The sequence below is a fragment of the Lactuca serriola genome, chromosome 8 (genome assembly GCF_051521515.1).
Source record: "Lactuca serriola cultivar US96UC23 chromosome 8, Lser_US96UC23_V15, whole genome shotgun sequence".
In the NCBI taxonomy this organism is placed as follows: domain Eukaryota; kingdom Viridiplantae; phylum Streptophyta; class Magnoliopsida; order Asterales; family Asteraceae; genus Lactuca; species Lactuca serriola.
In genome coordinates this window covers 22,075,558-22,147,646 of record NC_136415.1, presented here as the reverse complement: position 1 = coordinate 22,147,646, position 72,089 = coordinate 22,075,558, and the positions used below count along the sequence as shown (strand labels likewise).

Sequence of the window (72,089 nt, the reverse complement as noted above, 5' to 3'; positions counted from 1 at the left end):
GAGTACCTTTTATTATGTTTTATGATAGGTCTTAAGAACGATATCCCAATTGATCCTCCAAGTGAATCTTAGTACAATTGTATGTCTGAGAAGAGGAATCAAGAACTAAAGAAATGGTTAAATCAAGAAGTCAATCATACTTCGTTCCAAAACAAGTCTTAGAGTTGAGATTGTGACATTGAGTGACAAGTCTTAAGAAGGTTTATGACAATCATCAAATGTGGAAAGTTGTGATGTCTTGGATAAGACAAAGACCAACTAGGACCAATTTTATGAAGTGTTTTTATCTTGATAAAAGCTACACTAACTCTTTAATATTTGTTTGTCAAGAAATGTTTATTGACAAGAGAATCTTATATGTCAAGGAGTCAGTGGGAGTCTTAATGGTCTTGAAAGGTTTCAAGAACAAATCAAAATAAACCTTATCGATCATCACTAGCACACGAGTTGAGGTTTACAACCTATCGTGTTGACACTATCTTGTTTCTGTGCCGTTCCAATTGAGTTCTATGAGTTCTCATTTGAATGCATAAAAGGGAAGCACCTTGATCAATGAAAAGTACATAGATAAGAAAGGGTGAGTTGCTTAACTACTTGGAAGACATGGTGGGCATTCGTGTTACCATAAGGCAAGAGTTCAAGATTAAGAAAGTTCGGTCCATAAGAGTTTGGATTTGTCGCAAACTTTGGTTTTGACAATTTGCATGGATAGGAACACATACACCATTAAAATCTAAGTGTCATAAGATTTTCTCCTTCATGAAGATGACTGTGAGGAAATGCTTTCACTAAGAGAGATTTTAAGAAGATAGCGATTGTAAAATTGTATTCTCAAATTTGATTATGGTTATGATATCCCTTTCCATAATTCGAATTGTGAGATTTAGGAATTAGTCTGAATTGTTTAAGACACACATATGAGCTATCTAAGGCAAAGGTGTATAAGTTTAAGAAGCTTAGATAAAGGATTATCAAAGCATTAGGTATTAGAAATATGAACTTCAGAAATTCAATAAGTATTGTTTTCTGGAAGTTCAGTTGTTTTCTAAAACATGTCAAAGCTAGTGGGAGCATAAGTGTTATGCTTATATGATAATAATCATCATGATAGTGGGAGCATAAATGTTGTGCTTGTATGATTATTAAGGTAAGTATTGCAAGTTAGCAATATTAATTATAGAAAAGAAGAGTCATACTTTGCAAAGTTGTAAGGGTTGAATAGTTGTTTTTCTATAATTAAGGGAGAGAATATTGTACTTCGTGTCAAAATCTACAGATTAAATTGAGATTTTAATAAATTTAGTCAAAGGATACATAGTGAGTTCTTAAATCTTAAGAACGTGACACATTAAATATTATGGCAGAAGATTGATAAAGTATCATATCTTTATGTAAGACATCATGCATCGTGTCCCATACGCTTCGGGTATAGGATCGGTTGCAAATGCTATAATATTTGACCATTCTAAAATTTTCCAAATGTCTAGCGCATTTTAGAGGGAAAAAAGGACTAGAATCCGTTTTGACTAAGATAATTAAACAACTATCAAAGGACGATCCAAAGCTTGCTAAGGATTGGTCACTTATGAGTAGTTGGAAGTATGATATTGGATGGAGCATATCGACATTATTATGAATAGATAAGATTCTATTAAGAATGAGTTGTCATATGGTAAGTATGGAAAGGTTTCCATATTGGGAGTTGGATATTGAGAATCTATGTCTAGATTAGAAACTTTTATGCAAGAAGGATGTTCAAAGGAATGTATTTTGAGTGAGAGACATCACATATATGAAATTGTCTTGTAACAATTTCCAATAGAGAGCTTTGTAATTCATTGGCAATAGTCATTGTGACCTTAGTGCAGTGACATTACAAAAGAATCATTGCATAAAATGTTAGAATCTAACATATTCTATAAGTGGCAAGAATTTGATATTCTTATACTTATGATAAGGATTGGGAGTTGTGAAATGAGTATGATTGGAAATGTGTTCATTTGATCTATTTCACAAAGTAAGGACCATAGATTAGCATTGTGTACATGCTAAGAGCATGGGACAAGTATAGTTATAATTCAAATAAGAAGTTGATTACCCGAAACAACAAATAATGAGTGATCGATATGGTGATAAAGAAAAGATGTTTTATTTATACTCAAAGGTTTGAGGCCATATGGGATTAGTATTATTCTTGTGTTTCAATTTGCATGTTTTGACTTCCTGAATAATTTAATTGGTTCAGAACAGTCAAATTATTCGAACGGACCACAGTCGTTCATATGTTGGAAGTAGATATGAATGAAGACTGTCATGAATTGGTGTGTGGATTGTCTAAAGAGTGTTGGACATAAGAAAATGTTTGCTGCAACATTCATGAGTGCTTATGAATATGATTTGAGCATTGGATTAAACCCACGCTCACTTGGATCACTTCATGAACCGTATCACGAGTGATTGGTGAGACGATAACATCTTATATTCTTGAAACCGAGATGTGTGAGTTGTATCTTGCAAATCGGTTGCACATTGATAATATGTAAACGCACCAGTAACTTGGTGTTATAAAACATATTGTTGTGTGTAATGTGGTAAGTGAGTGCAAGCGAGCATTGAGTCAAAGTTTATCCGTTCCTTTTATCCAAAGTAGGATAAAAGCGATATCTTTGGGCCCCTCGATGATTTAGTGATGGTACCTAAGCGCTTGGCCAAGCCGGGACTAAATTGATGTGTTCAATTGTAGTCTGTGGTCAGTCATCATAAATCGGGAATCGGGAAAAAGTATAGAGAGAATGACTAAGTTCGTGTCTCATATCTATACGATATCTGGAATGGAGGAATACATGATCCCTTATCTAAAGGACATGCGTATCTGATAAGATCAGAGTTGACAGCGGCTTTAGAAAGCTACGATTGCAGATCAGGATCTGAAGTCATACGCAGAATAGTTGTTAGACATATCCAAGTGGGAGACTGTTGGATTAGTGTCTAAGTCCATAACTATTTTGGTATGTACTTGACCCGATGGTGCATGGTCCTTTTGGGTTGCCTTCACCAAAGCAACTTGATAGGATGAATTATGGAGAGAAAGGATTAAATATGATTTATTAATATATTATGAGAATAATATATTAAAGGAAAAATCATATTGTTTAATTAATATTAGGTAAGAATTAATAAGAATTAAGTTTGTGGCTAAAAGACATTAATTAAACTTAAGGGACTAGAACTGTCAATTGTGTGATAGTTGAATATTGAGCTAACGGACTCCATATTAAAGGGTGGACGAATTCTATGGGGCAACCCATTAGAAATCGTCCTAGGCCTTTAAGGAAGATGTCTATGGGTTGCTTAGGGCCTAAGCATCCAAATTAGGGTTTCCTTGTTAGATAACCCTAATAGCCTCACTATTTAAAGGACCCTTGAGACCCAAAAACGTGGTGAAGTTGTTCTTTAGGGTTTCCACATGTTTTGGGCAGCCTTCACTCTCCTTATTCTTCATCCTCTTGGTCTTGGTGTTTGTGAGCCATTAGAGGAGTGACATTTGTGACTCTAAGCTTTCTAAAGTCATTACAAGGAGGATTTGTGATTGTTATTGCTACATAACAATCAAGGTAATATCTTAAACCCATTATTATGTTAATATTGATTATCATATGCTAGATCTAGGATTTAAAGTCTTGGATGAATAACATGTACAATAGAGAAACCTAGATCCAAGCATTAGGGTTTGTATGAGCACATAGGATGTTCTTATGGCTAAAACCCATCACAAGTTTATCCTCCCATGCTCTATCTCCTTACTTTCCTTTATCCCCTACAAATTAGAACAGATATGAAAACCATATCCTGTATCAAGGACCCATGAATGAGAAGATAATGAGTTATTAGCAGAAATAGTGTAAATACCTGCCGAAGATGGCTTCACTTTTCCATCCTTGATATCTTGCAGATATTGTGGGTAAGATCTCTTCCAATGCCCCTTTTGATTGTAGTAAAAGCAAACTGCCTCCTTTGGATCAGAAACATGGGGAGTGGAACCATTGGGCTTAGCTTTTGGGTCATTACTAGATGACACAGCTTGAGCCTTGCTCTTCCAGTTTTGCTTGGGAGGACCTTTCCTCTTCTTCCCCTTTCCCTTTCCAATGGCCAAGACAGGGGCACTTGCAGGTGTGGAGGGTATACTTTTACCCTTCATCCCTACCTCAGTTGTCTGCAACAAGTTGTGCAATTGGGCCAATGTCTGCTCAGTGTTGTTCAAAAGGTAAGTTAAAATAAACTGATCATAACAATCAGGCAATGAGTTCAAGACCATGTCAATGGCCAATTACTCATCGAAGTGAATGTTGAGCTTGACCAAACGCTCTATGTAGCGTTGCATTCTTAGCACATGAGATACAACCGATTCCCACTCTTTCATCTTGCAAGCCATGAGTGACTTGACTACTTCAAACTTTTCTTGACGAGCTCGCTTATGGTACTTTTCCATAAGGTCCTTGTTCATCTCAAAATGCCAGTAGTCCTCATAGTACCTCTGCAATTCTGGGGACATGGTTGCAACCATGATGCATGCCACTTTGGTAGCATCATCATAGTGCTTCTTGTAGGCAGCATACTCTTCGGGAGTGGCTTTGGAATCATCAAGTTCTTTGAGCTCATTTTCAAGGACATACTCTTTGTCCTCGAATCTAAGCGCCATCTTGATGTTACGCATCCAATCGTTATAGTTTGAGCCATCCATAACGACTTTGGAGCAGATGTTGAGTAAAGAGAAGTTGTGGCTGGAGGACGATGAAGCAGAAGTGTTTCCAGGAGTAGACATCTGAAAAGAAAGATAGCTTTAGTTAGATTTCAAGACACCTCAATATAATAACCCAAAGATATCATATCAAGGTTAGGATCCAACTATGACGATTTACAACTTAGAAATGGGATGCCGAGATCCAAGTTCAAATCTCATAAAGGTAGGTGAATGACGATTCACCAATTCCACCATTAGACAAAATAAACGAAGTGAAATTCCTAATTCTTTTGAGATACATTAAAACTATTTAATAGCATGTTTTAATCTCGGATTATGCTCTACTATTTGTGACTGGGATACCGAGGATCACAAACTAGATGTGAATAACCACGCAAATGTGCTCGGTAACCTTATATCTTTATCATTAACTATTGATGTGCCGGTAAACCACACACGCTCCATTAAAATGATAATTATAAGATACCCATTACTACTCTTTATTAGTGCCTTTTAGTGTGCCGGTTAACCACACACGCTCCACTAACGGCCAATAAAGCATAATGTGCAATTTCATGGATTAGCATACTTTTCACATTTTTCCTAAAGTAACTAGAGTTGGGATTTTGAAAAATAATGTTCTAGTACTTTCTTTAATAGCATTATACTTTTAATGAGAAGTAGTTTTCCTATCAAATCCGTTCTGCTAACGACCCTCCACTAATCAAGGAAGCGGTGGGTGAGAGTGGACACCCATTCAACTACCATTTTATAGGCAGTTTCCTTATACCCCCCTTATAGAGTAGCTTCGTGAATGAGGCATACTAGCGATTTGACTGACCATATTCTTATACATATATAATATTTAACTTTTAATTATTATTATTATTATTATATATATATATATAAGGTGTGTTTTAAAACATTTTAAAACTCCAAGGGTTTACATAAATTTCGAAATTTAAACAATTAAATTTTAAATTTAAATAAACCAATTAAATAGATTTAATATTTATCTATTAATTAACTTTTAATTAATTTATTAAATCTTGTAAGGATTATCTAATTAAATTAATCAATTAATTTAATCCTAATCCTTATCCCTCTAAATTTCGAAAAATTAGGGTAAAGGATAATTATCTAATTAATCTAATCAAGTAACAATTATCCAAAACAAGAAACCCTAAAAAAAACTAGCAATTTCGAAATTTACAAGGGAGGAGGCTAGGGTTTCCAAAACCCTAACCCTAATTTCGATTAGGGTTCTTTGGAGGCTAGGGTTTTTGAAAAACCCTATGATCCACAACCCTAAAAATCGAAAAAATGGCCTTTAGGGTTTAATAGCTATAAACCTTAATTTGAAATTCAACAATTATAGCAATTCAATTTAAAACAAACAATGTCTCTGATACCACTGATGGGTTTTAGGTAAAACAAATAAACTAAAAAACAATTCCTAAGTTCACATGCAACCTACTTTGGATCTATGTTTTAACTATTGAACATACAACTTTGAATTGCAAAACAAGAACCCTAGAGGAGGAGGCTATTTTTGAAAAATAGTAAACTAGGGTTAGGAGTTACATACTTTTCAATTGTTATAGCAAACAATTGATAATTCTCTTGATCTTGATCTTGATCTTCTTGGATGCTTAGCACCACAAGTGTAATGCCTCTAATGGAATCACACCCAAACTAGCAAGAAGGAAAGTAGAAGAGAGAGAGGGTAGAAGGAGTATGCAAAATCTCGGCCTTAGGGTTTCTTCAAAAGAAAGAGTGACCAAAATGTGAACCAGGAGGCTCCTTAAATAGCTAAGGGATCTAGGGTTTAGGAAAAACCCTAATGCTCCTTGCTTAGGGCCTAAGTAAACCCAAGGGCCTTATCCAAGCCCCCATTGACGAAATCATTAGGGTTTCCCCTATAGATTTCGTCCACCCTCTTCCAAGGGGGTTCTAGAGCCTTCCACTCAACTATTAGATAATTGCAAACTGGTCCCTGCACCTTATAATTAATACTTTTAACCCCAAAATTAATTCTGATTAATTTATGGCTAACTATTAATTAAACATAATGATTTCTAATTAATATATTAATCTTTTAACATATTAATAAATTCATTTATATTAATTTATTAATCTTATAATAAATTAATATCTCTCCTTTCATAATTTCCTTGTCCGGTTGCTAGGTTTAAGGCCAACCCAAAAGGACTGTGTTGCTATCAATTCAAGTACATACCAATTATAGTTATGGGCTTAGACACCTAATCCAACAGAAACCACATCCTGTATCAAGAACCCATGAAGTAGCAAGTGATGAGTTGTTAGATTTAATAGAGTACATACCTACGAAGGTGGGCTTTATCTTCCCATCCTTAATGTCCTACAAATATTTAGGGCAGCTTCGTTTCCAGTGGCCCTTCTTGTGGCAATAGAAACACTCTTCTTCCTTAGGGTCAGAGGAGGGTTTAGCAGGACCTGCTTTGGTCCCACTAGAGGATGAACCATCACGGGACTTTCCCTTTTGGTGGCTCTTTGAAGGAGCCTTCCTCTTCTTTCCATTCCCTTGACCAATTGCCAACACAGAAGCAGCCACAACAGGGGTTTATGCAACAGATTTGTCCTTGAGGTTGCTCTCAGTAATCCTTGAAGTTTACTCAAGGAGACCTCTTCCTTATTCATGTGGTAGGTCATTCTGAACTGGTTGTAGCAGGAAGGCAAGGAGTGGAGGATGATGTCGATAGCCAAATCCTCATCAAACTTAACATTAAGTTTGAGAAGACGATCAACATACTTCCGCATTTTCTGCACATGAGAGGTTGGGGATTCTCAACTCCCCATCTTAGCGGTGATCATGTTAGTAATGATCTCATAGCACTCTTGCCTCACTCTTTAGTGGTACATGTCCAACAAATCTTGATGCATTTCATACTGTAATGCCCGTAGATCCGGGCTAGTCAATTTAGAGATAATAGGGGTCGAAAATGACTTTTCGACAAAAGATTATTTATATATATATATATATATATATATATATATATATATATATAATCTTAAACAAGTTGTAGAAAATGTCTCAAGGGTTTCGTATATATATATAAAGAACGCCGAAATCCGAGTTATAACGAAGAAGTTATGGCCCATCGAAGTTTTACGGCAAAACCGGTACGGCACCGGGAGACGTAAAAAAATGTATTAATGATAGAGCTTCTTTTAGCCTTAGTAATCTAAATGAAAGTCATAGAATATGTTAACCTGAGATCATCCATAAAAAGAACGCCCAAATCTGACTTCTTATGAGGAAGTTATGATTTTTCGATATTTCGGCTTAGCGGTGTACAACCCGAAGTTCGAGTATTAGATCGATCTTTTTAGCCGGCACAACCTAAACGAGAATCGAAGATCTTGTTAGTACCATAACGATAAAAAGATAGACGAAAATGGACATTGGATGAACAAGTTATAAGATTTTAACGGACCAATCATGTCCCGACCTATTAAAAATATAACTTTAAAAATAAAGTCAAAATTAGCTGACGGAGTCTAAACGAAAGTTGTAGAGTACATCTCCACCTATGCGTGGATATAAAGAAGGTCAAAAACGAAGTTCATATGAACGAGTTACAAATTATAATAGCATATTTACGTATTAAAATAAAGTATAAATCATATATACGTACACATATATATACATATGTATATATCATTAGAAAGGTATCGACGATGCGGTCATTATAAGACTAATGTTGAGTTCTTTCGACATTAGTTTAGTACAAATATCATTAAATCCATTTAAAATAGTATTATAGAGGGGTGTTTAGTTGTTTATATAACTAAAAGGTCATTAAGTAATTATGGACAGTAGTTTTTGAAAATTCAATTAGTATAAATAAGATCCTTGGGCTCTCATATTTCTTGCACCATTCTCTGTATTCAAGAGTCTTTCTTTCCTTATCCCCCGAGCATTTCGATCCCTCGTGATTCGACTTCTCTTTCTGTAGTTTTTATTATAGTAAGGTGAGCGCTGAAGAGCTGCACGAATCTTTCTTAGAAAGATTCAGCGACGAAGTTTTGTCCCTACAGAGTCCGACTCCTAGCTAAAATCCCCTTGTAAGTAAGTTATGCTTACCCTATTTTAATATAGCTTATATTTAAAATTAATATTGTTATTATGAACTTATAATAAATATTTGAGCTATTATTATGACTTATATAAGTTTTGTTATAATATCTTTTTAACTACTCGCAGTACGAGGAATCTGGTTTAAAAGGCCATATATGGTTGTTGGATTTCAGAAGTGCTATACGCCAAAATGGTCTTGCCCTCCAGTGTTTTATGTTTGGCCCCTGTCTGTACATAGTGGTTGGAAAGTGTTGTTTAAACGCTTATATAGTAATAATAAGACTAATAATTAGTCACGGTAAATATTAGACTAAAATCTAGTGGTAATAATACTAGGTTTTGTCGAAGGAAATTATTTTAAAGTAAACGACGCGCTGTCCGAGTACCGAGTCACCACCTTCTCAGGTGAATGCATAGTTACTTTCATCTTACACATAGATATGAAGTATTTTATATAAATTACGTGCTATGTGTGCATATTATCTGAATACTTGTTGTCTATGTTGGAGGAACGATTTTATACATGTTTTGAATGATTTAAATTGTATATGTATTTTATATCTACGATAATGTTGGAGTAAAACATGGGTAGATGTAATAGATGGAGTATGAGTTGGAAGATGAGTTGAGAGGTAAAATAGACCGTGAGGTGAGGATGAGAGGTGGACGATGTGAGAAGCCTTTTTCCCAAATGATGGCCCGTCATTCAGCAGAGTATGATGACAACCACAGACTATTCTAGACAGTCCAGTGGAACACTAGCAGGCTCGCAACCTGTAGGTGTTGTGAGCGATGTGTTCACCCGGTGTACTCTAAACCCTGGCGTCCACGCAGACTTGGTGCCTAAACCTTGGTGATCATGCAGACTTGATGCCTAAACCTTGGTGATCATGCAGACTTAATACCTAAACCTTGGTGATCATGCAGACTTGATGCCTAAACCCTGGCGACTATGCAGACTTAGTGCCCGTTGTGTAAACCGTGGCAACAATGGACTTCGTGTCGATTCCTTAGGAATGAATGAACGAGGAATAGCTGATTCTTAGGGTAGATCCTTAAGACTAAAGAAAATAATGGGGAGGGGTAATTGGGTTGCTTGTTTGATTGTTTAAACATAATAATTATATTATTGTAGGTTGAAAACCCTATGTACTCACCAGGTTTCCCAACCTGACCCACTCAGTTTATTTATATCACAGGTGTCGATATGAAGTGACATTACACTGAGAGATTAAGGAGATATAGATCACTAGTGTAAATGAATGTAAGTTATGTTTATGCTTATGTTTCTGTATTGACGATGACATCCCAAATGTTTTAAAATGAATAAAATACGTTTCTTCGGAAATGCTTTGATAACGTATTTATCGTGTTTTTTTTTTTGGGAATAAATTCCACAACATTTTTATTAAAAGAGGTAATCTGATTTTCATAAAGCATAAACAAAATCGTTCTTTTCTGGCCGTGAAAATGGGGATGTCACACATACGGATACATGTCCTCATAGGACTTTTGGAGTTCGAGGTTCATGGTGGCCAACATGATGCAATGGACCTTCGTAGCATCACGCTCGTGGGCCTCAAAGGCGGCCAACTCTTCAGGAGTAGCAACATCTGGGATGATCTTTTCAAGCTTCTCATCGAGGACATATTCTTTTTCCTCGTAGCGAGTGATCATACGAATATATCTCATCCAATCGTTGAAATTCGACTCATCAAATGTCACCTTTTGACATAGGTTCATCAGCGAGAATGATCCAGAAACATTGTTGTTGTTGTTAGCAGACATCTGAAAAAGAAAAGAACAAAGTTTGATTAGAAATGAATCCCCAATTAAACACCCAAATGAAAAATTAGGGCTAGGATCCAATAACATTATTCACAACTTAGAAAAGGGATGTCGTAATCTAAATGAAAATAATTTAAAGGTAAGTGAATGACGATTCACTAATTTCCACCATGAAAACGAAAGGAAATTAAGTTTTAAATGTATTTGAAAACTCCTAGATTCTTTTGAGATTCATTAAACTTTTCAATGGCATGTTTAAATCTCGATATGCCCTTCAAATTTGTGACTGGGATACCGAGGATCACAAACAAGGTGTGAATAACCATGCGAATCAACATGGTGCACTTAATGTCTCTATCACCTAATCAATGTGCCAGTAAACCACACACACTCCATTGATCTATGACAAACATCGAGCCACCCTTCGCTACCAATGTCAATCCCAAATTAGTGTGCTGGTTAACCACACACGCTCCACTAACGTTTGACAAGGGTGCAAAGTGTAATTCCATGGAGTTGCATCATTTTCACATTTTACCCTAAAGTAACTAAGATTGGGAATTTGTAAAACATTGTAGTTACTTTGTATCATTCATTATACTTTTAACGAGAGGATTGCCCTATCCTACCTGTTCGGCTAACGACCCTCCACCATTCAAGGAAGCGGTGGGTAAGAACGGATACCCATTAAACGGTCATTTTATAGGCCATAACCTTATACCCCCTTATAGATTGGCTTCGTGAATGAGGCATACTAACGGTAAGACTAGCACTTTAAGTTATACATATATATATTAATTAATCTTGTAATAATATAATAGTATAAGGTTAAATTTTAAACTTGTAAAATTCTAAGGGTTTGAAATTTAATCATTCAAAATTAAACTTTTAATCATAAAATTTAAATTTCAAAACTTGAGGACATGTTCAAATAACAAATAATATAAATTAAACATGTAATTTTATGATTATCTATATTTGACCTAATCCAATTTTAGTCAGAAGATAATTACCAAATAATTTAAATAATCCATATTTATCATATAAAGAAACTATTATTCAGAAGATTTGAATATCTTTTGTTTTGGTAAGGATAATCATTTAAATACAATAAAATTCAGATTTTATTATTAAAAAACGATTTTGGCATTTATCCTATAGCAAAACAGCAAGAAATCCCGAGATATGCTCTGTCTAACTCCCAAACTCGTCGAGTCAGTTCCTGGACTCGTCGAGTTGGGCATACTCGCTGAGTCTAGATACTAACTCGCCGAGTTGGGTCGGGCAGAGGCCAGAAAACGATTTTCAGCAAAAACTCGACAATTACATCACATACAACAGAAACCAATCAAGGCTCTGATACCACTGATGGTTTTAAAGCAAAAGAACATCCTCTGTGCTCATGCAAAACCCTAAAGCTTGGATCTAGGCTTCTCTATTGTACATGTAATTCTACAAGGCTTGTAACCCTAGATCTAACATGTATAATTCGAAATTAACACTATAAGAATAGATCTAAGTGATTACCTCTTTCAATTGGCTTGAAATCCTTTGATTCTTCTTGATCTTAAGCTTAGAGTCATAATTGTAACTCCTCTAATGGTTCACAAACACCACACAAACAAGAAGGCTATTATGAGAGAGGAGGGAGGATGCAAAAATCGGCCTATGGTTTCTCTTGGAGTCAAGGTGGCTGAAAATTGCAAGCAAGGGCCTCTATTTATATTGTAGGCTACTAGGTTTCAGTCTAAACCCTAATGGACAACTTAGTCACCAAGCAGCCCATGGAACCTTCTGGAATAGGGCCTTAGACGAAAATATGATGGATCTCCATCATAATTTTGTTCCCCCTTAGTCCAATAGGTTTCCCAGCCCAAAACTCAACAATCACACATTTGACAGTTTATGCCCCTTTATTCAATTAATCTCTTTTAGTCACCAAATTAATTCCTATTTAATTTATGACCAATAGTAATTAAATAATATGATTTCTCCTTTAATATATTATTATTAGAATATATTAATAAATCATAATATCTTCTCTCTCTCCTAAATAACCTTGTCAAGTTGCTTTGGTGAAGGCAACCCAAAAGGACCATGCACAATCGGGTGAAGTACATACCAAATATAGTTACAGGCTTATACACTAATCCAACAATTTTCACTATGGAAAACCGTGCTAGAGAATTTTTTTTCTCTACTTTTCATGCCACTAAAATGCTCCAGCAACGGCAATACCACGAGAAAGGTTTAAAAACAATCTAAATTAATCTCATGTCTTCTTGTGGCTGAACAAAACAATGAACCATTGATGAAAAATCACCAATCACCGCCGACCGGAAGAAATGCGGTAACAAATTTTATTCAAAATGATTCTCATGAATATCAACTAGAAATGACATATTTTGATGTTGCCGATTTTTTTGTTTACCCAGAAGGGACAAGTGGTGCTATGGATGGTGATGGAAGAATAATGTGTAGTTTTGTTTCATAACATTTATTATATTTTTATGGCATCTTTGTTTCATGAGAAATGAGGTTGTTACAATTTTCTAAAAGTTATAAAATATGACTTTATTTCTCTAAGTTGAATTTTTCTTATGTTTTATTTATTTATTTAAGAGAAATATGGATATTCGCAAAAAAAATGAGGAAGATATATGTCTTGTAGACGGTGCAACAACACAACATTTTTAATAATGAAAAATTATTTGCTTACTTATCTATTGGAGAAGTAAATGTTAATATAATAACGAGTAGTGTAAAAATGATTGAATGCTTTAGAAGAGCGAATATAGTATTACCACAAGGGGCAATAATTACAACTGGTGATGCATTATTTTCATCCAAATCACCAAGAAATATATTAAGTTTTAAGGATATTTGATCTAACGGGTATCATGTTGAAACAACTAATGATGGTAATAAATAGTATCTCAATATTACAAAAATGATATCGTGCGAGAAAAGACTTTTGGAAAATTACCCGTATTATCCTTCGAATTTTATTATAAAAATATTAGAATTATTGAATCTCATGTTATTGAAAATAAAAGTTATGATAACACCTTCAAAGTTTGGCACGACCAGTTAGGCCATCCCGGATCAATTATGATGCGCAAAATAATTGAAACTTCAAGTGGTTATTCATAGAAAAACCATAAGATTTTTCAAGCTAATAAATTGTCTTGTGTTTCATACAATCATGGAAAATTAATTTCTCATCCATCATTGAACAAAGTTAGGAATGAAAGTCCTAGTTTCTTAGAAAGAATTTATTTACAAAATAAAACAAATCAATTGTCAGGTGCATTTACCGACACTAAGAGAGCAACAAAGTCTCATGTACCAACTATAAATGCTCCAATGAGAATTGATATCCCGAAAAGGAAAAATACAAATGCAAATGAATCTAAGGCACGTCTGAAGCGTGGAAGACCAACTAGTTCCAAAGAAAAAATTCCTCGAAAACGAAAGGGAGCAAATATAATTAATGGTCCAGAAAAGAAAACATAATCTCTTGAAAAGATTAATGAAGCTCTAGAAGAGCCCAATGACACAACAAAAGAAACTAATGTACTTGAAAAAATGAAAATAAAGATAACTCAATAAATTATGTCATGACAGGAATAAGATGGAACCAAAATAAGATAGAGGTCGACGATACTTTTTCATATCATGTTGCGCGTGAGATTATGAAAGAAAATGAGGATCTTGAAGAATCTATAGAGGAATGTAAAAAATAGAAAAGATTGGCTAAAATTGAAAGATGCAATCATTAAAGAGCTTAATTCTCTTACTCGATGAAAAGTTTTTGGACCTGTAGTCTATATACCAAATGGAGTAAAACTAGTGGGACACAAATGAGTATATGTGCTTAAAAGAAATGATAAAAATGAAGTTGTGAGATATAAAACAAGACTCACTGTACAAGATTTTACCCAAAGGCCCATAATTGATTATGAAGAAACGTATGCTCATTTGGTTGATGCAATTACATTCTGTTATCTAATAAGTCTAGCAACACATACAAAACTGGAGATGCGTCTAATGGATGTAGTTACCGTCTATTAATATGCTTCACATGAGAATGATATTTATATGAAAATCCCAGAAGGGTTTAAGGTGCCAGAAGCATACATTTCTATTTTTCAAGAAGTATATCCGGTAAAATGAAATAAATCTTTATATGGATTGAAACAATCTGGCCATATGTGGTCCAATTGTTTAAGTATTTTTTTTGTTGAAAAGAGAGCTATAAAAATGATCCAATACGCCCATGTGTATTCATAAAATGATCCGGATAAGTATTTGTGATAATTGTTTTTTACATAGATGATTTGAACATATTGGAACTCCTGAAGAATTGGAAAATGCCACTTCTTGTATGAAATGAAAGATCTTGGTAAAACGAACTTTTGTTTGGGTCTTCAAATTGAGCACACCAAAAATGGAGTTTTTGTATATCAATCCAGTTATTTAGAAAATGTGTTTAAAAGGTTTTCTATGGATAACCCACATCCATTGAATAACTCGATGGTGGTAAGGCACTTAAATGCCAAAAATGACCAATTTCTGCCTTGTGAAAAACATGAAAAACTTTTTGGTTTCGAAGTACCATATCATAGTATTATTGGTGCACTAATGTATCTTGCTAATAATATAAGACCTTATATATCTTTTGTCATAATCTTATTAGCAAGATATAGTTCTTGTCTAACAAGAAGACACTGGAATGGAGTCAGACACATTCTTTGGTATCTTCGAGGTACAACAGTAGATATGGGCCTATACTAATTAAATTCATCAAAAGTGGAGTTAATTGGTTATGCAGATACTAGATATTTATCTGATCCACACAAAGCTCCATCTCAAACAGGTTATTTATTCACTTGTGGAGGTATCGTAATTTCTTGGTGTTTAGTTAAATAAAATTTAGTTGCTGCTTCATCTAACCATGCAGAGATTATAGCAATTCATTAGGCAAGTCGTGAATGTATTTAGTTAAGAAATTGAACTCATCACATTCGCGAGAATTGTGGTCTAACTTCTAACAGAGACGTTCCAATATACTATATGAAGATAATGCAGCTTGTATAGCCCAATTCAAGGAAAGGTTTATCAAAGGAGATAGAAGCAAACATATATCACCAAAGTTTTTTTTTCACTCATGATCTTCAAAAAGAGTATGGCATCAACATCTAGAAAATTCAATCAAGTAACAACTTTGCAAAATTGTCCACAAAAGCGCTTCTTACATCCAAATTTGAAAACACAGTATGAAACATTGGAATGCGGCGTTTTAAGGAAATCAAGTGATATGAAGATCAGGGGGAGTTGGAAACATATTGTACTCTTTTTCTTAGCTATGTTTTTCCCACTGGGTTTTCTTAGCAAGATTTTTAACGAGGCAATTACTCCCAGTATCTATTATTAATCATGTACTTTTTTTCCTTAATAAATGATTTTTCCCTTGAGGTTTTACCTATTAAGGTTTTAATGTGGCATGATCCAATCGTCATTCAAGGGGGACTGTTATGAAATATTAGTTTGTGAATGGTCATTGGATTCTCCATTTCTTCCATAACTCCCCATCATTATTTAGCATCAGTAACTACCATTTCAATGTGTTTTATGAATGTAAATGCAACATCATAATGGGCATTCATATTATAACTTATCTTTCATCTTATTTTGATAGTATAAATAGTGAACCATATGTATTAGAAAGTTGATGATTTCATCACAAGTATTGGTTATTTTATAATTTATCTTGTTATTTGATCATATTTTATAACAATGAACTATTTATTTCAACAAGTTTTTTATAAATAGACACATCAGACCATCAGATGAAATCAACACATAAGAGAAATCATCGATTTTATAACATTTCAAGGAGAGCATTGCAACATGATCATCGATTACAGCAAAAATCAAGAGAAATCAGGGACTACTTAAGAATGAATTACATACCTGAAGAGGCGTTGAAGCTCTGATGTGCGACGGTGGCACCGGAGGTGAGGCCATGTAAGGATTTGAAATAGGTGGCGATGGGGAGGTTTAGGAAAAAATGAGAAAAAAATGTGGAAGGAATATGAAACTGATGTAGAGACGGTCGGAGATAGTGCTAGTGAGGGTGGCGACGAACGAAGATGACGTTGGGGAGGGTGGCAATGGCGGCAGATGGCAATGGAGAGGAAGGTCTTCAGTGCCGAGGGTATGAGCGAGAGGCCATAAGGCGAGAGAACTAGGTGAACAACAGATGTAAGTAGGGCTAGGGCATTTTTTTTTCAAATGGGGTCCTAGGTATGAGTCAGTAAGTGGTACAATTCAGATTAAGACCAAAATAAGAGGGAAACAAACGGTAGATTCAGACCTACCCCTTACTAGGGGGTATTAAGATGCAAACAAACAGCCTTAACCCTTTTAAGTATTGATTTGTTTGTTATGGTGTACAATCAAACTGATAATCTGTTTCAACTTTTGGTCGTATGATAGATATTGGCAGAAAGACTTGAACCAACCTTCCAGATACATATAGATGATGAAATAGGCATAATTGGTTTCTTTACTTTGGATGAAGTTTTTCTCTATTTAGTTGATGTATTATATTTACTTTTAGAATTACCATGGTTCATGTACTCTTTGATGATTGTGTTCAATATATTTCCAATTGATAATATTTGCTAATTAGGTGCTAGACTTAATATGTTTTTGCCTTGCTAATTTCCTTGTGTTGTTTGTTAAGGTGCTTTCTTTGTATTCTTTACAAGGGGCATGGTTGGAATGTAGTACTAAATTTGGGGCTTTAGGTAAACAATAAGAGTTTTCTGTGGGATCTTGGTGTTGCCTATCAAAATCTGAATGGAACACGAAGTTAGGAACAACCGTTGAAATTAGTGCATGTATATTGTACAACTTGGGTTTTTTTTCTTTTACCAAAGATATTGATTTTTTTTAGGAAATATCTAGATATAGCAATATACTTTTATTTATTTGCTTATTATTGGATCATACTTTTGTTTTTTAATTACATCATTGTAACATTCCTAATTCTTTGCTTATTAAACATTATACAAAGAAAAGTGTGCCCAATTATAGGATTGTTCATTTTCTGACTAAACTTGGTCATTCATCTAATGGTTGCACGATCAGTATTCATTAATTATTCTGAGGCTGGAGGGAGTGGTAACATGCTTAGCATGTTGCCACATCAAATTTTTTGATGCCATGTCAAATTTTTTGAAGCCACATAGGATGAAGAAAATGATACCATTTAAACTACAAAATGTAAGGAGTGATGGTGTGTTAGTTGAATGAGTTTTATTTTTAAAAATATATATATATTAAAAATAAGAAAAGAAAAAGTTTCAACCAATAAAAACTCACTATCAAAATTTCTCTCTCTTCTCTCATCTCACTATATACATGGCGAGAGAATTATGGCAAATGTTTTGGCATCTTGAAAGGAATTGTACTAGCATTCATAGCGACTTAAAAGGCGAGAGGGTGGCGAGCCACTCCCTCAAGCCTGATGATTCTAAAAAACGGCCAAAAGTTTTTGTTCTTTTGCTTATATGGTTATTAAAGACTGAAACGTGTTTGTTATATACGCTCATTTCAATTTTGTTACTAATACATAAAATACTAATAGACAAAAAAATCTGAAAACAATTTCAAAACAAAAACCAACAAATAATTATAACCAATAAAAAAATACTAATATCTTTAATGCTTCTACCAATTTCCGTATTTCTTACTGCCATAATTACATGTACCTCGTGCAAGGCTAGGACTCGTGTTGTCTCCATGCCAATTCTACTTGTAACACCTAAATTTACACAAAAATACCATGGAGTTAATAACATAAAACATAATATTTAACAAAAAGAAAAAAGTGAATTCTTGTATGATATATTTATTTTATTCCATCATATATGGCGAATGGATTTTAGAATGTTGGCCTCATTTCAGTGCAAAACTGCTTTGCTTCAAGTAATGGGCAATTAAATTAACTTATAAAAAGATACACTAAGAGTAGGATTCAAAGTAGAAACGTTTTGGGTTCATTATGAATTTGTAACTACTATTTTTGCAATTTCAAAAACAAAAGTTGACTTTTCCCTAAGATTCAAAATAGACGAAATTGTAAACATAACTGCCATAACAATGAATCCATGATCAAGCAATCGAACCCTAATTTCTTAATTTAGTTTTTTTGGTGAATCATAACCTCAAGACCCACCAAGTATTCATCAAAATTCGTATTCAATAACAAATTACAATTCATAATCCGGTGTTGCCCTCCCTCCTTGAGGTCGAGGGGTCAAGTCCCGTGAGGGACATAGGTGGAGAATTAGAAGTAGTATAAGAGTAGATTAGATTTGCCGATCCAAAAAAAAAAAAAAAAAAAAAAAAAAGGAACCCATGTGATATATCTTACAATAGGAGTAGGAATTGCATTCAAACAAAGAAAGTCAAATACAAAGAAAATCTTCAAAGAAAGAGAGAAAACTAATTATATATAAGATTAATTTCTTGTTCCTTTACAATCAGTATCTCATTCTCATTGGTTGCTTTTATTTATTTATTTATTTTTTATCAACTTTGGTCTTTTTTTTATATTTTTGGTGTGGCCCCATGTTCTGTCATGATCCATTGCCCAGTGCTTCTAATCAAATGCAGATAATATATTTTAAACTAGTTGAATCCTTACGTGTTGCGCGTGAATATAATTATTTAATTGAAATAATAACATTTAACTAATTCTGATTAAATATTTATACATGTAAAACCAATGTCAATAGCAAAACATACTTTATGGTTAACATATTAGTTTTATTAATTTTAATAAATTTATATCGTTAGTTCTTTTCCCTATTAATTCATGATATTATAGACCGTTTTATGTTGTGTAAATTATATATCAAACATATATTGATTCCTATGTATAGTACGAAAAAATAAATACTACAACTTTTGATGATTTTATAGAACGTTTTAAGTTGTAAAAATTATATATAAAACGTATGTCGGTTTGTATATAAAACAAATAACAAATAGTATGAAAAACACTATAGCTTTTATTAAAATAAAAACACTACAACATTATAACATTTACATCAAACAAAATTTATTAAACACTTATAAATCATTCAAAATAAATATTTATAAATCAACATACATTTAATATATAGAAACATTGTTATAAAAAATTTGTGTTGAAATAACCATTGATACTACAAAACTTATTTTTTTTCAACTCTTTCATTTTGAATCACAATGTTTTTCAAACATATGATTTTTTTAATCAAAACTTACTTATATACTACTAATATAGTTACAATGAGTATAATAAATAAGTGGAAAATTAAAAAAATAAAAAACATTTCACATTAATAACCATAAGTTTAAAAAACTTTTGAACATAGTGGAAAACATAAAGGCAAATTACATTGAAATCATAATTATATTTAAATAAAAAAATGATTAAGTTGTAGTGGGAGTTTTAAACTCTTTATTTGTGCCCAATAATATAATATAAATATTAACAATTATATGTTAAAAGAACAAAATTATAAGTATTTATTATTGAAATAATAATTTTTATAATAAGTTGTAATTAATATTATAATAATTTTAAGTATACGATAAAAAAGATATAAAAAACTATGTTTGAATCGAATTGAATTAATTTTTTTATTTAAATTTATTTTAAACTATACTTATTTTTAACTAATTTGTAAATAATTTATTTGAATATTTTTTATTTCCTATATTATTATTATTATTATTATTATTATTATTATTATTATTATTATTATTATTATTTCAAATAACAATAGTTTATTAACATAATATAATTTATTCTTTAGTTTTACATTATTTTAAACAATTATTACTTTTTACTAATTAAAAACTACTTATTTGAAATTTTTCATTATTATATTTAAAACAATATATCATACTTTTTATTGTACTTTCATTTTTTCCTTAAAAACAATATGTTAAGAGCGGGTTAGGGGAAAATAAGTGTTACACTTGAGGTATATTTTGATCACTTATGTTTTCTTATGAAAATATTAATATTTTATTTATTTTACTTTTGTTTTACGATAAAGAATGAATAGGAAAAAACGAAATTGAAAAATATAATAAGATAATTTATTTTTATTATTATAATAACATTTAAAATTGGATACATCCATATAAGTTTTGGTATAACATAAATAATTCATTTTTATAACACACATAATCATGGTTTTCAAAAATGAAGTCATATCATATTAAAAACCATTCGTTCTAATTCGTCATTATCACCAACAATTTGCAATAATAATTGTAAACTCCTTTCATCAAAATCAATTATAAAAAAACTTCATTGATGTTATTTACAAAATAAGCAATAGCAATTAACATAGTATATACATAACATAAAATATATGTTGAATAATGTTCTCTTGTACATCAAATATATTTTCTTAACATAAAAAAAGAGAGAGAGAACATAAAGATACATACATGTTAACAAAGTTAATTGCTCTAACTTATAAATAGTTTGATGGTTGATTTACCAAAAGCTCATGAGAAATAATTATCAATCTCGCTTCATCATCATGTGATTATACAAAGATTCATAACACATAAATTTAAAAAATGATCTCAAGTATACCTTTACAAACATACCTAAAAATATCTAAAACTTTACATGCACCCAATTTGAGTTTACATGAATTTATATTTGGAAAAGTTGGAATTGCTTTCTTACATCCATGGAACCACTCATATTACTCTTCAAACCCTATATATATAATCTATCATTTTGTGTTGACATACATACTTATATAATCTACAAATTTCTTATATAGGCTAAATATTTCATTTAACTCATCAATTAAATATCATGATTTGAAGAGTTTTAAGAGTTATAAATCATAATATTTCAATTAATCATAAATTAATTTGTATAAGTTGAATAGTCTTGAGAGTTTTAAATGAATGAGGTTCAAGAAAAAATGGTCTTAGGAGTTTCTAATGCATGAGGTTCAAGGAAAAATGCTAGCGTTATAAGATATTAGGCGAATGCCCGCGCTTTGTGTAGAAACACCTACATAGTTCAAGTGTTTACAAATATTTGTTTTTTTGAATATAACAATAACGTTGTTGTTAAATTTGATATAATAATTCATATATTAAATTGATATAATATATTGATTATTTTGAATTATATGATAATATATACATCTATTATAACTAGTTAACTACCTAATTTCAATCGTTTGAATGACTTCTATCCGCAAGTTACACATGAATAAAATTAAATATAATATATGATTTAATGTTATTTATAGTTGTTCTTATTGTTAATTAATTTTTTTAAATTTATTTGTTTAATGTTTAAATTTCTATCATTATAATTATTTAAAACATCAAACATTGTTTTTCGATTTTAAATGTAACAATATAATCATTTATATAGAGTTATTTTTAACTATTGTTATGGTAAGTTATTTTAAGCTACTTATTTGAAAACTTTTAATGATTATAAAAATATCTTTAGAAAATATTTTAGTTAAATTGAGATTGCAATTTAGTTTTTGCATTATCACTACAATTTATCAGTTTTAACTATTTACAAAATATTATTTGGTTTTTTAATGGAATTGAAATTTATATTTAGATTTCACTGTACTGTTATCTTTAAATTAACAATTTAAGTATTTTGTCTAAACTGTTAAAAAATTGTAGATTTAAACTGATAATGGTTTACATACAACAATATTTTAAATCTAATAAATTAAATATAATATGTTAAAAGTTAAAGACATAACTTTATAAGTAGAAGTAATGATATTATTTTAAAATTGAAATTTAGTTTATTTATGATTACATTTTAGGTTTGATATTTATTTAACCTTATTAACCAACTTATAATCATTATTAGAAAGACACTACAATTTATCACCTTTAACTATTTACAAAATATTTTTTGGGTTGTTTAAGTTAAATTAAAATTTATGTTTAAGTTGATCATGTAATGTTATATTTAAATTAATAATTTAAATATTTTATACAAATTGTTCCAAAACTGTATCTTTAAAATGATAATGGTTTACATCAAACAATATATTCAAACTAATAAATTAAGTATAATATGTTAAACGTTAAAAAAACATCACTTTATAAGTAGAAACAAATATATTATTTTAATATTGAAATTTAGTTTATATATTATTAGACTTTAGTTTTGATATTTATTTAACCTTATTAGCCTACTTATAATAATTATTATTAGAAAGAAATTGAAAAATCATGGGAGTTTCAAATGAATGTGGTAAAAATAAAAATGAATGGGAGTTTCAAATGAATGTTGTGAAAGAAAAAATGTTTCATTTATAATATGATATGATATGATATATATATATATATATATATATATATATATATATATATATATATAGGGTTTGGTTATTTTGTTTTCACTATCTATTGTGTGCATGTATGACTGATTCTGGACCAATCATTTTAGTTATTTTAAGAAAGTAATTAATGTATATTACATGTTGAAGATATAATAGGTATTAATTACATCTTCATCATTTAATATGCATTAATTACTTTCTTAAAATAACTAAAATGATTGGTCCAGAATCAGTCATACATGCACACAATAGATAGTGAAAACATTTGAACCTAATATATATATATATATATATATATATATATATATATATATATATATATAGGGAAGAGTTATATGGAAAATGAATTATTAGGGTAACACATATTTGAACCAATGAAAACATGACAACACATCACTTCCACAATACATTACTTGTGAAGAAAGAAATGGACACGTGTCATTTGATTATTGGTTCCGGTAGATGTTGTCCTAGTTATTTGTTTTCCATAGAACTCATTCCTATATATATATATATATATATATATATATATATATATATATATATATATATATATATATATATATATATAGGGTAAAGTGAATATACCTAACAACCTTATATAAGCTTAGGTACCTAACCACATTATAGTACATTGTTTTGCATTATATTTTCATTGTAATTGTCTAAGGTTCTTAAACTTCAACCCTTAACTTGATTTACTTCCAAAATTTTCAGACATTCACCATTATATTCCTCTTACATCATTTGATTTGTAACGGTAGTATATGAAGCCCACCTGAGGGTCTCCGATAGAAAGACGTCATTTGAAGGAAAATAATGGTGAAAGTCCAAAGAGTTTGAAAACAATAAAGTTACGATGTTGAATTTTAAGAACTTTGGGTGATTACAATGTATATATAATACAAAATTACGTAGTATGATGTGGTTAGGTACCTAAGCTATATATATATATATATATATATATATATATATATATATATATATATATATATATACACATGTCTGCATCTCCCATTCTTTTTCACTCTCATATTCCTCCGCTTCCCACCGCTTCCTCTGATGGAGGTTTATCTTATCTTCCTTTAATGAAACCAAAAAATGGGGAATCCATGAGACTTCATTTTCCAATCCATTTCCACTTTGTCTGTTTTCTCAATCGGTTACCGGAGAAAGTGGTCGTTTCATTGCCATCATCGTTGAAGAAGGCGGTGTCGTCGTTGTTGGCTTCATTATCACTCACACCGTCTTTGCCGATTTCACGGTCCTCATCTGCCGGTATCTCGGTGATACATCTGAACCTGATGTTGCCTGAGGACGTCCACTAGAGATGACGCATCTAGGGTTCGGTAGAATTCTACTGCAATCAATCGGGTAATTTTAGGGTTTAATGGTTTACATTCATACAATTCAATATTCGCTTACAACTCTTGTTGAAGTGTTAAATTTTCTTCTTTTCGTTATTAAATGGACCAGAGCTTACATTGTTTTTGTCTTTCTTCAAGTAAGCTACAATACAAATTCAAACCTTGATGGTTTCTTGAAGTATTGGTTTTTCTGCTTTAGTCACACTCTTTAGATTAATTGATAGTTAGTTGATCAGTTAAACATGTGTTTTATCACTTTATTGGTTTCTACGTTATTAAAACTCATAAGATTCATTTGATTTGTGTTCTCGTGATATCCACTATAAAAACTTTAGTATAATTTAATTTCCGGTTCAAGAACTTTGTTTTTCGTTTACATATCTCTGTGATTGAGTAATTGTATTTGTTTTGTTTATTTATTAATGTTGTTTAATAGACAAGCAAGTAACATTGTTATCTTATATTAGAGATTTATTTTAGATTAGACATGTACTGATGTCTTTTAATCATTTTCTTTCATTATGTTCTTTTTTTTTAGATCACACATATAGGGATGTACAAATTCATATCTAATTGCTGATAATTTCATGAGACTTTGGTGATTATTTGTTCCTTCAATTATTTTTCATTTGCTTCTGCCTGTCAAAGAAGAGATTGAAGTAGGGTTTAATTTTCGACTTAAGAGACTGTTAATTTGCATATGATTTTTATTCTATTTTTTTCATTTGGATATATATCTTCTCCTGTTGAGGTTTTAACTTTTTTTTTTGTAATAGATAATGATTTTGTGGAGTATTATGGAGAAGGAAGTAGGTATTGCATCAACATCAAACCAATAACCACGATCAATGACGGATGTTTTGAAGATGCCTACAGGTCATTTTTCTTGTTTGATTTCCAGTTTTTTATGTTTATTTTTTTTTAACTGTTCTTCATTACAGGGGATTTAATCACATGAGATGAAGATAATTCATAAGAGATGATGATGATTAAGAACCAACATTTTTGTAAGTTTTTGTTTGTTTTTTAGTTACTAGGTTAATTGTAGTGTTCTGATATAAAGCTATTGCTGATGAACCATAATATTAGTGATTTTTTTGCTATAGAGCTTATGAATTTTATTTCCTTTTCCTCATAAATGTAACAGGAACAAGATCATGAGTAAATGTGCATTATTGAAATGATTCACATTTAAAGGAATGTGGGTTAGTAACACACTATTTTTTTATTAAGACCAAAATGACTTACAGATATGTTTATATCTGCTTCAATATAGTTTAAGAACATTATATAACTTAATTATAACATACATTAGCTAAATCTATTTTTCTTTTTGAATGCATAAAAAGTGATTAATTCTTTTTGAATGCATAAAAAGTGATTAATGATCTCATCTTCACAGGAAACTCACGCCTACTAGCCTGTGCTTACAATAATTGTTCTTTTCCATTATCTTTCTTGGATTCCTTGTCGCTTTATTTGTTTCAGAAAAAAAAATTGTATGGTTACTGATTTTATTGATAGATAAAAAATGCCTAATGTATGTTTAATGATCCATTTTGATAATACTGAACTTACATATTCATTATTTTGGTAAATGCAAAAAGGTTAGCAGTTAAGTTATTAAACAAAAAACTTGGTTGATTAAAAAAATCAAATAATTTGACCAATTGAATAGGATATAAATCAAGAAAAGTGATTCAATGGTGCTGTTTTCTTAACTTAACAGGTTTTAGGCATGGTATTCGTTTCCTGAAATTGGTTAAATACCAGCCAATAGCAGCAAAACTCCTGTTGCATCTTTTTTCTTGAAATTGGTTCCTTTAATTCTAGATTTCTGGAAGTCAAAGAGCTTAAAGATGATAATGAATTACTGGATACCCAAGGTCTATATAATAATATCTCACCATTCGTATATCCCTTCTTTTACATACTTTTCCTTAGATGAAATACAACTACAAATCTGTTTTTTTACTGGTAAAGCCTACAAGTTGGTTAGTTAAACAGGGTAATTTGGGTGTATTATGTGGAACTCTATAACTTTTTCCGATCCTTTATATCATTAGTAAAGTACATTAACAATGATACAGTTAGTTGACTGGAGGTTGAAAAAATGGATAAAGGAGTAATTTTTTGTACTCTATCTAATTGAAGTGGGGATTTAATGGTTTTGCACAAGCCAGAGTTCCTAATGCTTTCCAAAGACCTGTAGTTCGTGTGTTTCAAAAGAATTTTCAGTGATAGGTGATTAAAGGAGCTTTTTAGAACAAACCCAAACTTGGTTCTGATAAAATGTACTCATGTCTTTTACTTTTACCGTTTGGTGACCTGTTTTGTATCATTTTTATGTTGCAGGTCCAAGGAACATTTAATTTTGTTATACAGTAGGTTTTGGAATAAGTTTTCCAAGTAACTAAAATTTTTGCATACCAAGAATAGCTGAAGTTGGAAAATATTAACCGTGATAAAATTTTATGAGATTTCAGATTTCTTGTATAGCTTGCTACTGAAGTGAAGCAAGCTATCTGATGATGCATCTGAAATTCTGACTTTGAAAATCTTATATTCGCATGCGAGTATATTTTTTGGTTTATCGTGATGTTTCAGGTTTCTTTGTGATTGCTTCAATTTGGATGGGATGGATCGCAGATGCTCCTGTGTTGACTTTTTTGCCCTTGTGATGATGGCTGCCCTTCGTGGTTTTCTGATATGTTTACGGTTGCTCATGTGCTCTTGATTCAAGAGACAGATCTACACATTTTTTGCACGAAATGAATCTTCCCATCATATACTTACAATACATTAAAGAACTGAAATCAGCATACAAACCTACCTAAATTGCAGATGAACTGGGTTTTGAGCTTAATCTGTACCTTTGGATAAAGTTGTTTGAAGCAAAATCTAAGATAGATGATAAAAATCCATCATCTTTATCAACCAAGATCAAAAAATTTCTTAGAAACAATGAAGGAACTCTAACCTTCTGATCGGAAGGTTGACGCACAGTGGCTTCGACAGGAAGGACTCCTCACTACCACAGCCTCTTCACGCCGATTTGAGGTGTACAGGTCGACCTTCGCTTTCTGAGGTCGACAACAGCACAAGAAAAACTCGACAGCAGCACAAGAAAAATCGACATTAGCACAAAATTGAAAATCCACAACTTTTAAGTTCCAATTCTACATATATCAGCAAAAAAATCGACAGGAAGGGAAAAAAAAAAAAAAAAAAAGAGACGAATAAAAGCAAACAGCAGGAAAAATAACGACGAATGTAGAAGCAGGAACAAACACGTGAGGAGGCAACGATCTCCGGTGTTGCTGTGGGCTGTGACGATCTCCGGAGGTGGGGAGGAGATGGCTAACGACGGTGGCTTCAGAGGGGAAGGCTTGAGGAGGCAACGATCGAGAGAACAACAATATGGAGGCGTATGTTTTCTGTAGATGTATACGGACGTATAGTCGCTTTCCTTGGAACCGACTTCAAACTGTGAATAGGAAGACGCCAACTGCGAAAGGGTTGTAGCAATCATGTTCATTGAGTAAAACTGTAAACCCTAATTTTATTTAAAAAACTAATTAGGGGAGTAATGATACCGACAAAGAGGGTCTTGGTCTCCATCTGTTGGTGCCTAGATGAAATTGTAGATCACCATAAGCACAGAATACACACACTAGTGTATTCAATTAATAGAGAAGGGTAAGGGGGAATGGGAAGATAAGCTGTCAGCGTCAATGGAAGATGAAGACGGTACCAAAACCTGCAACTCTAAAAAATCAAAGGTAGTATTGACTACAGACCACTACAAAATTCACGCAATCGGCAGTGAGTGAGATTGGCAAGAACACATTGGACAAGGAGATTAAATGAGATAGAAGACACCAATCCCATTCTTAGACCGGAAGGAGTGGGAGGATGGTCCCTGCCATACTTCTTGGAAGCCTTTTTTTTTTTTTTTCAATAAAATTAATTTTTTTTTTATGAATTATAATTTTTAAATTAATATTAAACATAAAACTTAATTAAAAATCAAAATTATTTCATTAATTAAAATAAAACTTATATTAAACCTAAAATATAAAAAAGTAGAAAATTAAAAAAAACACATACGTAAACTAAAAATCAAACAAACCACCAACGACCTACGGAAAATATTTTTTCATAATTTTTTCTCTCTTCTTCAATACGAGCTCGAGAGCCGGTCCCGAGAGATGATCGACATTTTCCATCAAAAACTTCATGTCTTCCATTTCTTGTCTCTCCGCCCGCTCATTTTTCTTTGCTTCTTCTTTTTCTTTGTCGAAAGTCAAACGTTCGGAAAAATTAAGATTATATCGATCAAACGACGATGTTATCTTCCGCATTTCCTCAATGTCCACGCTGAAATCAGATGCACTCGAAGAAGTCCCTTTTCCCTTTCTCATCGCTTTGTCCCTACCCATTGGGCGGACAATTTCTTCTAGCTCGAGTTCGTCGTCCTGATTTAAATCTAGACCTACCCGAGCATCGGAGGAGGTTATGTAACCACTAGAGCCCGTTTTCGTTCGCTTTGATTGTTGGACTCCAAAAATAAAATCCCGCTCGTATGTTATCCACCTAGGACTTCGGACCAATAATTTCCAACAATCGTGCCACTTGAATGGTTTTCCGACTTCCTCAAGGTAAAACTGCAACGCTTCTTGAAGTATTTCTTCGTCGGCTTGGCCGCTTTTTCGTTGGGTTTTTAGGTTGTTGTACAACTCGTTAATTTTTGAAACCCCCCTTGCTATTTCTCGAAACTTTGAGTTAAGTTGATGTTTAGTACAGTAGTCGTCACATTTTCCTAGCTCCTCTCGAAATCGTTCTAAAATGCGAAACCAAAAATGTTCTCCCGGTTGTGCGTTTCCCTGAATCGAATCTTCAGAAATATCAACTCAAGCTTTGACCAAAACTAGCTCTTTGTGTGGAACCCATAGTGTCGGCTTTTGTCTTCCCGGTTGTGCGACACCCTCACGCACTTGTTTTTTCCCTTTACGTCTTTATGGTGGTGGTGTTGGTTGAGTTTCGGGAACCATGTCTTCTTCTTCCGCGTCATCCAATTCATCGACAAGTTGGTGGTGGTGTTGGGTTTGGGTTTGAGTTTTAGTTTGAGTTTGGGGTTGAGGTTGATTTGGCGATTGTTGATCCGGAAACACAACAAAGTTTGAAAACATTTGCGACGGAACATTTGGAACTTGCATCGCGTAATATTGGCCAACATTTTGGTATTGGAATTGTAGTGGCGATTAAATGGGAGAATCGAGTTGGGGGCGGTAAACTCCTTGCTGGGATGAATCGATAGCAAAAATGTTGCGATGAGGGATGTTTATACTCGAACCATGACTTTTTTCCGTCGATCGGAACTTGGGGTTTGTTTGTCGGGATTCATTTTTTTTGGTTGATATGAAGTAGAGAGTATAGAGAATCGTTTGATATGTTTAAAAGTTATGTGTATGTATTTATAGTAGTTGTAAAAGGATAAAAAAAAATTAAATAAAAAGTAGCCGTTAACAACCACAAAAAAAATAATAAAAAAATTCACTTTTTTACCGTTGTACAACGGTATTTTTTCAAAAAAAAAATTAAATGGGCCAATCACAGCAGGAGAGAGAGCGGGACTCTCTCCCCCGGTTGCTTCCCGCGGTTCCTTTCCCGCACCCACGGTGCGGTGTGCACAGGTGCGGGATCGGTTCCCTCGCCCTTCCCTCCCTCCACTCCGTCCGGCCTTAAGGGTGTTCCGGAAAAAAAAATTATTGCTTAGTTTATAATTTATTAGCTTATTAGCTTATAAATAAGTGTAGAGTAACTTAATCAACAAACCACATGACTACATTGCAAATAGAAATATTCCTGGTGTTTGGCACAACATAGCGTTGGTAAGTAAAGACTTAACCAGGAACAAGATGGACTCGAAAGACATATTTGATATTAGTATAAAATCTGGGGATAACACGTCATTTTGGTCCGATAACTGGTTAGGTCAGTTCCAACTAAAACAAAAATATCCGGAGCTTTACAATTTCGAACAAAGGAAAACTTGTGTAGAGGCAAACAGATTCTTTGATGGCGAATTTGTGGGACATTGGACTGCGAGTCCTGCAATCATGAGTCAGACAACCGGATTTGCTCAATTTATGAATGAAATGGAGTCGGTACAACTATCAGAAGGTATGGATGTTTGGCATAGCAATTTAGATGTAGATGGTAGATTCACTGTGGGGGCATTGAGAAGAGCAATTGATAAAATGCGTGAGTCCCATATACAATTACCTGACTTCACATGGTCCAATGTTGTGCCCATTAAGGTCAATTGCTTCGTTTGGAGGGCGATTCAAAGGAGGATACCAACGCTAACGACTCTCAAGGAACGTGGAGTAGAGACTCTCACAAATTTTTGTAGTGCATGTATTAATGAAAATGAGGATGCCGATCACCTTCTCATCTCATGTCTCCATGCGGTTGCTATCAGGGAGAATACTTTTTCAGTGGTGTGGTATTCCCATTACAAACTTTCATTCAGTGATTGAGCTACATGAATTCATCAATATTTGGGGACAAAATGTTAGGCGCGGAGATAGACTAAGAGCAGTGTGTTATGGTCTCTTATGGGGGGTCTGGAAATTTCGAAATGAGAGAACCTTTAACAATGTTTTCAATAGTCCCTCACAATGTGCTGACAAGATAATTTCTATGGTGCATCTCTGGAGTAAAAGCAGGGGTAAGTGTGGTTCTATAGCCTGGGAGGAATGGACTATATCCCCATTTGCCAGGCTCTGATGTGTAGTTGCGTACTTGTCGTTGTTTTCCCCTTTTGTGGCGATTCTGTGTCTGTGTTGTATTTGTAACTGTTCCTTGCCCTTTTCCTTTCTTTAGCTCCTTGCTGGAAGGTTGGGGTTATTATAAAATTGTTGTTGTTTCTAAAAAAGAGTAACTTATAAAAGAATGAATTTTCATCCAAACATTTTTTTAAGTTATAGTGGTTTGGAACCTAATAAGTTGTTTTAAAAAGTTTAGCAAAACACCCCCTAGGCTATCCCGAGTAGATGTGAAACATGAGTTTCCTACCTGAGGCATACATGCATGACCTGCTTGTTTTTTTAGGGCAAAATGCATGTAGTCTGTAGACCACATCTGTAGACATCTGCAGTAGAAGAGGTGGATCAAACGTCTGCAGTCTAAAAAAAGAATAGTGTTTGTTTTTTTTTTTTAACATTTACAGACTATTAAAATAAATTAAGATCCAAATAAACTGATTTTTTTAAAACTTCAAATTGATTTTTTTAATATTTTTATGACTTTGTTATAAATAATAAACAAATCTAGATTAACTTTTATATATTATTGTATAAAAAATAAAAATAAATAGTACAAATTAACGTATATATTTGATAAAAACCAATAATTTTGGTCGCAAAGTTCTACATAAACATTGTAATTAGGAATCAAATAATTTGATACATAAATAGATGGAAATAAACTTTGATTTTTCCAATTAAATCAATTAAAAACGTACCATAAATATTTTTCTAAGAAAATGACGATACTCTATGAAATAATGTTTTATAAAATTTGGCACAAAAAATATAAAAATCTATTAAGATTTTTTTTTTCATATTTATATAAACAACTTCAACAACCATTATTGTAATAAATATTTATTTATAAGTTTGTCAAAAATGTCATGTTTGTATCTTCGAACTTTTTTTTAAAGTATTGTACTTTTTTTAAAATTGTTTATCGTTAATAAAGTTGGAATAAATATAAATTAAAAAAACTAAAAAATAAAGATATATGTGTTTTTTTAGGCTAGAAGATGTCTGAAGATGTTAGAAAACTCTGGTTCACATCTGTCAAGAAGAGGGTGCACAAACATTTTTATGTCTGCAGTCTTCAAAAAAACAAACAGTCTGTCAAGGCTAATCTTTGCGCTTGGTCTGTGCGGCATAAACAGAAGAGACCAAGAAGATCTGCAGACAAAAAACAAACAACACCTAACTTATGCCCTCCATAGACCGGTGATTTGGTTTGACTTTGGAGTGACTTCTAGTTGTTGTGAAAACGAAACAAGACGAGGAATTTGATTGGTTCTTCGTTTTTTCCTCATATTTTCTCTCTTTTCTCTCCTCCTTTTTGTCCCTTCACTACCAACCCATTGGTGAGCACTATTTTCACAATCTAGTGGGTTGGTTTTTGGATGGTAAAATACCTACATAGCGTTGAGTTGGTTGATGGTTTGGCTATGACCACTCCCCACAACATTATTGGCTTCTAGTGGATGAGATGGACCAAAACTTTGCCACGTAAAATGGAAAGAGAAAAGCATGGAGTAAATTCCTGAAACTAAGGGACGAATGGTAAAAGTCTAAAGGGTGGAAATGAGAGGAAAACTATGACAAAGCCTAAAACACTTGTGGCAAAAGTATGAAAGGGTCAAAGAATAATATTCTTAAGGATTTTAGGAATTAATATATATACTATAAGGAAACTCATGCTCCGCATGGGGCGGAATGGTCGTTATTGGATTTCTTGTGTGTAAAATGGCAATGCATTTTTTGTGTCTAACTAAGCTATGTACTTTAATATCCATAATTACAAAATCATATACGAAAACAAAATTAATAGTGAATGTGATCGATATAATCAAGAAAACAAAATCAAAGTAATATATGATTTGTCATTTGTCACGTAAAAAAAACTTGAATTGATTTTGTTTGCAACAGCTTTCAGGTTGAGGCTCTGTTATATGATATGCATCATAGGTGAAGCTACCACCAAGAAATTTTGCATATCTTTTCTGTCCAATACAAATATATAACAAATGAAAAAATTTCAAATAAATAGTTAATAATTATATATTGTCACTTCTAGACAGATGGATAATATGGTCATTTTTTCACATTCGGATTAGGTCCAAAAAATAAAAAGAAGCATACATCATTTATCCATTGAACACTTTACACATTCGAAACTTAAGAAGGAAATAAAAGCAAAAGGCCCTTGGACTGAATGAACCGCCTTAATATAAGTTAATGACTATTTTTCCATTCCATTTAGAAATGATGATGAATAACAAATGATTGTTTATGGTTTACACATTAAGTAAGAAATAAACTCCCCAAAATATATGTTCTTTTTAGGTAAAGTTGAAGGGTTTTGAGCATTCTAATACTCCTATGGTGCACATGCAACCCTAGATGCTTTGGATCTATGTTTTCTCAAATTATACATGCATTTCTTTTTCCAAAGCATACATATCCTAACTAGCATGCAATTGACAATTGAAGAACACATTTGGTTAGAAACTTTACATCTTGATGTAGCTAGTTTACTTTGGCCTTTAAAAGCTTAGTACCTCAAGTATGATGCCTCAAATGCCTCACAAAACACCACCAACAATGGAGGACTTGAGAGAGAGTATATTGCACACAAAAATCAGCTATATGATAACGATTTTAGCTATATATATATATATATATATATATATATATATATATATATATATATATACCCTAATCCATATTCTTGGGCTTATTATCCATGATCCATGATCCATATGAACCAACTCGTTATGGATTCATCCATAAACTTAATCCATCATGTATCATAAGCCCAGACCATATATATATATAACTGCTTTATATAATTAGCCCCTATTAATTCAATTAGTTTCTTGTGATCACTAAATTAATTCCAGATTAATTCTTGATTGACACTAATTGAATTATATCATTTCTCAATATATTATACTTCAAATATATTAGCAAATCATAAACAGTCTCTCTCTCTCTCTCTCTCTCTCTCTCTCTCTCAAACGTCCATCGTATCAGATTGTTCTGGTGAAATGTAACCCAAATGGACCATGTTACTCCCGGGTCAAGTATATACCAATTATAGTTATGGGCTTAGACACCTAATCCAACAGTCTCCCACTTGGATAAGTCTAATAACTATAACTCTATGTACAACTTAATAAACCGACTAGCAATTGTAGCTTTTAAAACCCTCTGTCTAACTTTGACACGCCATTTAGATAAGGGATCCTATAATCCTCTGTTCTTCAAGATATCAGTCGGACAAATACATGGAACACAATCATACTTATTGTTCAACAGTTTGTTTCCCGATTTCCAATTTGTTTGACAGAGAACTTAATCAAACACATCAATTTAGTTATGACCGGGCCTGACACATAAGTCAAAAAAATCATCGAGGGGCCCAAGATATCGCTTTTAATCCTCCAATAATTAAAAGGAACATATAAACTTCGACATTATATGCTTGTACTAACTATTCGTTAAATCATACACAACAGTGTGTTTGATAACATCAAGTTACCGATGTGTTTTCACACTATCAATGCACAACCAACTCATATTCAATTACTCATATATCTTGGTTTGAAGACTTATATGATATTATCATCTCACGATCACTCGTGATAAATTCCATGAAATGATTCAAGTGAGCGTGGGTTTAATCCAATACTCAGACCTTATGAGCACTCATGAAGGTTGTAGCAAAATGTTGCTATGTCTAAACACTTCAGACAATCTACAAACCAAATTCATGATAGTCTTGCCTTAATACCTACTTCCAAAGTATGATCAACTATGGACTGTTTGAATAATATAATTATTCTGGAAGTCAAAACATGCAAAATGAAACAACAGTAAACAATTGACACAAGATAGTAACTTTACTTATAAATAAAACACCTTTTATTTAATCATCAAATGTTGATTACATTTTATCTATTACATGTTTCTAGATAGCTATCTAATCATTAAAACTAATATCATCATTTAGCCCAATGCTCCTTGCATGCTGCAAATGCAACAATTTACCTTTTAGCCCCTGGTTCCATAAATTATTTCATTTTAGTCCAAAACTTACCAAACAGCCCCTCCTCTACAAATTATTTTCAGCTGAAGCTCATATATTACCATTCATCCCCTATCTTCAAAAATCCTTTCAAATCAAACCCATAATTTACCAAACAACACTCAACCTTCACAGTTATTTACAACTCAATCCGGAAATTACACTTTAACCCCCAAAACCAATGTCTTGCTAAATCATTCTGCATTTAGGGCTACTATTCACATCAAATTTTATCTATCTATTTATTTAATAATCAGGGTGTTACAACTCTCACCCAATTAAATTACATTTTGTCCTCGAAATTATCCCTTACAATTCCTTATGTGCCCGCCAACTTGAACGACTTGGCCACAATCTCGAGCATAACCCCAGTCTTCCCAAGGCAAATCAAGCCAACCCTCACAGGGTTCTAAACCTCGAAGATGCATGAATTCTCAGTATTATGATCACACAACTCAATATGAAGTTCAAAGTCTCGATATGGTCTGACTCCCTAACAGACCTTCCATATATAATCATTATAGTTGAATCTTGTTGTGGGTGACTTATCATTACCCTAGAAATCTGTTACTCATCCATACCTGGAATTCTGAAACATTAATACTATTAACGCCACAACATTGAAGTTGCCCGACACGGCATGCTGCCACATGGCTCCTTTCCAAAATCTACTGAGGCCTCTTTGGTCTCAACTTGTTCACCAGTCATTTGAAATACCGGGTTCCGACCTGGTTTCGAAGCCAAAAGACTCCCACGTAGTCGCTCCCCACGACTTCTAAACGAAATCCTTGTCTGTCAGTTGTTACCACTAGTTATCTTACCACTGTGGCTCTAACGACCTTATGATCTAACTGATCGAGTCCATACGTCAAGTCTTGACATTACTAAATCCAAGGCTAAAAGTGATTGTTACATGACCAAGGGTAGCCTTATATCACAAACGACCTTAAACGGTCCATCGCTTCCTCAATCCCATGACTGCAGTGATGTTCCTACGGTCTTATCCCTGGTTCCACCAGGTCTAATTCATCTGGGAAAATCTGTAAACCAATATGCGGATTTGCCATGCCCTCACTGCTGCACCAGAACTAGCGGATGCTACTATTCTTTCTGAGTTCTATCAATACGCTCATGTTATCTACTAACCTAGTGAATGTTACTGCTATACCCGCAGACTTACAACACTCAGTCAATATTTAGATGCTAATGAATGTTGCGGCTACACCCGCAAACTTACAACACTTTCTCACACTAGGTCGAACACGCGCTTGACCTAACACTTAACTGAACTCATGTCCTGACGGGAATCCCAACATTATTCCCTAAGGCATGCTATCATGTGACCCTGTTGCATCAGTGTCGTACCCATGCTCATGATTGAAGTGTCACAGTAACCCACGGAATCATCTACACCCTCTGGCAGGGTGAGAATCGGTGTCTTGCACAACTACTGTCTGAGAGTCTCGAAGGCTGCCTGCTACTCAGGTCCCCAAAGAAAGGTCACCAACTTATTGGTTAGTCAAGTCAATGCAACTGCAATCTTGGAGAAGTTCTGAATAAATCTCTGGTAATAACTCGCTAGACCCAGGAAACTCCAAATCTCAGTTGGAGACCTCGGAATCCCCTACTACATCACAACCTTTATCTTGGCCGGATCGACTAGTATACCCTTCTGGTTGACAAGGTGCCCAGTAAATTGCACCTCGTGCAACAAGAACTCTCATTTTGAGAACTTTGCAAAAAGTCTCTCCCTCCTCAGAGTCTTTAGCACCTCCTTCAGGTGCTCCTCATGCTACTCCTCGGTCTTGGAATAAATCGAGATGACGCTGTACTCTACTAATCCCGCAATTAGGGAAATGATCTTTCGTTATCCGCTAATAATTCAAACACAAACAGAGGATAACCCAGAGTTACACTTACTCAAACCTTTGGAACGAAAGGCTCCACCGTGCAGTTTCCCGCAAGTTCTACACCGAAGTTGGCCCTGCTGGCGTCTCAAAAGCTAACTAAAAACTTAGGTCTCCTCTAGAAACCCTTCCATATAAGCCACTGATCTGTTTCCCTCTTCCCAATGTGATCCAAGTAAATATCTCATTCTCTAGCTCTAGGAGTCATATCATTCAGGGTATTGCACCCTGAGATACTCACGATCTTCCTGCTATCATTCAGTGGTATGTTCGTTTATCTTACTTTCTTCATTTCCTCGTCTGCTGCATACTGTAGTACCATATAATATCTTTCCTAAGACCTGGCGGTGATCTCTTCCATAGTCTCAATCATCTGGTAGAGACCTAACGACTCTTGTGCCCACTGTTGTGCCTCAATCGCCCGAGTACACTCTGTCCAGAATCTGGTCTAAAAGTCATCCCATGACATAGCATCAACCGCATCATCACTAAGACTTCTACCAACATTTTTCCATCAATCACGTGCCCTGTCCTTCAGGAGGCAGGAAGCAAGTCGGTCCTTGTCCCCTTTTAAGACTACAGCTGGTACGAAAATATTGACGAAATCTGCCAATCACCTGCTGCTAGCAATGGGGTCCCTAATCACATGATAATCTGGAGCTTCACAAGCTTTGAACTCCCGAATCATCAACGTACGTGTCCCTATCATGGTTGTTATCTTAGTGCAGAATGTACTCAGCCTCTCATCATAAATCTCTAAAATACCCTCCTCGATCATACTGAAGATCACATGAGTCTGGTCAATGATATTGCGCGTACTCTCAGATGGAATGAACTCCCTCATCTGACCATCAAGCTGTCCGGCTCCAAATTCCGAGCCTGATCCCTTGCCGACACCAGAACCGCCACGTGGCATCACTATACTCGGTAATAAACCATCACTAACATCATAATACTCATCATAACTCAAGGGATCTCACACACTATAAGTTTCCTAGATTCATCTCAGCCTTCCACGATCCGAGTACGGATCCTCTGCTTTCAGTAGTACGGGCCCATACTACCTTCCACATCTATCCGTACTTTCCTCAAGAACAGCCTTGAATCCACCAAGTCCCTTCTACTACTACTGTTGATCTCATGCTAAACTTATCCTAGGGTTTTCCTAGGGTAATCACCAACCCACTCTCTACCATCAGTTGCATAAGGAGTCCATGTTATCTCCCCCCTAACTAGCTCACAACTACTATTACATATCACTAAGACTAGATAATTCTTCGAATGAGAGGTTTGTGGGATAAGGTATCTAAGTCCATAACTATATTTGGTATGTACTTGACCCGACCCGACATGGTCCATTTGGGTTGCATGGCATCATGCATTTGGATAGACTAAATGAGAGAAATAACACTTGTGGTTTATTAATATATTATAAGTTCTAATATATTAATAGTATTATTTTATTAGTATTGATCAAAAATTAATTTGGAATTAATTAAGTGATCAAAAGATAACTAATTAAACATATGGGTTAATTATGTAAATCATCCATAACTTGTATAGTCGGCTAAAAGGCTCCATGGATTATCAAGTTGGGTTGAACACATAGGATGCTCCATGGGAGTTACAAACCCATGGGTCATGGAAATGAAGAGTCATGTCACATTAGGGTTTACATGATGTAACCCTAGATGTGACACACTATATAAAGAACATGTCATCTACCAAAATCGGCTACACAAGTAGTTACTAGAGGGCTAGGCCGATTTATACAAGTGTTATACATTCTCAAAGTCATTCCAAAGCATTTGGTATTGTGTGAAGCATTTGAGGCATCACACTTGGGGTGCTAGGCTCTCAAGGTTTTCAAGGAATCAAATCAACTACAAGGTATGTAATTCTAGCCATCTTTTAGATTAAAAGTTCCCTATGTATGCTAGATAGGATTATGAACCTTGGAAATCATATGTTGCATGTATTTTAGACAGACATAGATCCAAGGTTTTCTAGGGTTGCATGTACACTTAGGGGTGTTAGAATGCTCAAAACCCATCAAGGTTCTACCCTACAAAGGTTAGACCCAAACGAGAGCTGCGAAATAAGGCTAAACCTAACCTTCTGAAATTATTTAGTTCTCGCAATATGTAACCTAACGTATTTGTTTACTAGTTAGTAAAAGATAACTAGAACTCCTAAAAGCACAAAGCAAGCATCATTCGAGTGTCGAGTACACATAATCAAGCATATCACATTCAGCCCATCACTGACTAATTTGTACTATCACGCGGTTCATAAAGCTAACAAACATATAACTGGCACATAAGGCATCCTTCCTAGATCCTTAGCCCTAAACTAGCATGCAGTTCTCATGAAGCTGATAATCATAACATAAACTTGTATGGATAATTTGGGAGTACTTACTTGAGCTCGGCTGATTGCATGCACCACACCCTTTTCTCTTTTCAAAGCTCTTTTCTTTTTCAAAATTCTATTCTCATTTCAAAACTCTTTTTATAAAAATGATTTCTTTTGAAAATTTTCATACCAAGTCCTTAGTTTGAGTCCAGACACACCCAAGAGTGTGCCCAAATCCCTCAAACCAAAGCTCTGATACCAACTTGTAACAACCCAAAAACATAGTCCAAAAATTTCGTTTTAAAGCCATTAAATAAACCATAAGTATCATTCATCATATGAAAATCATAAGTCTTGTATCATAACACCTGTCAAATATATCAGAGTATAAACGTCCTAGGCTAAACAAATGGTGTGTGCACTACAATCATCCCGAGCTCCTCTTTTGAAAAGTGAAGTACCTGAAACCAAAACGGAAAACTATAAGCACGAAGCTTAGTGAGTCTCCCCAAACTAACACATACCATACACATAACATAAACCTAGGAGATACGTGCTCCACCTACTCTTATGGAGATACGGGCCCCGCCCACACTCCGCTAACTAAGATATTCGGGCTTTGCCTACACGCTGCTAACTATGAGATACGGGGCCCGCCCACACTCAGCTACTTCGAGATATAGTCCCCGCTCACACTCGGCTCCTATGAGATACGGGCCCCGCCCATACTCAACCGCTATGAGATATGAGCCCCGCCCACACTCAGCTACTAGACAAACATACATGTATCACATAGACACCAAGTATAACTAAATCTATCCTTCAGATATATGTCCATAATCAAACTCAGCTATGAGATACAGGCCCCACCCACACTCGACTATAATGAGATACGGTACCTGCCCACACTCATCTACTAATCATAACATGTTACCGGCCGACCTTGGTGCCTTAGACCCGTTCCTACTAATCAAAACCCTAGCTATTGGATGATAGATTCCCAAATCTGTCAACATCAAAATATCACCCAATTAATAATTGGGTCCCAATACATATCCATAAATCCATGCTTGGGGTAAAAGACAGCTTTACCCCTATTTTAGCTTGATTCAAGCCAAAGGCCCAAATGTCTAATAATAAACCAAGGCCCAACTATGGCCCAATTTTCCAAATTGGGCCCACTCCTCTACATGGCCTTATTCTAAGGCCCAACCATTTAGTCCAGTCTAAACATTTGGCATTTGGCCCAACATCATATAACCATCAAGGCCCAAGCTAGCCTATCAATGGCCCAATTTTCCAAATTGGGCCCAAACTCTTATATGGGCCTTACCCTAAAGCCCATCAACATGTTCTAGTCCATATGATTATTCTTAGATGGCATATTATTGGCCTAAACACCAAAGCCCAATAGAAAGGCCCAACATAAAGCCCAAGTGAAATTAGGGTTTCACATAAAATGACAATTAGGGTTAAGTGTTTCTCATTTAATCCATTAAGGACTTAATCCATTAAATCCATCATTCTACTAGATAAATCATATGGTGTAATCGGGCTTAATACATAGTCCAATTCCAATGGCCCAAAATGTCAGTCCCAATAAGTCTAATCCCATGATTCCAAAATTAGGGTTTTCTAAACCCTAATTAGGGTTTCCCACCCAATCATAGGCCGATAGGCCCAACACTAAATCTTTAAGCCCATTAGGTTTTCTAGTCCATTTTTGTCCAAGCTTCTAAAACTCAACTACATACAAGCAAAAGCACACCGCCACCCAGCGCGGCGGTTGGTGGCGGCAACCACCGCCCTACGGTAGTGGTTTGAGTTTTCTTTTCATTATACTAATCTCTAATTACATTTACAATGCTTAACCCAAAATAACACATCAAAAATAAAATGCACACATAGCTACCTTGTGGTGGTCGGCGGTGGCGAGTGGCAACAACCACCATGCAGCCATGGCGGTTTTTCCTTGAGTTTCTCTGTTCAGCAATAACACACGAACACGCTCCTGGAACACAGCATCACCAAGTTATGCACTCAATCAGTGAACTTGTGGTGGCACATGGTGGTTAGAGATTACAACCACCACCTCACGGTGGTGGTCGTAGCGGGTTTTCTTGCTTCCCTGCCCAAAATAACACACATACTACTTCACACATTAATAAACACACACACACACAGGTACCTCCTATAATGGCTGGTGGCGGTAAAGGTGGCAAAAACGGTGGCAGCCACCACCATGAGGTGGTAGCAATGGGTTTCTAGACCCAAGCTTACGTATACAACTTGTGGCAGCAATCCAAGTCCATAAACGACACGAGACTAAGACTTCCAACCACCGACTAGGAGGCTGTAGTCATTGGAAAGGGCATAAATGGCGGTTCAATGGCCGGTTGTGCCCACAGCCGTCAAACACGACGTCAAAACACTAAAAGAATGAAGGAAATAGGAAAAAGAAGCAGCATATGACCTTACCAACGACTTCTCGATAGTTTACGACTCGAGAAGTGACGAACCCGATGCATTCCTCTCCCCTCGGTGGTTCTCCGGTTGCATGCGACGTCTCCGGCAGGAAAGGTTGCGTTTCAACGGCGAAACATCCGCTCGGCGGTCTTGACTGATCGGAAACGAACAGGAAAAAAGGGGTGGAGGCTAGGAGGGCTCTCCTGGACCGTGACGGTTGTAATGGGTCATTAGGGTTAGGGTTTAACATTCAAATGAGAGGGGAAAAGAGATACGGGGTTAAACCCGTGTCTCATGCCAACTTTGCCCATATTTCTGAAACTAGCCCCTCCTAACAAAATTTGTTCAGTTTGAATCCAACAATTTACCCTTTAGCCCCTGATTCCATAAATTCATTTCATTTTAGGTCCAAAACTTACCAAACAACCCCTCCTCTACAAATTATTTTCAACTAAAGCCTATATATTACCATTCATCCCCTGTCTTCAAAAATCCTTTCTAATCAAACCCATAATTTACCAAAAAACACTCAACCTTCACAGATCTTTACAACTCAATCCGGAAATTACACTTTAACCCCCAAAACCAATGCCATGCTAAATCATTCCGCATTTAGGGATACTATTCACATCAAATTTTATCTATTTATTTATTTAATAATCTGGGTGTTACAGCTAGTTCTACATCTCCCCGAGCTATCAATTACCAAATAAAAGCTAATTAACATTGGGATCTACATCAATAACCAAAAATCCCTACTTGGGGTAAAAAGACTATTTTACCCCTAAAATAACTTGGTCCAAGAATGAACCCCTAAATTACAATTCAATGGCCTAAAAGTTAAACAACCCAATAAGGTCCAACATATGGCCCAATATCCAATTGGGCCCAATCCCTTCCATTGCCTTAGCCTAAGGCCCATTAATGCTTCCATGGCCCAAAGGTTCGATTCCATATGGTCCACTAAGGCCCGATACACAAATTCCATGAAAGTGGCCCAATCCGAGGCCCAAACAACGCAAAGCCCAAATCCAATGAGTATGTGGGGCATACTCAACTGTAGGCTAAGTGTACAGGCTGCATGGATAGTAGCTTGTACGCCCAATATACTTATTCATTAAGCCATAATCCCATAAAGCACTTAAATCCTTAAGACCTAGGGATCCAATCATAGATCTGAGTCATATGAAGTGTCTTAAACCATAAAGTCGACAACTTGGTAGCTTTCATGCCCCCAAATGAACCCAAACTCAAAATATGACAATCAACTTCCATAAAATGGACCAATACTCATGAATGGATGATTTAAATCCTCAAAGATGGCAACTTTATGACTCTAGGACCTAAATAATACCAAGAGTGGCAGCTTTAAGCTTCAGAAATGGCATGGACTTACAAGATCTCATTAATGGGACGAAGAGGGTCTAAAACTCAACCAAAAGAGATCTAGTCCATGAAGTATCAAGTTCAAGACTTTATACCTTGCACAAGCTTGAAATGAAGTAGACATCTCGGGTCTATAAGCTTCTCCTTGAACCACCACCTTGCTCAAACCTTCTCTTTCTTGAAAATGGAACAAAAACACCAAAAATGGACTCAAGGGACCTTCCAAGCTCAACAACACACAACAACAGGGTTAGGGTTTTGTGGAGGTTGATTAGGGACAAGAGGGAGGCTGATAAAGGAGGTCCTTAAGGAATAATGTTCTTTAAAGAGTGATCAAACCCTAAAATGTAGGGTTTTGGGTTTCGACATGTACGCTGCGCGTACTCCATGTACGCAACGTGTACGTGCATGGCACCCGCGTCCAACTTCCATTAGTACGCCAAACATACGTAGGGTAGTACACCCCTCGTACGACACCTCCCTAAGCCCAAAATGATAAAAATAAAGCCCAAAGACTTCAAAGACCAAAAAAATATTTAAGAAACCAACAATTTAAAATAAATACCTTAGGAATCGAGCGTTACAATTCTCCCCCTACTTGGATTAGACTTTGTCCTCGAAGTCTGTCACAACTCGGGATAATGCCCCCCCCATCTATTCCTCAGGCTCTCATGTCCACTCAGACCCATTGCGGTGCAACTACTACACCTTTACCCACTCCACAACCTTGTTCCTCAAGGTTTTCATCTTCTGATCTAAATTTGCCACCGATCTCTCAGAGTAATTATGACGGTCATCCACCTGAATATCCTCCAAAGGTACAACTGTGGAATCATCCATTAAACACTTCCACAACTGAGAGACATGAAAAGTGCCATGAAACTAACTGAGCTCAACTGGAAGGTCAAGACGATAAGCTACCTGACCCACTCAAAACAAAATCCTAAAGGGACCAATATACCTGGGGCCCAGCTTACCCCACTTCCTGAATCAGATGATACCTTTCCAAGGTGACACCTTCAGGAGAACCATATCTCCCACCTGGAACTCCAAGTCTGACCGTCGCCTGTTGGCATAGCTCTTCTGCTGATTCTGAGTTGTCTGGATCCTGCTTCGAACCTGCTGAATTAGCTTAGTGGTCTTTAGCACCACCTCGGTACTCCCCATGATTTGCTGACCGACCTTGCCCGAACAAATTGGGGTCCTACACTTCCTCCCGTAGATCATCTCAAAAGAAGTCGATCGATGCTGGTGTGATAACTGTTGTTATATGAAAATTCCGCCAACAGAAGATATGTATCCCAACTCCCACCAAAATCCACCACGCATGCTCGCAGTATGTCCTCAAGATTCTGAATAGTCCACTTACTCCATTTATCGGTCTGCGGATGAAATTGTTGGGTTATGAGCAAAACAACAATCCTATGGTGCACATGCAAACCCTAAAGCTTTGGACCTAGGTTTTTCTAATTGTACATGCAATAATTATCCAAAGATTATAAACCCAAGATCTATCATATAGAACTCAAAATCAACATAAATAAAAAAAGTAAGAATGTTACCTTTCAACTGAAGCTTGAAGATCCTTGCTTTGAGAGCTTAGTATCACAAATGTAATACCTGTAATCGATCTTAAACACCAAGAAGCAAGTTGGAGAATCATGAGAGAGACAGAGAGGAGGCAGAAAATCGGCTCTAGGATCTTTCTAGGGTTTATGGTAGCCGATTTTAGGTGCCTAAGGGGTCCCTTATATAGCTGAAGAATTAGGGTTTCAGTCAAAGACGCAATCCAGTTGCTTAGGCTCTAAGAAGCCTATAGGAACCTTCCAGAACCCTAGCCTTGGACGAAATCCTTATGAGCTCCCACAAGATTTTGTCCATCTCTTATCCAAGAGACCCTCAACCCTTTAGTAATTATCTTATAATTACAATATCAGTCCCCTTAACTCAATTAACCTCTTTTGACCACAAAATTAATTCTAAATTAATTCTTAACCAATGTTAATCAAACAATATGATTTCTCTTTTAATATATTATTCATATAATATATTAATAAATCACATTTATCCTATTTCTCAAATATTCATCAAATCAAGTTACCTTGGTGAAGGCAACCAAAAAGGACCATGCAACTATCGGGTCAAGTAAATACCAAATATAGTTATTGGCTTAGACACCTAATCCAACAATCTCCCACTTGGATAAGTCTAATAACTATAAATGCAAGTACGACTTCAAAATTCGATTAGTAATCGTAGCTCTCAAAAGCCGCTGTCGGAATCGGACATGTCCTTTAGATAAGGGATTGTATAGTCCTCCGTTTATATCGTGTAGACAATTACATAGAACATAGTCATACTTATTGTCCAGCAGTTTGTTTCTCGATCTCTGATCTGTCTAAGATAGAACTTAATTGAACACATCAATTCAGTCTTGACCGGGCCCGACACATAAGCAAACCAAATCATCGAGGGTCCAAGATATCGCTTTTAACCTCGTAGGATAAAAGGAACAGATAAACTTCGACTTATATGTTTGTACTATTTACTCATCAAATCGTACACAACAATACATTTTATAACATCAAGTTACTGATGCTTTTACGTATTATCAATGCACAACCAACTTGTAAACAACAACTCATATATCTAGGTTTCAAGACTATATGATATTATCATCTCACAATCACTCGAGATTAAATTCCATGAAGTGATACATGTGATCGCGGGTTTAATCCAATACTCAAATCTTATTTCAGGGGCACTCATGAATGTTGTAGCAAACTTTTGCTATGACTAAATGCTTTAGACAGTCCACAAGTCAATTCATGATAGTCTTGATTCATACTTACTTCTAACGTACGATTGACTATGGATAGTTTAAATAATCTTATTATTTAGGAAGTCAAAACATGCAAAGTGAAACAATAGTAAATTATTAACACAAGACAGTAACTTTACTTATAAATAAAACTCATTTATTTAATCATCAAATGTTAATTACAATTTATCAATTACATGTTTCTAAAAGCTATCTAATCACTAAAACTAATATCGTCCTTCAGCCTAATACTCCTAGCGTGCTGCAAGTGCTTAACCCTACTCATTCCCTTCGTAAGGGGATCTGTTGGGTTCTCCTCTGACGATACCCTTTTTACTACGAGGAGTCCCTCTTCTACCTGATGTCTAATAAAATGATATTTTCTATCGATATGCCTGGATATGCCATGATCCCTCGGTTCCTTGGTTAAGGCAACCGCACCTTCGTTATCACAGAAAATCTCCATAGGCTCCTTTATTGCAGGTACAACTCCAAGGTCTCTGATGAAGTTCTTTAGCCATATTGCCTTATTTGACGCTTCACTCGCTGCTATGTACTCTGATTTCCGACTGCGAACGGAAATTATCCCGATCGGTATGAAAACTGGCATCACTATACCCGCGCACTCTCAAGTCATCACTCCCACCGAGGATAAGGAACCATTCCTTAGTCCTTCGTAGGTACTTGAGAATGTTCTTTACTGTGGTCCAATGTGCTCTATCAGGGTTCCCTTGATATCTGCTGACCATGCTCAAAGCGAAGGCCACATGAGGGCGAGTACACGTCATAACATACATGATCGAGCCAACAACGGAAGCATAAGGTACTCGAATCATCTCTGCTATCTCGGCTTCGGTACTCGGGCTTTGAGTCTTACTCAAATTGGTATTGCTTTGGATTGGTAACTCCCCTTTCTTGGAATTTTCCATGCTAAAACATTTCAACACTTTATCTAAGTAAGTACTTTGACTAAGTCCAATTAGTTTCTTACTCCTATTTCACAATATCCTTATCCCTAGAATATAAGCAGCTTCTCCGAGGTCCTTCATAACGAAGCACTTCCTAAGCCAGGACTTAACCTCCTGCAAGGTTGGGACATCCTTTCCTATGAGCAGTATGTCATCCACATATAAAACGAGAAAGCTAACTATACTCCCATTGGCTTTGACATATACATAGGACTCATCTTCGCTTCTCGAAAAACCAAAGTCTTTGACTTTCTCATCGAAACAAAGATTCCATGTGAGAGATGCATGTTTCAGTCCATAAATGGATTTCTCAAGCTTACACACTTTATTAGGGTACTTCACATCAACAAAACCCTCTGACTGACTCATGTAAACATCTTCAACCAACTTTCCACTAAGGAAAGCGGTTTTGACATCCATATACTATATTTCATAATCATGAAAAGCAACTATGGCTAACATAACCCTTATAGATTTAATATTCGCTACTGGTGAGAAGGTCTCATCATAGTCAACTCCGAGAGTTTGAGAAAAACCCTTCGCAACCAAACACACCTTATACGTGTGTACTTTCCCAACCATGTTGGTCTTCTTCTTGAAAATCCACTTGCACCCGACTGTCTTACGACCTGGCACATAGTCAACCAAGTTCCAAATTTGATTGCCATACATGGATTGAATCCCGCTGTCCATAGCCTCTTTCCACTTCGTAGACTCTGGGCCTGGCATGGCTTCCTTGTACTTGTTAGGCTCATCCAAATTTATTAGTTTACTGTAACGTATCACCCTCATCAGTTATATGGAAACCATATAATACGGGTGGAACACTAACTTTATTGGAATGTCTAAGAGGTAAGCATTTGTCAATCAGTTCAACAGGAGTTTCCTCCTCGGGTTGAGCGCCAATGTTAGAGGTTCCTTCATCGTTTGATTCTTGAAGCTATTCAAGATCAATTTGGCTCACACTGTCCTTTTGACATATGAGTTCTCGCTCTCGGAAAATCCCTCTCCTCGCAACGAAGACAACACTGTCACTCGGTCTATTAAAGAGATATCTAAAGGACTTTTGTGGATAGCCGATGAAAATACACCGCTTATTACGAGGTTCGAGCTTGTCTTGAGTCTCTCGTCTTACGAAAGCCTCACAACCCCAAACCTTGATATGTGCTAACGAGGGAGCTTTCCCTGTCCACATCTTGTGAGGTGTTTTGTCAACCTTCTTAGTTAGGACTAGATTAAGGATATGGGTGGCAGTTTCTAAGGCGTACCACCAAAATAAGATAGGTAACGGAGCTCGAATCATCATGGAATGAACCACGTCTAACAAGGTTCGATTGTGCCTCTCAGCTACACCATTTAACTGCGGTGTCTTAGGTGGCGTCAATTGCAAAACAATTCTGCATTCCTTGAGGTAGTCGTGGAATTCAATACTAAGGTACTCACCTCCTCGGTCAGATCGGAGGATCTTAATTTTCCTGCCCAGATGATTCTCCACTTCTTGCTTAAACTCTTTGAACTTTTCAAAGGTTTCTGACTTGTGCTTGATTAAGTAGATATACCCATATCCGCTATAATCTTCAGTAAAAGTCACATAGAAGCGGTTTGCATCCCTTGTAGTGGATCTAAAGGGTCCACATACATCGGTATGTATGAGATCCAATAAACCCTCACCCTTTTCATAAGTGCCAGTGAAGGGTGACTTAGTCATGTTTCCAAGTAAACAAGACTCGAACGTGTCATCGTCCCTAAGGTCGAATGACTCCAACACTCCATCCTTTTGGCGTTGGGCTATGCGCTTCTTGTTGACATGTCCCAGACGACAATGCCACAAGCATGCTTTGTCCAAACCATTGGAAGAATCGATATGCAACATATTATTTTCTAAGTTTTCTATAACCATCACAATTTCATATATTCCATTACAAGGCAATGCTTCAAAATAGAAAGCACCATTAAAGAAAGCATCAATAGAAACAATTTCATTATTAAATTAAAATCTAAAACCTTTTTTATATAAACCATGAAAATAAATAATGTTTCATGTCATTTCTAACGAGTAGCAACAATTATCCAAATCTAAACCTAACCCACTACTAAGCACTAAAGAGTAAACTCCAATATTGGTGACAGGCAACGCTTTCCTATTCCTCATGATCAAGTTTATCTTCCCATGCTCCACATGCATACTTCTTCTTAAACCTTGCAAATTATAACAAATGTGAAAACCACATCCTGTATCGAGGACCCAAGACATAGCATGTGATGAGTTATTAGATTCAATAGTATGAATACCTCTAAAGGTGGGCTTTCTATTTCAATCCTTGATGCCTTGCAGGTACTTCGGGCAGCTTCTTTTCCAATTCCCTTTGTCGTGGCAGTGGAAGCACTCTGCATCCTTCGAGTTGGAAAAGGGATCAGCAGGACTAGCCTTGGTTCCACTAGAAAAGGTACCATCATGTGACTTTCCCTTGTGGCTCTTAGAAGGAGCCTTCCTCTTCTTTCCATTTCCTTGCCCAATAGCCAAGACAGGGGCAACAACAGTAGAAGTAGATGCAATAGATTTTCCTTTTAGAATACTCTCAGCAGTCCTTAGCAGGCCTTGAAGCTTGCTCAGAGTAACCTCCTCCTTGTTCATGTGGTAGGTCATACGAAACTGGTTGTAGCAAGGAGGCAACGAGTGTAGAATGATATCTATGGCCAACTCCTCATCGAGGTTGACATTCAACTTCAGCAAGAGGTCCACATACCTTTGCATTTTCTGCAAGTGGGCCGTGATGGACTCTCCATCCTTCATTTTAGTAGTGATCATCGCAGCGATGATCTCGTACCTTTCCTGCCTAGCACTTTGATGGTACATTTCCATCAAATCTTGGTGCATCTCGAATGGATAGTAGTCCTCGTAGGACTTTTGGAGTTCAACAGTCATTGTTGAGAGCATGATACCGTGAACTTTCATAGCATCTCTCTCATGAGTTTCATACGTAACAATTTCCTTGGGAGTAGCAGTTTTGTGGTCAGTTTCCTTCAACTCCTTGTCGAGAACATACTCTTTGTCCTCATAGCTGGTGACCATGTGAATGTTGCGAATCCAATCGTTAAAGTTGGACCCATATAATATCACCCTCCCACACAAGTTCACGAGTGAGAATGAGCGAGAAGGGGTTGAGCCAGAAGTGTTGTTGTTTGGAGTAGACATCTGAAAAACAAAGAGACAAAGTTTAGATTAGATACAAATCCCCAATTTAACACCCAAATGAAAAATTAGGGCTAGGACCCAACACAATTATTTACAATTGATCAGAAGAGGGATGCCGTAATGTAATTGCAAATAATTTAGAGGTAGGTAAATGACGATTTACTAATTTTCACCATGAAAAATGGAAATAAGCATTATGTTTTAAATGAATTGAAATTCCTAGATTCTTTTGAGATTCATTGAACTTTTCAATGACATGTTGAAATCTTGATATGCCCTTCAAGTTTGTGACTGGGATACCGAGGATCACAAATAAGGTATGAATAACCATGCAAATATACTTGGTACTCTCGATGTTATTTACCACCTAATCAATGTGTCGGTTAGCCATACACGCTCTATTGATCTATGATAAACATCGAGCTACCCTTTGCCACCTTTGCTAGTCCCAAATTAGTATGCCGGTTAACCACAGACACTCCACTAACGACTTGGCAAGGTGCAAAGTGTAATTTCATGGAATAGCATCATTTTCACATTTTTCCTAAAGTAACTAAGATTTGGAATTTATAAAAACATTTAGTTACTTTATAGATCATTATACTTATTAATGAGGAATTAGTTTCCCTATCCTACCTGTTCGGCTAACGACCCTCCACTAGTCAAGAGTGCGGTGGGTAAGAGTGGATACCAAATAACGGTCATTTTATAGGCCGCTTCCTTAAACACCCCTTACAGATCAGCTTTGTGAATGAGGTCTGCTAACGGTCATTTTAGAATTTAAATATTTCAAAATTAAAACTATTTATCAAAATTTTAAATTTCAAAACTTGAGGGCAAGTTTTGAAACTTTTGAAAACCTTCTAGATCAAATTTCAAATAATTCAATTAATCAAATAATTTTTTATTATCTAAATTTGACCTAATTGATTTTATGGCAAGATAATTCATATTAAATAATAAAAATAGTTCATTTTTATCATATAAACAAGTAATTATCTTATTATTTAACAATTATCTTCTAATTGGATGAGGATAATCAATACCATATTGAAAAAAAATTGAATTTTATCAGTTAAAAACGTTTATGGTAATTATCTCAATCCAATTCTAGTCAAAATCCTGAAAATTTTGCTAACAGACGAACCGACGCGCCGAGTCACAGAATGGACTCGTCGAGTAGCCTTGACTCGTCGAGTTCATCAGGGGACTCGATGAGTTCATCAGTCAGATGCATTTTTTTTCGAATTTTTCAGCTTTGAACAATTTAGCTATGCATCAATACAATAGAAAAACGACCTAGGCTCTGATACCACCGTTTGGTTATGAGCAAAACAACAATCATATGGTGCACATGCAAGCCCTAAAGCTTTGGATCTAGGTTTTTCTAATTATACATGCAATAATTATCCAAAGTTTATAAACCCTAGATCTATTGTATAGAACTCAAAATCAACATAAATAAATAAGTAAGAATGTTACATTTCAATTGAAGCTTGAAGATCCTAGCTTTGAGAGCTTAGTATCACAAATGTAATACCTCTAATTGATCACAAACACCAAGAAGCAAGTTGGAGAACTAATAGTGAGAGAGGAGGCACAAAATTGGCTCTAGGATCTTTCTAGGGTTTCTGGTAATCGATTTTTGGTGCCCAAGGGGTCCTTTATATAGCTGAAGAATTAGGGTTTCAGTCAAAGACCTTAACAAACAACAACATGCATAACTAAGCCTTCGATATGACTGGACCTCCTCGCAGGGCCTACAGCCCATTTCGACCGCTTGTCAGGACTTCAGACTGACTGGTCCGCCTCGCAGGGCCTACAGTCTATCCGGACCGCCTCGGGTATCTTGATCTTTAGCACAAAGCATGACCGCCTCAACCCAACTAACCATAACATGTCAATATATACATAACAATCAATAGTTAGCATATATAGGCAGTCATACAGATCTAACAGATCACCATAGCACAACAACATCATATATACCAAGACACAAATCTAACAGATAACTACATCATAGCAACATCCTATATACCAGGATATAAATCTAACAAATCACTACAACATAACAACATCCTAGATACAATGATACAGATCTAACAGATCACTATAGCATAACAACATCATATATACTGTGACATCCCCAAAATCTCGGCCAAAAAAGACCGATTTTCATTTATGCTTTTAAATAATTTCAGAGTAAATCCTTTTGATTTAAAAGTGTTGCGGAATTTGTTCCCAAAACAAAACATGATAAAATAATATTTATCAAAGCATTTCATCAAGAGATGCATTTTCATTATATAATCAAAACTCGGGATGTCATGTTCCGATACAGACCATAAAGCATAAACGATAACATTACAAGTCATTCAACAAATATATACATATACAGACTTGTAAACAAAACAACAAGATGATCCATCCATCTTACGCCCTTGTGCCACTTCCTGTAATACAAATAAAATCGAGTGGGTCAGGCTTGGGAGTCTGGTGAGCATATTGGGTTTTCAACCCACAATAAATAAGTTATATTTAATTTCACCAACCAATCACTATCCCGATTACCCATTCCCGTTATCCTCACTTTACGTCCCTAAAACAACATCATCTCGAGGGACCTAATCTAGGATTTTCATCGGGACGGACATCACTGCTAAGGGGTTTCCTCAACAATAGATATCCTAAAGGTAACCATGAGGTGGATAGAGTACACCGGTGAACACATCGTTCACAACACCTACAGGTTATGAACCTGCTAGCGTTCCACTGGACTGTCTAGAAGGAGTCGGTGGTCGTTATCTATACTCCGCTGAATAACTAGATCAACAACAACAACAACATCGAGGCCTCTCATCTGTTTATTACACACCAACTATCTACCCATGTTCTACCCAACATTTTAGTAGATAAGAATATATATTTTCATACATAGTTTAAAACCTGTATATCATTTTCATTCAATATATTTTCCACATAACAGATGAGGCATACCACATAACACGTATTTCATAGAAAACAAATCAGATCTATGAGATAGAATAAAGTGAATATCCATTCACGCATACAACCACAAAATATACACATAACAAGTATACCGTATAAAATACTTCATAGTTACGCGTTAGAAGAAAGTAACTACACCCTCACACATATAAACCACAATTTACTTAATACACTCAAATCGTACTTGTATTATTATCGTGTTTATGAAAGGTAGTATACACTCACTTGATCAGGAGATGATCGGACATCACTACAACTTGCAGAAGTAGTAATCCACAGCAGGTCTGGAAGATCTCCACAAAAATCGAACTTCTCGCGGGCAGAGCTTCGGCTCGGGAACCGCACTTCTCGGGATCTTCGGGATCTTGGGACTTGCCTCAGGGCTCGAGAATAATATCGGGGCTTCGGGGTATTTCTGGCACGCAAAACGATGCAAAACGGGAGAGAGAAGAGAGGAAATTAGCAAAATAGTCGGCTGCCCTCGCATCCTATTTATAGGAGGCTGGAGCCTCGGAGTACGCGGGGCGTACAGGCGTACGGGGGGCGTACGTCGGATCGGACTGCTGACTCCCCTTCAGATAATGCCGGATTTTTCAATTAAAAATAAATACAAATTATTTATCAAACTTCGGAAATTCATATCTTCTTCATACGAACTCCGTTTTCGACGTTCTTTATATCCACGGAAAGGTGAGACTACGCTCTACAACTTTCGTTTAGACTCCGTCGGCAAATTTTGACTTTATTTTTAATAAGCCGCGACAGAAAAACTTCGTTATAAATTCATAACTTCTTCGTTTGACGTCCGTTCTCGCCTAACTTTTTATAGCTTCGATACCAACAACGAGACCTTCGATCCTCGTTTAGATTGTTTCGGCTAAAAACCGCTCGATCTCAAATCGAGTATTTCAGGCTGCATACCGCTAAGTCGAAACTTCGATAAATCATAACTTCCTCATACGAAGTCAGATTTGGGCGTTCTATATATATTCGGAAACCTCATTTCAACTACTACAACATTAACCAAAGGTATTAAGTTCATTTTACACTTAAATTTTGACGCTTATTTTTATTCTTAATTAATCAAACCACATAATTAAGCAATTATGCACAAAACACATAATACTCAAATAATACATTCTTATTATTTCAAAACGGGTTACAAAGGTTAACCTAGACTATTACACTGCTAAAAATGGCAAGCCCGGAAACACAGGCGTTACAATTCTCTCCACCTTAGAATGATTCCGTCCCCGGAATCACTCATCAACAAACAAATGCGGATAGCGACCCATCATGTCACTCTCCGTCTCCCAGGTGAGATTCGGCCCATTCGTGTGTTTCCATCGGACAAGCACTAACCCAACCATCTTGTGTCGCAATTTCTTAGTCTTTCGGTCAATAATTGCCTCTGGTTCCTCAATCAACCTTTTGTTCTCATCAATTCTCAATTCAGAAATTGGAATTATGTCGGGAACTTCTCCCGTGAACTTCCTCAAATAACACACATGAAAAGTGTTATGAATTCCATTCAGTTCTTCTGGTAGTTCGAGCTTGTAAGCTTGGTTCCCAATCCTCTGAAGAACTTTAAACGGTCCAATAAACCTTGGACTCAATTTTTCCCTTTTACCAAATCTTATAAGTCCCTTCCACGGTGAGACTTTAAGCAAAACCGAATCTCCAACCTCAAAAGTCATCAGTCTTTGCTTCTTGTCAGCATAGCTCTTTTGACGATCCTGAGCTGCTAACATTCTTTCCCTAATTATTTTCAACTTTTCAGCAGTTTGATGGACTATCTCCGGTCCCATAAACTGCTTTTCCCCAGCCTCAAGCCAACAAGACGGCGTACGACACTTCTGTCCATACAAAGCTTGGTAAGGTGCCATCTTAATGGTCGAGTGGAAACTATTATTATAGGAAAATTCTATCAAAGGTAAATGTTCATCCCAATTACCTAGGAATTCCAGAGTACATGCTCTCAGCATATCTTCAAACGTTTGTATCGTTCGTTCGCTCTGACCATCAGTCTGCGGATGGTAAGCTGTACTTAAACACAACTTGGTTCCCAATTCCTCTTGTAGACTTTTCCAAAATCTCGAGGTGAAACGGCTATCACGATCCGACACAATTGTTAACGGAACACCGTGAAGCCTCACAATTTCCTTTACGTAAGAATTCGCAAGCTTCTCCATAGAACATTTCTCCTTGGCCGCTATGAAATGCGCACTCTTAGTGAATCGATCAACGACCACCCAAATCATGTCGTGACCATTCTTTGTTCTGGGCAGTTTAGTGACAAAATCCATATCAATGTCTTCCCACTTACCCATAGGCACAGGCAATGGTTCTAAACTCCCGTACGGTTTCTGATGTTGTGTCTTGACTCTCGCACAAGTCACACACTCGGCCACATACTTTGCAACATCAAGCTTCATCGTCGGCCACCAGTAGTAGGGTTTTAGGTCCCTATACATTTTAGTGCTACCCGGATGAATTGAGTACATGGTTTTGTGAGCTTCTTCCATCAGAAGATCTCTGACTCCTCCTGTCTTAGGTATCCAAATCCGATCTTGGAACACCTTCAGTCCATGACTGTTTACATCGAACACCAACGTTTTGCCCAAACGTTCCTCCTTTTGGTCATTCTTCTCAGAAGCTTCGCTCTGAGCTTTCTTTATACTTTCCAAAATAGTAGAGACAACTTCAATTCTCAATGCTCTTGGCCTTTTCCTTTCAAGATTGACTTTCCGACTGAGAGCATCAGCAACAACATTAGCTTTACCAGGGTGGTAAAGTATCTCGCAGTCGTAGTCCTTAAGTAATTCTAGCCAGCGTCGTTGCCTCATATTCAATTCTTTCTGATTAAAGAGATATTGGAGACTCTTATGATCAGTGAAAAGTTTGCACTTCGTGCCATAGAGATAATGCCTCCATATTTTCAGAGCGAAAACTACCGCTGCCAACTCCAAATCATGAGTCGGGTAGTTCTTTTCATGCTCTTTCAGCTGTCGAGACGCATATGCTATCACCTTTTCTCTTTGGGTCAAAACACAACCCAATCCAACCCCAGACGCATCGCTATAAACAGCAAAGTCTTCAACTCCATCGGGTAGAGAAAGTATCGGTGCCTCGCATAGCTTCTTCTTTAGCTTCTCGAATGCTTCTTTATGCTTCTCACTCCAAGCATAAGTAGCTCCTTTGTGGGTCAAAGCTGTCAACGGAGTAGCAATCGAAGAAAAGCCTTGGATAAACCTTCGTTAATATCCGACTAATCCTAAAAAGCTTCGGATCTCCGTGGGACTTTTCGGTTGTTCCCACTTCATCACAACTTCAATCTTTGCTGGATCAACCATTATCCCTTCTTGGTTGACCACGTGACCCAAGAATTGGACTTCACGAATCCAAAAATCACATTTGGAGAACTTAGCATACAACTTCTCCCTCTTCAAGACTTCCAACACTTCTCGCAAGTGTCTGCCATGCTCCTCCTGGCTTTTCGAGTAAATCAGAATGTCGTCTATGAACACTATCACGGATTTATCAAGGAAAGGATTACAAACCCTATTCATCAAATTCATGAACTCTGCCGGAGCATTGGTTAGTCCAAACGACATAACCAAGAACTCGTAGTGTCCATATCTAGTTCTGAATGCAGTCTTCTCGATATCTTGCTCTCTTACTTTTAGCTGATGATATCCTGACCTTAGATCGATCTTCGAGAAATAGCTCGAACCTTGCAATTGATCAAACAGGTCATTATTCCTTGGCAACGGATATCTATTCTTTATTGTTGCCTTGTTCAGCTCTCGGTAATCAATGCACATTCTCATACTTCCATCTTTCTTCTTCACGAATAACACCGGAGCTCCCCAGGGCGATGAACTAGGTCTAATGAAACCTTTGTCCAATAACTCCTGAAGTTGCATCATTAGCTCCTTCATCTCCGTCGGTGCTAATCGGTAAGGTGCTTTTGCAATTGGAGTTATTCCTGGCAACAAGTCAATACGGAATTCCACTTGTCTATTAGGCGGTAATCCAGGAAGATATTCGGGAAATACTTCCGGATAATCACACACAACTGGAATATTCTGCATCACCTTCTTTTCCTTCTTAGCATCGATCACGAATGCTAAATATGATGTACACCCCTTGGTCAAACATTTTCTGGCTTTCATCAATGAAATGATTCCATAATTTACTCTGCGTTTATCTCCATACACCATAAATGAATCTTTTCCAGGCGGGTTTACTTTGACTATTTTCTTCTTGCATAAAATTTCGGCGTCATTGGCGCTAAGCCAATCCATTCCCAAAACGATGTCGAAACCATTTAGTTCGATAGGCAATAATTCCTCATGGAACTTATTCCCATTCAGATCAATTAAGATATTTTTCATGCGATGGCTAACAGGTACAAACTTGCCACTAGCAACTTCGACTAATAAGGCATTATCTAGTCTATCAACAGGCAAAGCTAGCTTTCTACCAAATCCATGCGATGTAAAGGAGTAGTTGGCTCCAGAATCAAATAAAATTTGGGCAGGTAATTCGTTAACGAGAAAGGTACCTGAAGCGACATCAGCTTCATCTTTAGCAGCTTCCAGTGTCATCTGGAATGCTCTCGCCTTTGGCTTTGGCGGAATGTTGGGTCTAGCTGCCTCCTTCTTCTTCGGGCAGTCCCTCGACTTATGTCCCTCCTCACCACAACCATAGCAAACTTTCTTAGTGAGGGTGCATTCATTGTCATAGTGCCCTGGCTTTCCACACTTGTAACATGTGTTCGCCACCTCACATTTTCCATGATGCTTCTTCTTACATTTGTCGCACCATTTCGCTTCACCTCCACTTCCCCTCGAACCAGACTTCGAGAACTTGTTTTTCTTATTGGACCCTGAAGTTCCATCGAACTTCCTCTTTTCACCAACATCTATCCTTTCTGGACCCCTTTCCTTCTGCTGGGCCTCCACATTCTTAGCTGCACGAACAGCCGTTTTCAGAGTGGTTGCCATCTTGACTGTCGGACCAAAGTCGGCAGGCAGTCCATTAGCAAACCTCTCAATCTTGGAGAGTTTTGTTGGCACTAGGTACAGAAACAACTTCATCTTCTCAGTAAATGCAGTAGCATAGTCATCTATGCTCATCTTCCCCTTCTTCAAGTTTTGGAACTCATTGTTCAGATCAATCAGATCTATCTCTGAACAATACTACACCCTTAGTTGTTCCAAGAACTCCTCCCATGACATTTTCAGGGCTTCTCCTCGTGGCATAGTATCTGCCAACAACTTCCACCAACTCAAGACTCCAGTCTTCATTTGTCTAACCGCAAAGACGGTCTTCTGTTTGTTGCTACAGTCGCAACTTTCAAATACCATCTCCATCTCGGAGATCCAATCCATTATCTCAACAGGCTTTGGGCTCCCAGAAAGACTTGGCGGTTTGGCGCCCAAGAAATTCTTGTACATTCGCCCATCCTTGTTGTTTCTCCTTTCTGGATCGTTCCTTCGTTCCCCTTGAGTCCCAACTTGACTCATCATGCGACTATTGTTCCCTTCCTCCGATTGCTCGGGAATCAATTCGGGTTCCTCAATAGGTATGATAGGTTCATCCCTATTATCATGCAACATCTGTCGCATCTCCTCCCTTTGTTCGGCTAGCATAGCCTGAATCATGGCTTGCACCGCAACCATTGTTATTGGTTCCAGTGCTGTTGCTACAACAGGTATTTGCTCAATAACTGGCGGTTGATTCCTGTTTTCATCTGCGTTTCCAACGCCACTCCTTGTTCTCACCATTTTGATCTACACACCGAATAAGGTGAAATTAGATCCTCATTCACGATAGATATTCAAATCATCCTTATTACTCCGAAACGTTTACATGCTAGTTCTAATAACGTAGGCATACGCTTAGAATCCTACACACATAAGGTTTCCAGATCCGGTCGGCAACAGACCGTAGATCCGAACAAATAATATCATATATGGCAACATATAACATTTAGCACATAAAATCATTTTAGGCAACTTTCCTAAAATAAACTAGTGCTCATGTCTAAAATCCAACAGACACACATCTCAAAATTCCACTTAGCATTCTAAGTTTAAGTCTAGAAATCCTACAAATTCCTAGTTCGCTTAAACTAATGCTCTGATACCAACTGTGACATCCCCAAAATGTCGGCCATAAAAGACCGATTTTCATTTATGCTTTTAAATAATTTCAGAGTAAATCCTTTTGATTTAAAAGTGTTGCGGAATTTGTTCCCAAAACAAAACATGATAAAATAATATTTATCAAAGCATTTCATCAAGAGATGCATTTTCATTATATAATCAAAACTCGGGATGTCATGTTCCGATACAGACCATAAAGCATAAACGATAACATTACAAGTCATTCAACAAATATATACATATACAGACTTGTAAACAAAACAACAAGATGATCCATCCATCTTACACCCTTGTGCCACTTCCTGTAATACAAATAAAATCGAGTGGGTCAGGCTTGGGATCCTGGTGAGCATATAGGGTTTTCAACCCACAATAAATAAGTTATATTTAATTTCACCAACCAATCACTATCCCAATTACCCATTCCCGTTATCCTCACTTTACGTCCCTAAAACAACATCTATCTCGAGGGACCTAATCTAGGATTTTCATCGGGACGGACATCACTGCTAAGGGGTTTCCTCAACAATAGATATCCTAAAGGTAACCATGAGGGGGATAGAGTACACCGGTGAACACATCGTTCACAACACCTACAGGTTATGAACCTGCTAGCGTTCCACTGGACTGTCTAGAAGGAGTCCGTGGTCGTTATCCATACTCCGCTGAATAACTAGATCAACAAAAACAACAACAACATCGAGGCCTCTCATCTGTTTATTACACACCAACTATCTACCCATGTTCTACCCAACATTTTAGTAGATAAGAATATATATTTTCATACATAGTTTAAAACCTGTATATCATTTTCATTCAATATATTTTCCACATAACAGATGAGGCATACCACATAACACGTATTTCATAGAAAACAAATCAGATCTATGAGATAGAATAAAGTGAATATCCATTCACGCATACAACCACAAAATATACACATAACAAGTATATCGTATAAAATACTTCATAGTTACGCGTTAGAAGAAAGTAACTACACCCTCACACATATAAACCACAATTTACTTAATACACTCAAACCGTACTTGTATTATTATCGTGTTTATGAAAGGTAGTATACACTCACTTGATCAGAAGATGATCGGACAGCACTACGACTTGCAGAAGTAGTAATCCACAGCAGATCTGGAAGATCTCCACAAAAATTGAACTTCTCGCGGGCAGAGCTTCTGCTCGGGAACCGCATTTCTCGGGATCTTCGGGATCTTGGGACTTGCCTCGGGGCTCGAGAATAATATCGGGGCTTCGGGGTATTTCTGGCACGCAAAACGATGCAAAACGGGAGAGAGAAGAGAGGAAATTAGCAAAATAGTCGGCTGCCCTCGCATCCTATTTATAGGAGGCTGGAGCCTCGGAGTACGCGGGGCGTACAGGCGTATGCGGGGCGTACATCGGATTGGACTGCTGACTCCCCTTCGGATAATGCCAGATTTTTCAATTAAAAATAAATACAAATTATTTATCAAACTTCGAAAATTCATATATTCTTCATACGAACTCCGTTTTCGACATTCTTTATATCCACGGAAAGGTGAGACTACGCTCTACAACTTTCGTTTAGACTCCGTCGGCAAATTTTGACTTTATTTTTATTATTTATTTTTAATAAGCCGCGACAGAAAAACTTCGTTATAAATTCATAACTTCTTCGTTTGACGTCCGTTCTCGCCTAACTTTTTATAGCTTCGATACCAACAACGAGACCTTCGATCCTCGTTTGGATTGTTTCGGCTAAAAACCGCTCGATCTCAAATCGAGTATTTCAGGCTGCATACCGCTAAGTCGAAACTTCGATAAATCATAACTTCCTCATACGAAGTCAGATTTGGGCGTTCTATATATATTCGGAAACCTCGTTTCAACTACTACAACATTAACCAAAGGTATTAAGTTCATTTTACACTTAAATTTTGACGCTTAATTTTATTCTTAATTAATCAAACCATATAATTAAGCAATTAAGCACAAAACACATAATACTCAAATAATACATTCTTATTATTTCAAAACGGGTTACAAAGGTTAACCTAGACTATTACATTGCTAAAAATGGCAAGCCCGGAAACACAGGCGTTACATATACCAGGATACAAATCTAACATATTACTACAACATAGCAACATAGGGTAAACCAAGATATCAATCCAATGGGTCGGCCTTGGTGCCTTCAACCCGTAATTACAGTTAAGAAAACTCACCTCACAGTCTGACGAAGAGCTGAATGATACACTACTCCAAATATCGGCTCTACAGGTCACCTATTCAACAGATAGAGACAAGACTCAACTATTTCTCAAAATACCCAAAATACCCTTAAGTCAAACTTGGTCAACCTTGGTCAAAGTCAGCAAGTCAACAGAGTCAACGCAACCGAGTCAACTTAGCCGAGTTGACTCAGACTTCATACGTGGGGCATACAAGCCTTCGAGGCATCGGGGCCATATCTGCGTTTTCACAGCGTACCATGCGGTACACCCAGCGTACCGCAACAGCCTTCCTCTTAGCCCATTCAACATTTATTTCTTCGACTTAATGCTTCTAGTTACAGATCCAATCCTCAAGAGTCATAAAGTTTCCAACTTTATGAATTTGCATGTCCATTAAGTGCTTAAAACACAAAAACTCAACATCTTAATGCATTAAGACCTTATATAGCATGCATAGAGCAAAACTAACCATCAAGACCACATTTTTATAACTTAAGATTCCTCCTAAGGTCTTAAAGGACGACTTATTGGGTTAAGAACATGCCATTCTCAAGAATCACCATTTTTGGGACAAAAAGTGTCTTAAAGGAAGAAATGTCTAAATCTACAAGATTGAGTGATCAAGATGTGAACTTTTTACCTTCTGGAGGTTGCTATCAAGAAGGAATCTCAGATCCAAGATGCTTCCAAAACTCCAAGCTCTTCTCACCACTCTCTTATTCTTCAAGAACACTTCTAAACACTCCAAAGGCCTCCAAAATGCACTCTTTCACTAAGGGTTTACTTGGGTTCGTTTCTCACAGAGGAAGGCTGAAGAAGAAATGAGATATGAGGCTATAATGAGGTTTAAATATGGACCAAACCTTAAAATTTAGGGTTTGCCATTTCTTCACGTACGCCCCGCGTACGAAGTGTACTCACATCGTACTAGGGTGCGCCCTAGCACGCCTAGCGTACACAACGTACGGTCAACATACCACACTAGGGTAAAGTTATCGTATTGCCGCTATGTGCCATTTTGCAATCCTTCTTTAATCTAAGGGCTAAAATACTATATTATTCAAACATAGGGTTGAAATTGAAATTGTATTGACATCAGGATGTTACAACAGTTATGATATAAAGTTTAGGTTTCTTAATAACATTCAAGGACACGTCACATTGTAAACAACATACTTTGGCCATCATAGTTGAGGTTGCTATTAGCTATTGCTTGTGGCTTCTTCATGAAATGATCCGACCATGAAGATATATCCCAAAGGCAACTTTTTATCCTCCCTGCATTTTGAAAAACCATAGTTAAAAAAAGTTACGAAAAAACAATAAATTAAAAAGCCAATTGTTTGGATTATTTGTACAAACGAGTTTAACAACATGTATAACTAATTAGCCGAGCTTTCACACCCAACAAAAATAAAATGATACATTGAATTTCTAGGTGTTTTAATTGTATATCTCAATAAAAAAGTTTATCAATAACAAATTATTTATTCATATTGTATATACCGGCTACCTTTTGATAAAGTCACTATAAAAATGTTAATATATGGATAATCCATACACGAAATTATAGCTGAAACATTTATAATTAAGATACAAATATTAAAAACCTAACAATACATCGACAAATTTTATCTATTTTTCGTATGATGAAACCAATATATAGAAATTATCAATGCTGAATTCCAATAATGGAATATTTTCCTAAAATATTCTATCTTTTATCATATCTATATATACAACTCAAATTTTGGAGCATTATAGGAAATTATATCAACTTGACTATCTTTCACACAAGACAACATTGTCCCATCTTGCACTAATCGCCCCCTACTATATTTCTTATCATGTTTCTCTTAAGTAAAACTAAGCATATATATGTAAATTGCCATTTCCCCCTTCCCCTCTTCGATGGCGAACGACGGCAATGGACTTCTAACCGAAGTATATATTATTCTTCTTGTTATTGCATCTGGGGCATTGTTGATCGCATTATATCATTGTATCTCGATGCTTTGGTGGGATTTACGTCGTCATCAACGGCGACACGGTCCCAATGAGATACAATTGCAAGGAAATGATTTAAGCATTGAGAATTCTGTTGCTGGACTCATCCCGGCCCATAAACATAAAAAGATCATGGGCTCACAGGAGGATGAGTCCATGTGTGCGGTGTGTCTAAGCGAGTTTGAGGAAGGAGAAGAATTACGCACTTTGCCTGATTGTATGCACACTTTTCATGTCCCTTGCATCGACATGTGGTTGTACTCACATCGTAATTGTCCCATTTGTCGAATGGATGCAGCCATTGTAGCTTCACCAATGATGGAGATTATATATATAGTTGACCCACAACAACAAGATGTAACAAGATCACAAAATTCGGATGTGACATAAGATATAGCCCTACGAAGTATGGCTCTTTGATGGTAAGAAAATGTTTTAGCACGATCATGTATTTACTTTGTTACTTTTTTTCCACTTGTTGGACTTTGAGTTCGTTTGTGCATTATTGATCTTTTATATAAACTTCTAACTGAGATGTGGTATTTTGACACACGAGAGAAGATTAGATTCATTTTTTTATTTTATTGAAAGTAAAATGGATAGTTTTAAACAATTTAATTAATTTATTGAAGGTTATACCTTATATCATATTTGATTTAATTAGGGTGGAGAGAGTGGTGTTAGCTTTGTTACGTTCCACCTAGACGCCACTTAAGATTTGTCACACAACTTCAAATTTTTGCCATTTACACGGTATGAGTTGTCACATTTGTCATGTTAATTTTTTTTTTTCTAAAATTAATTAATATAAAAAATAAACATTTCAAACATATTATTTAAAAAAAAAAAACTAAATTTTTATTAAACTTCAAAAAAGAATTACATTACACCAAAAAAACATATAATATAATTTTAAATTATGAACCTAAAAATTTAAATAACGAAACCTAGATGTTTTATTTTTTCGCAACCACCTCTTTTGTTTTTATCGCTATTTCTTTTTCACGTCCGACGATAGTGTTAGTGTCTCTCGTTAGGATCGTCATGACACAATTTTTTTGTTTCTCTTATGTGACTGCCAAATATTGTTCTATTGATGACTTCAAATTGTCCATTTTGTTTGTTAGTTAGTCGATGTCAACCGAACCACTTGTCGTCATTTTTCCTTTTCGTTTGGTTCGGTCTCTTCCCATGGGATGAGTGACTATTGGAACCTCAAAAGACTCTTTTTCATTGAGGTTAATCCCCACATGCGCATCAGACAAATTACTATGCGTCGTTTTGGATGTTTTGGTTTTTTTAGAAGAACCACCCATAAACGTTTCAGAAGTTTCAACCTCTTGCCATTTTTTTGACAGTTTCATAATATTCCAAACATGTAGAAATTTGAAATTTGCCACTTTCTTATTCCGGTATACTACAAGAGCTTTTTGCAAAATTGTCTCATCGTTTGCACCATTTTGCCATTGCATTTTGACACTAGAAAACACCGCATTAAACTCCGTCTCCACTTTGTTGATATTTCTCCGCTTCGAGTAAATTTGGTCTTTTTTCGTTAGTCTCCAAGATTCATTTCCTTGAGAAAACCCCTTGTGATTTTCCAGAAAAAGTTGGACAATCTAGGTTGTTTCTGACCACCAGATCTTCATAAATACCCACCCATGCACGAAAAAATGTTTTTTTTCTTCGACCAGTATCTATTGTATTGGAGCCTCCTTTCCACTTTTCTTGGGTTGTGGTCAAATTTTTTCCGGCTTCGATTCTTTTTCGGGGACGGCTTTAGGTTCTCATTGAGTTTGGAAATTCATTTGAGAGTGAGGAAGATTGTCAAATGGATTGAAATCATTTTCCATTTGAGATTGGAGTTGGGATGAAAAGTTCATTTGAGGTTGGTTTTGGACTTGATATGGGTAGTAAACACCACTAAAGTGTAAATTTAGAGGTGAATAAATAAGCCGATCATTTTGACTTTAAACGAAATTTGGTGAAGAATGTGAGATTGAGTTTGTGTTTTAGGTGTTTATTTTGGTATTTTTTTTGGAGTTTTTGGATTGAAAGGAGAAGCCATTTTTTTTTACAAAAATTATGTTGTTTGAATGAATAATTAAAGAAGGTGAAGTGGGATCAAATATTATATATCGTGATATTTATATAGCGTAAAAAGAGGGTATTTTTTGATTTTTTTAAAAGAACAATCATTTTGACCAAGTAAACGGTAAAAAAAGTAAAACGTCCAACCACTTTACTTTCTCTCATCGACAATCTTCCACCGAGTTGCCGAGCCGTTGAAAAACAGCTCGATGTTCGCTGAGCTAACCGAGTCCCTCACCAAGACCACTCTGTCCAGTCATAGGACTATGGATATAAATTCATCATAATTCATATGGTCTACATCTCAGCTCATTGCTCATCATTAGCATTAGCGTTAAATATTCACTCTTTTTATTCGCATTTATTTGGGCTTCAATCATTTGCTTTGGCTTCTTTTTTCTTATTTTAGATTAGGGTCCTATATAGGAGTTTTGATGTCTTTTGAGTTTTGTGTTTTTTGGTCTCAAATAAATAAGTACAATAAATCATGCATAATAATGTTATATCCTCTAGATCTATGGATGTCGTCTTCAAAAATTGACTTTACCGTATAAAAAGGTTTAACGACGCAACTTGTTGCTCGTTTGTCTTCTTGTCGTTGTACGATGATAACTAATATTTATTAGTAAAAAATGTTCATTTCAAAAAACAAGTTCAATGGTGTAAAAAACGTCTGAACCCGATCCGATCCAAACAAGATAAAGAGTCAAGTTTAATAGGGTCTGAAATTCAAAATCGGGTTATACGTGTTAACTCGACTAACTCGAAATATATTTAGGATCGGGTTCCAGGTTGTTTTATACTATAATTTTTTGGGTTAGGATTAACCACAATAAATAAAAATTCTAATACTTTCCATGGAAACGTTATGAACATCTAACGTATTTAAACCAAGCCGGAAGCAATACTAAGCTTCATAGTTCATACAATTAAGTTTAAGGAGATTATATTTTACGAGCCTTGTTTAAAATTCTGCTAAGCTTTTAGCAACCTTACTCGTAGATATGAACCCAGGTTAACAAGCCTAATCAAGTTGTGTAATGGTCTGGGTGAAAAACTAAACATGATAACTTTAAATTTCTTACCATTACCGATAATATAATTAAAAATATCAGTTAACTTTTAAATATTTAATTCTTGATTATTATCATAAGCAAACATTTTGTTATCAATACAACAAACTATTATTTTTGTCTTCAGTTGACACGGCAAATCCGATCCTACTAACCCTAAACCCAATTGACCCGAATCCAACTAACCTATAAGCTATAACTTAATAGGACCAAAATTTAGTTAAATATTCTTAGAAAATTGATTTACAGGACCCAATTAACACACCTATGCGGGATCATGTCGCATTTAGTCGCATGAACAATCCTTATTGACTGTCCTTTTTTTGTATAAACCATATGTTAATTTTGTTAATATTGATTATGAATACAAACACAAACTATAAATATAAAATTTTATCACTATACAAACTCTAAGTAGATTAATTAAGACAAATAAAACATGGCCATTGATTTTCCATCTTAGGAAACCACAAAAAATAACGACCTTCTTCTATCACCCAAATTCCAATTTGATCATCCAAGTTGAAAATTATAAAAACAAACACAAAAAATAACAACCTTCCATTTTTATATTAGGAAAAGTTGACTTTTCTTAATTAATAAACTAGTTGTTAGTATATACAAACTGATATTGTGTAACATAAAACCGAACTGTAATATTCCATAATAAAACTTGGACGGTTTATTAATAACCCAATTAATTACAAGAAATAGCAACATTCATAAATTTATTGGTTTATTACAGCCTCCAATTTACACTTCTTCTTATTACAATATTTACTTTAAAAATTCTATCAACCTATAGCAACGCTATCCAAATCCAAAATAATCTTCATTTTTATAATCGGATATTCTTTCCGAACTACAATGTCCTAATGTTAAACAACATTAATGTAGAATGCTATAACAAGATAATTTTCAAAGATTAATGCAGAATGCTATAACAAGATAATTTTTCAAAGTATAATATATTTAAAGTACAACTTTGTAATGAAATGAAATGAAAGTAGGATGATAGAATAGACAAATAAATAAAATATACATTGTCATTTATAAAATATGGGTTAAATGAAAGAAAAAGAAAAAAAACTCAAATTACCTTTACTGTTTTTGATGAAAACGAAGAAAAGCAAATACCGAAATTACTTTTCATGAAATCGTGATTATCGCCGGCCCTCAAAACTTTCTTGAAGTATATATATATATATATATATATATATATATATATATATATATATATATATATATATATATATATATATATATATATATATATATATATATATATATATATATATATATATATATATATATTCAATATCAAATAAGAAGGAAATTTTAGTAGGAAGGTAAGAAATTTTTTTTCTACATATTTTTTTAGCGAACAAACAAAATAAATAATCACATGATTCATTTGTAAGATGATTCACAAGAAAAAATTCTCGAAAAAACATGTTAATAATTCATTTATATAATGATTTTGTTGTTATTCACTAAAATTGTCATAAAAATGAATATTTTCTTAATTTATTTAAAAATAAATCATGAAGATGTTTTTTTGAAATTTTTTTCTTGTGAATCATCTTACAAATGAATCATCTAATGATTCATTTATTTTGTTCGTCAAAAAAATATGTACAAAAGAAACTTCTTACCTTCCTACAAAAAACATTTTCATACCGGATCTATATATAGAGTTAAGATCAAATAAGAAGGAAATTTTTAGTAGGAATGTAAGAAGTTTTTTTTCTACATATTTTTTTCGCGAACAAACAAAATGAATCATCAGATGATTCATTTGTAAGATGATTCACAAGAAAAAAATTCTCAAAAAACATCTCGATGATTCATTTATACAATGATTTTGTTGTTATTCACTAAAATTGTCACAAAAGTGAATTTTTTCTTAATTTACTTAAAAATGAATCGTAAAGATGTTTTTTTAGGAATTTTTTCTTGTGAATCATCTTACAAATGAATCATCTAGTGATTCATTTCTTTTGTTCGTCAAAAAAATATGTAGAAAAAAAACTTCTTACCTTCCTACCATATATATATATATATATATATATATATATATATATATATATATATATATATATATATATATATATATATATATATATATATATATATATATGATTCATTTTGTTTGTTCGCGAAAAAATATGTAGAAAAAAACTTCTTACCTTCCTACAAAAAATTTCCTTCTTATTTGATCTCTACTATATATATATATATATATATATATATATATATATATATATATATATATATATATATATATATATATATATATATATATATACTAGTTATAACCCGTGGAAAAACCACGGATACAAAATAAATTAAATTTTCATAGTAAAAATTCAAAAATTATTTATCAATTACTTTAAAAAAATCATTAATTATAAGATATACCAAATTTTTAAAGTTAGTATAACTTTTAATTTAACATATAATTAGAAAAAGTAAATTTGAATTTTGAAATGTTGCCTAATATTAATGAAAAGTTGTATTAAAGTGACATATGTCAAATAGAGATTAAAAATATTCATTTATTATATATATATATATATATATATATATATATATATATATATATATATATATATATATATATATATATATAGGTAAAGGTTAAGAACTCTAAGAACCACTCATATTACATATGTTAGATCTGATATCATTTCTTCATTATTCTCCCGAAACAAAATAAATATCCTTTCACCTCCTTCAACCATCTCTGATAAACACCACCACATCCAGCACCGTCGACGGCCACCTCACCACTGGTACCGCCGCCGACGATACCTTGACGTCGCGACCTCCGACCACCGACATTAGCACTTAAATCCGTCATCAAAGTTTCAGATTTAGAACCACTGATATCTCGTCTTTGTCGTCGTTGTGGTGAACCGCCACAGTTGTCGTCGTGTCTTCCTTCCATGACATATTTGTTCCGATGAGCCACCAATTTTTCTTCAGATTTGCTCTGGAGAGCCACCAAAACCACCAGATTTTCACTAAGATACGGTAGATCTCGAATGCATAAGATCTGGACCACATCCTCCTCTTCTCATCAACGAAATCAGATCTAAGATTTCCGACAAATCTCTTCCCCTCATTTCTTCTCCGGCGACTTCTTTCATCATTGTCTCCTCTGTCAGCTATTAGAAACCGACATCCATGACATTCCGACATCACAATCGAACCTCCGACATGTACCACCTCCTGATGTGTCATCACCATCGTATATTCACTACCCCTCCAGATCTGCTTCGCCTCTATAATTTTGTGTCATTTTGTTGTTCATGCTCGTGATTCCGGATCTGATTTCCTTCAGATATGATCTCCTTCATGTTCTCCACATCTAAAACATCTGAAGCTTTTTTTGTTTATTTGGATTTTGTTCTCCGTTTTGAAGCATGTTCACAACTGAAACTATAGCTGCCACAAAATCTGAAGAAATCTAACACAACTCCAGTAAGATTGAGATCAGATCTAAGACCGCCGTCAACCACCACCACTTATGTTGCTTCGCTGCTTTATTAAACACTATCAAATATCCTCCATCTATTTATCTATGATCTCTGATGAAACACATCAGGTATGTTGATATTTGTTTACTTTTTTTTCTTTCTGTTAAGTTGTGAATTTAATGTTCTAATCTCTCATTTGCTGCTTACTTTTGTTAAACATAGTTTTTCTACTATTAAGTTGTTAATCCATGTTTATTATGTTTTTTTTATAATGTTTGCATTAAGTTTTTATTCACACTTTATGTTTTATTGTTGTTAAGCTGTGAATTGTATTTAAAATGTTTGTTATCATGTTACTGTTTTCTCAAATAATATGAATTTTGATTTTTGTAACCTTTTAACTATGATGTTTTCATTTTTCAACTATTATTTAGTTCTATTTAAGTTAGTTACTGTGAATGCGTGAATTAATTTGTTTTTATATTATAAATACTATGAATGAGAGTCCTAAACTGATTATTAAACTGTGAATGAGAGTTCTAAAAAGCTTTATTAAACTGTGAATTTTTGTGGTGTACACAATGTATCTGGTGAATTTTGTATATTAAACTATGAATTATGTATTTATTATATTAACGCATAAATATATGTTTTAGTTTGAAAATATGGTTGGAAATATAATTTTTTTTGTCTTAGATTGTGAATTTATTATAGACTAAGTTGTGAATTTTGTATACTAAACTATGAATTCTGTATTACATTGTGAATTTTACTCACAACTTAATATATTAAATTCACAATTTAATACATATAAATGTCGCCATATATTAACGTATAAATATAAGTTTTAATTTGAAAATATGAGTGTGAATATAATTTTTTTTGACTTAAATTGTGAATTTATTATATTAAGCTGTGAATTTTGTATATTAAACTGTGAATTGTCTGTATTAAGAGTTTCAAATTTATATTATTGTTGTGAATTTATACTTTTTTGTTTTAAACTGTAAATTTATTGTAATAAATTGTGAATTTTACATATTAAACTATGATTTTTGTATTTTAAACTTTGAATTAACTGCATTATGTTGTGAATATTTATTTAACTTGTGAAATTTACTATATTAAACTGTGAATTTTTATATTAAACTGTGATTTTTATGTTTAAAAATGTGAATTGACTACATTAAACTATGAATTTTCTGTTTAAATTATAAATTATCTGCATTTTGCTGTGAATTTTTTATAATTTGTGTTAAAATATGAATGATTTATGTATAAATTTTTGTGTTAACTTTCTTATGAATATATTTATTTTTTTGTTGTATAAATTTCTAAGAATCCACTAGTTTTTATAATTGTTTTGAATTAAATTCAAAATGAGTGAATTAATAGAGTTTATTAGACTGTCAATGTAGTATTTAAGTTATTAATGCATGACTTGATTTACAGATCTGATTTGGAAGAAATGATGGCTATTATATTGATACAGATGGTTGGTAGCGGCATGTGATGGTAGAGTTTGAGTTTTTGACATCTTTGAATTAGTGAATTATTGTAAAACAGTTTGTATTAAGTTGTGAA

The 72,089-nt window shown here is 35.1% G+C and overlaps 1 protein-coding gene and 2 long non-coding RNA genes across 3 annotated transcripts; 2 read left to right on the top strand and 1 right to left on the bottom strand.

The window, feature by feature from the left end:
* The first annotated feature begins 24,110 nt into the window (after nt 1–24,110).
* On the top strand, nt 24,111–25,802 carry LOC145066024 (uncharacterized). Its single transcript, XR_013688611.1, has 3 exons — nt 24,111–24,451; nt 25,221–25,320; nt 25,386–25,802. It is a non-coding gene; the product is annotated as an uncharacterized LOC145066024 (long non-coding RNA).
* Nucleotides 25,803–26,687: 885 nt separating this feature from the next.
* Nucleotides 26,688–28,354, bottom strand: LOC145066023 (uncharacterized). Its single transcript, XR_013688610.1, has 4 exons — nt 28,041–28,354; nt 27,425–27,952; nt 27,278–27,345; nt 26,688–27,195 (listed from the first exon to the last, which is right to left on the bottom strand). It is a non-coding gene; the product is annotated as an uncharacterized LOC145066023 (long non-coding RNA).
* Nucleotides 28,355–63,763: 35,409 nt separating this feature from the next.
* On the top strand, nt 63,764–64,249 carry LOC145066698 (RING-H2 finger protein ATL51-like). The gene has a single exon (XM_079013976.1). It carries the CDS (start codon nt 63,764–63,766, stop codon nt 64,247–64,249), a length of 486 nt encoding a protein of 161 aa, XP_078870102.1.
* The last annotated feature ends 7,840 nt before the right edge of the window (nt 64,250–72,089 follow it).

Coding starts and splice junctions, on each gene's coding strand:
- LOC145066698 (XM_079013976.1), top strand. CDS start 63,764: ATGGCGAACGACGGCAATGGACTTCTAACCGAAGTATATATTATTCTT.